Source organism: Poecilia latipinna, unplaced genomic scaffold (assembly GCF_001443285.1).
Source record: "Poecilia latipinna isolate Pla-1442-1.1 unplaced genomic scaffold, P_latipinna-1.0 Scaffold190, whole genome shotgun sequence".
Classification (NCBI taxonomy): domain Eukaryota; kingdom Metazoa; phylum Chordata; class Actinopteri; order Cyprinodontiformes; family Poeciliidae; genus Poecilia; species Poecilia latipinna.
This window is the reverse complement of record NW_015112806.1, coordinates 1-63,798: the sequence shown is the minus strand read 5'-3', so window position 1 is coordinate 63,798 and position 63,798 is coordinate 1. Positions and strand designations below refer to the sequence as shown.

The 63,798-nt window shown below is 38.8% G+C and overlaps 3 protein-coding genes across 8 annotated transcripts in view; all 3 read left to right on the top strand.

The window, feature by feature from the left end:
• The window catches only part of LOC106946416 (zinc finger and BTB domain-containing protein 26-like), a 32,974-nt gene extending 29,628 nt beyond the window's left edge, over positions 1-3,346 (top strand). Inside the window, exons 2-3 of the mRNA XM_015030719.1 lie at positions 953-1,277; positions 1,863-3,346. Coding sequence (XP_014886205.1) covers positions 969-1,277; positions 1,863-2,912 — 1,359 coding nt within the window. The 5' untranslated portion in view covers positions 953-968 and the 3' untranslated portion in view covers positions 2,913-3,346. The remainder of the gene's footprint in view (positions 1-952; positions 1,278-1,862) is intronic.
• A 4,948-nt stretch (positions 3,347-8,294) lies between these two features.
• rc3h2 (ring finger and CCCH-type domains 2) lies at positions 8,295-35,108 on the top strand. Of its 4 annotated transcripts, none has more exons than XM_015030717.1 (20): positions 8,295-8,879; positions 16,611-16,940; positions 17,024-17,141; positions 17,905-18,138; positions 19,135-19,310; positions 20,279-20,479; positions 21,136-21,268; positions 21,854-21,972; positions 22,956-23,068; positions 23,174-23,389; positions 23,495-23,697; positions 23,784-24,079; positions 25,917-26,063; positions 26,930-27,070; positions 28,090-28,260; positions 28,371-28,611; positions 28,787-28,871; positions 29,319-29,517; positions 30,160-30,323; positions 30,452-35,108. In XM_015030717.1, the coding sequence occupies exons 2-20, from the start codon at positions 16,710-16,712 to the stop codon at positions 30,576-30,578; spliced, it is 3,315 nt and encodes a 1,104-aa protein (XP_014886203.1). In that variant the 5' UTR covers positions 8,295-8,879; positions 16,611-16,709; the 3' UTR covers positions 30,579-35,108. The 4 variants fall into 4 exon arrangements, with proteins under 4 accessions (XP_014886203.1, XP_014886200.1, XP_014886201.1 ...); XM_015030714.1 differs by having other exon boundaries at positions 23,781-24,079; XM_015030715.1 differs by lacking the exon at positions 8,295-8,879 and adding an exon at positions 12,546-13,494 and having other exon boundaries at positions 23,781-24,079.
• Positions 35,109-36,950: 1,842 nt separating this feature from the next.
• On the top strand, positions 36,951-61,060 carry LOC106946412 (rab GTPase-activating protein 1-like). Of its 3 annotated transcripts, XM_015030711.1 has the most exons (14): positions 36,999-37,086; positions 45,774-46,009; positions 47,734-47,763; positions 48,500-48,755; positions 49,084-49,297; positions 49,429-49,603; positions 53,349-53,509; positions 54,845-54,955; positions 56,187-56,253; positions 56,359-56,461; positions 56,662-56,831; positions 57,901-58,069; positions 58,815-58,908; positions 60,775-61,060. In XM_015030711.1, the coding sequence occupies exons 2-14, from the start codon at positions 45,857-45,859 to the stop codon at positions 61,043-61,045; spliced, it is 1,974 nt and encodes a 657-aa protein (XP_014886197.1). In that variant the 5' UTR covers positions 36,999-37,086; positions 45,774-45,856; the 3' UTR covers positions 61,046-61,060. The 3 variants fall into 3 exon arrangements, with proteins under 3 accessions (XP_014886199.1, XP_014886197.1, XP_014886198.1); XM_015030712.1 differs by lacking the exon at positions 47,734-47,763; XM_015030713.1 differs by lacking the exons at positions 45,774-46,009; positions 47,734-47,763 and having other exon boundaries at positions 36,951-37,086.
• Positions 61,061-63,798: the final 2,738 nt, after the last annotated feature.

The following is a 63,798-nucleotide window of genomic DNA, read 5'->3' as shown; positions in this document are numbered from 1 at the left end:
ATTCTTTTGTTAATGTAATAACCCCCTAAGTTCATTTTTTTGAGTGTTGAGTTGCAGTCTGAAGCGAATGAGTGTACGTGGTAAGTATATTGCTGAGCAATACCACCACCATGTGGTTCATTTGGGGTATTGCACGCCTTCCCCTGCTGGTCCAGAAGAGTCAGCTGTGGCCTATTCAAAGCACTGAAAGAGTTAAGGATTTCAGAGTCGATCAGAATCTCTTGAGTCTGCAGTACAGAGCAGATGGATCGCAGAGTCAGGCAGACTCCTCAGAGATGGGAGATTATTTTTTCCTCCTGCATGCAGGGACTATTAGCAGCAATTTCCAGTTTCAAGTGCATAAAATCTGAAAAAAAGTCATTTAGTTAATTTTTCTACCAATAAAGTTGAAGAAGCGTCGTTTTGTTTACTATACCTGGATTACCCTGCAGAACAAGGTGGGGCTGCTTCTTTAAATCCGTGTGCCTGATAATTCTATTTTGCCGTTTCTTTAATTATGTGAACCATATCTGTAACTTAAAGTCAATTACACACACTTAAAATAGCTTTTAACTACTACTTTTGCAACAGTATTTTTTGTGCAATAATCCAAAACAAAGTGTTGCATAATTGTGGGGAAGAAAGAGTTTAATACATGGTTTTCAATTCTTTTCAAAAATACAGTTCTTATAATCGCTGTATGAAGTTGTATTACGCTGCCATAAGCAAGTGATTGCAAACCTACCAAGACAGTAAAATATGAGTGAATCAACATTGAAATATGGTATGGCTGAAATATTAAATCCATGTTGAAGCTTTGATATTTAAATAAAACAAACAGTGGCTGGTGACTTACATGTTGAATCAATGTTAGCTTTTCAACCGTAACTGATACAATACAATTGAAAGAAATAATTTTGACTCACAACAGAGTCTTTAAAAAGTAAAATTGTGATCTAACTATTCACCCTAGATAACGGAAGATCATCATGTCAAGCTCCTGCGACACTCTGTACTTCAGTCTGCCTGCCCATGGGAACTCCGTCCTGCACAAGATGAATGCTCTAAGAGAAGACCATCGGTTCTGTGACATCACGCTCGTCCTAGGAAGCCCAAACACCTCTGCGGACCAGTCTGTCCACTTCCACGGCCACAGGGTGGTGCTTGCAGCATCCTCTGATTTCTTCCGTGATCAGTTCCTGCTCCACGAAGACCAGGCAGAGATGAGTGTGGCTGCAGTTTCCAGCACGAGAGTGGCAAAGACGCTGCTGCTGTCCTGCTACACTGGACTTCTCGAGGTGCAGTACTCAGTAAGCAGAGATGCAGTCATGGGTAAAAAAAAACAACATCTCATTTGTATAAGCGCATTTAGAAGCAGCAGGTTCTATAGGCCTGACTTTATCAGTCTGCCGTTTTGAGGTAGAAGAACTTTAGGAAACTCCCTTTCAAACAACATTGTGTCACTGCTTGTTTGTCCACTTTGATTTCATTGAATGGTGTGTTTGATTCAGTTACTGCAAGTTGCACAATGAAAAAGTCCTCCAGCCCAAACCATACTCCCTCCACCGCCATGTTTAAGAGTCAATGTGAGTTGTTCATCCTGACATGATAAAGATATTTTGTATTCGAGATCTTGTAACTGTGTTTTAAGTGTCTTCAACAAACCATCCCCAAGGCTTTTTTTCAACAGGAAAAAGGAAAGCGGTCATACCTGATGATCTCCTATTATTGTTTATTGACCTTACCATCTGGTTGGTGAAACATAGAGGCTTCCTTCTGCTGTTAAAGGCTTTTCTTTATCAGAGACAGGTAATCTCACCAGAATTGATAATTGTATGCAATTAATGTTTGGTTTTCCTTTTTGTTTTTTTTTTGCTATTCAGGTACCTTTGGCAGAACTGGTCAGTTACCTGAGCGCAGCCAGCATCCTCCAGATGAGCGAGGTGGTAGAGAAATGCAGTCAAGCTGTGCTGCAGTTCCTTAAACCCATTATGTTTTCCAATAAACCTGCAAGTTGCTCCAAGGAAACTGAAAACCAGCAGCCAGAGAGAAGCTGGCTATGTTCCAGTTTTGAAAATCGGAGGGAAAAGGATGTGGCCCAGCCCAGCACCAGCATCCAGGAAGTTAAGACAAAGGAAGAAGGAGTGGCTATTGGTCAAGCCATGGATGGGGTCAGCCAAGAATCTAAGGTGGATAATGAAAAGACTAATGTGACTACAAAAGACATGAAGTTTGTGAAACCTAAATTGGAGTCAACAGAGGATCAAAAATTTGAGCTTGACACCTTGAAGTCAGAGCAAGGTGTGAAAAACCCCACAGCAGCTCTCAAGGATGAAGTTTATCGAGACCTCATTTCATTCCGGGCTTTAGAGATTAGAAGTGCTGCAGATCACGGAAAGCTGGTGGACATCTCCCAAAAACAACACGAACAAGTAGGACATGAAGAAAAACAAGATAATTCACACAAAGCTCAACTGGAACATGGAGGAGTCCTGATAGATTCCAAAATATCTAACCTCCCCGAGGCACACTCCACAAAGCCTGGCGAAGATGTACTACTAGAGGCTTCACACAGCATCCTAGTTGAGAGACCATACCTGTGCAGGAAGTGTGACAAAATCTTCCAGCACCTTGAGAACTACATGGGCCACCTGAAGGAACACAGACAGTATTCCTGTTTGGTCTGTGGGGAGGGCTTTTCCCAGAAGAGCAAACTGACCCGGCACATACGTGTTCACCCTGATGTCAAGCCCTTCAGGTGTCCACTGTGCCATGAAACGTTCATCCAAAAGGGTTCGCTGCAAGAACACCTCAACCTGCACACAGGGTACAAGCGTAGTCTGAACCCAACGAACAAGTCACATTTTACAGGCCTAAAGGGAGAGAAAAATGGCCCGACAGATGTGCTGGAGAAGGCTGGAGGTGCAAGTTAGGATTAAAATGCGATTACTGCTGTTAGTTCTGGCTCCTTGTATTTTTTTTTTTTTTCGTCGTCTTTGGAAATCTGATTCCAACTTCAGTTGTAGAAAAACATGCACATGCAAAAAGATACCTTTTTTTTTGAGGGACTGAAAAAAAAATCTGTAAAATGTTATATAGGATTCCAAAGATGACAAGAGTGTGGGCCTCATATCTCAGAGGTTTTTTCATGTTAGATATTTATTGTCAAGGTTATTTTCATTTAGTTGTGAATTCTTTGGTGTTCCAAGTTAAGCAGGATTACCTATTACAGACTCTGTGCTTGACATCGCTGAATATTTTATTCACTCACTATGCACATTCCTAAATTAAACAGCTTAAATTCAATTATACATTGCACACCATTCATTTGTGCATGTTCTAATAATAAAGCTTGATGAGCTCCTTATTCTGTCTTTTGTTATATTTTTTTTAATTTAAATGAAAGTTTTTCCACTGTTTAGTCATTGTGAAATGCAGCAAATGCACACGCTGTGTCTGCTGTAGCTGTTTTATTCTTTAATTGAGGGTGTTGGGAGGGAGGAGGGTTCATCACAGCAGACAGGCTGCAGCTCCAAGGAGAGTAGGAGTTGTTGCGTGGAAAATGAGGAGCATGGTGAAATCAATCCCTTTTTGCACTTCCAGTGCTACCTCGGGAGATTCATGGATGTCTCAAACATGCATAAACCAAACAAAGTAATACTCCAGGTATGTTTTTGATGAAGGAATAACATGGTGACAAAATAAATAAATAAATACGTTTTTCACCATGCTGCCCCTTGTGGCTTGGGAAGGCGAAGCCCCAAGAATCCGCCTCCCGGAGTCTCATTTCAACTTGAACTTAAGAGTGGAGATTTTATTTAACCTCACACCCGTTTTTTAAATTGCTGATATGCCAAGTAAAACTGGAGTTATGCTAAAATAATTTAGCTCCCCTCCCCCCCCCCAGAATATCATAGAAATGTTAAAGACAGTGCTATCCTGAGAATATGAAAGCAAATGTGCTGTTACTAAGAAAAAGAAAAAAAAATATATACATATTTATAGAATATATGAAAAAAAAACGCTTTTGCTTAGTGACGAGGAACGTTACGCAAGTAACGCGAAAAGACGAGAAGCGGGATAGGGACTAGCGGCGCGAAAGGAGTAGCGGGAAAAAAAAAACAGTGAGATGACGAAATTGGCGGAAAGTTTTGATATTGGAGCGATCCGTGACACCCAATTCGTAATTTGTTTGCAGTTTAGTGGTTTTTGTTTTGCACATAAGGAATGATGTGCAAAACATCCAGCAGGCAGTGGCGTTCTGTGTTCAGCTGCAAGAGGAAGAGGGAAAACTCGCGGCCGGAGTCTTGAGACAGAACAGAGGGCATTTCGATGATGATGTGGCGGATAGATAATTAGTTTTAGAAACATGAAGAGTAAAGTGGGGTCCTGGAAGGTTCAGAGGCAGGTATCCGGAGATCCAAGCAGAGGAACGGCGGCGTTGCGTGGCTGCAAAGTGTTGATCACCACGAGATAAGGCAGAGCCGCTCTGCTTGCTAGCTGCTCGAAAGAAGCAGCTAGCAAACATGTTTCACCCACTGCGAACACCGGGAGTCAAGGTAGAAACGCTTTCTTCTTATACCCCCAACCCCATTTTTTTTTTTTTTTTTTAATTTTGCCACTGAAGCAGTTAAGACAATCACCACCAACAGCAACAGAAGTATAAAATAAGTTATTAGGGAAGAAATACAGAAGTGGAAGATATGCTAAAGGTCTCGGTCTCCTCATCTACCTGTCACTGTCAAGCCTACTGAAAACAAAGTAATATTTCTGGAATATTACTGAGACATATTTATACAAATATTGATAAGGTCGTGCTAGCAGTATAATTTATGTGGCACAATTGCACATTTTCTGGTGTCTTGTTTTGATCTTTGATATTAAACGATTTCTATAATAATTTTATAAAACCTTGTTGCATGTAATATTTTTACACTAGTTTTAGAAATGTACAGTGTATATTGAAATTCCAAATGATGCAAACCATTCTTTATAATTACATGTGGGTTTTAAAGTGACTAACATGCAATAAATGTGTATTGCATATTTACAATATACATTTATTGTGTACTATAAATACCCAATAAATGTGTAGTTATTGTGAAAATGAATACACATATTTTTTTTCCAAAATAAATATTTTTTTTTTACTGTTTCCAAAGGGAAAAAAAATGATGTACTTCCACACAGGTTGTGCCAAAAAAAGTCTACATAATGATTTTTTTTATTGAGAAATATTGATCAAAAATCAATGTTAGGCCAAAATAACAATATAGTTAAAATATTGCATGTTTACATTATTGTTGAACAGGTAAAAATAATCTTAAAAATACCAATTCAATTATTTTTACAGCTTAAACGTAAATCAACATTTTGAGGCTTATGAGTGCTTTAAAGTGATCAATTTCGGCCCACGGTTCCAGCAAATGTACAGAATAAAAGTTAATTCTTCACAAAACCATGAAACATTTTTGCTCATCTTCAAATGCGTCTTCACTACTGGCATTGTTTCACTTTTTGACCCCTCTGATATTGTGCGAACTATGCTAAGCATGACGACGAGGTTAAACGGCTGAGAGGGTTTCTATGCTCCTTAACCCCTTTTCTTCCTTTCACATGTCTCGTTTAATTTCTCGGTTATCCTACTGACCCAGAAATGTCCTTGTCACTTATCTCGCTGAATGCAGTAGCCAGTGGGCAACTAATGGCTCTCTAAGTGTGCACACAGCTGGGACTCACATGGCTTATAGACTGATGTTTGACCGAGCTATTTAAGATTGGAAAAAAATATTTTGTTTGTGGAGATCCATCATATCACCTGCTGTAGTAACTACAGCACAATCTGGAAAAAAAAAAAACATTGAATCCGGAGGTGCGCTAAATGTAAAAGCACAACACAGTTTTCAAAGATTTTTTATTTATATTTTGTTAAAAATGCTTGAATGATAAATCACTTTCTCCCTCTTTCGCAATCATACACAATTATAGTGTTGATTTGTTGCATAAGGTTAATATAAAACACACTGGTATTTGTGGTTTTAATATGAAAAATGTTCAAGGGGTGCAGGAGTGAAAGACGAATAGAGGGACTAATCATTTTAAAATAATTTATTTAAACCACCCTTTGTTAATTCAATCTTTTTGGGACAGTGGCGCCCGCTGGCCAGACAGTCTTTTATACTTTGATGAGTTGCAACATTAATTTGTTTATGTATGCATATGCAATGTTTAATTAAACTATGGCTTTGTTTTTATTTTTCCGGCCACTCTTTGCAAAAACCTTTCAGAGGCGACCCAAGCTGCATTTTGAGCAATTTGCTGGATGTTAGGGGTAGAAGTCACATTGTTTTACCCCTTAAGTTGTAGAGCCTTTTAAAATAAATTAAGAAGAATAAAGTAAAGATACTGAACTGAAAATAGAATTAAAAAAAATGCAGGGAAAGCCTTGAGAAGGAATGCAACAACATTTGGTGCTTAAAAGCCAAATGTAAAGAAATAAGCTGGAATGATTCAGCATAAAGGTTTTTCGGGTTTCCTTTTTTGTGTGAAGTTTCCGTGTTCTCCCCTTAGGGCTTTCGACAGCCACTCCAGCTTCCTCCTACGGTCTACAAATATGCATATTAGAGTACCTGGAGATTTTACAACATCCTTAGATTTCAGTGTAGATGATTGTGACCTCGTGATATGGCTGCTAACTGCCTGCCTCTGACCTCATAAACAATGGGATACAATGATCCTCCACAAAATCCTGAGGGAGACAAAGCAAGTTTGAAAAATGAATGGGGTTGAAGGGGATTTATAATCTACAAGGTAACTATATCCTGATAATAGGATTAAAGCTTTGATGAGGTAGTCAGTGGCAGCTGCACAGCCCGTGGTTGTATTCCCAGCTACAGTCTTAGGTTACTAAACGTCTTTATTCAATACAATGCAGGTCCATACATAGGAAAGGAGAAATGAAAACAGACGTCACCTTAAAGCATTTTACGTTTGCAATTCATAAAATACATATTCAGGTAAAAAAAAATAATATATAGCCAATCATATAGTCACATTCAAAAGTAAATTAAATTACTTCTGAATACGATCCAAATTAGATTACGATACAATCAAGCCCAGTGGATTACATCAGATTTGAACCGTGTGGTCCACACAAGTTTGTAAACCCCGACTTCTGGAACAACTGAAGTACTCCTGGGAGTCCCTTCACCTCACGGCAAGAAAGTCCTGGATTAAAATTCAAGCGATAGGGTATTTCTGCATGGAGTTTGCATGTTCTCTCTGTTCATGTGCACTCTGCCTTCCTCTAAAAACAAATTAAACAACATATTCATGCAGTTAGCAAAAACAATTACAAAAAAAAAGTTTTTAGTTGCTTTTTTAAAATAAAAAAAAATCACAGAGTCTAGAGGATTCAAACAAGAGTAGCATTTTCCAAATTCTTGGTGCTACTGCTGAATTTGCTACCTTTTAGTTTTTAGCTTTGCACAGTCAGCAAACCCTGGTCACCTCAGGGACCTGCAATGAATACATGGGTTTAAAGGTTCTCAGATGTAGTTCTTGTCCATTCAAAGTAGGCCTTGGTGATATTACTTAAAATCCAAATCTCTTACCATTTTTATTCCAAATTCGAGGTCTGATTTTGATAGTTTTTTCCCCCTGCTTTTATGAATGCATAAAAAAATTACAAAAGACAAAAAAATATTTTCAAAAACTGGCTTTTATTTTAATCATTCCTTCTGTGAGTTGACATGAATTCAAAGTCCAAATAATTAGAAGCTACAAAACACGCTTGTCAAACAAGATGGTATGGTTGAGATTCTTGGAAATCTGAGGAGTGCATTAGTGGAAAAATCTTAATTGTCCTAAACTTAAATCTTTAAAAACAAACAAACAAAAAATAAAAAATTGATCAAATTGATTTATTGCCTATGTCTAATTCAAAGCTTCATAAGTAAGCATCTTGTAATGTATCTGAATGTGAAGCCAGGGTCGAGCGGCGTGGTGTGACAAAACTTTGGTGAAAAACTGAGAAATATCCCTTTGATTCAGGAAATTTTCAGTATTTAGTAACCCAGAAGCTTGTGGCACCCCCTGTTATCCTGCCGCCCTGGAAAATGAGCCTTATGGACCCATATGAGAATGCCAGTGAATTCAGATCTAAATAAAGCATGCCTTTTCTTCCGCCTTTCTACTTCCCTCTACAGCTCTGCACAAAAAGCACGCAGGGTTGGTGTGTGAAACTTCCTCCTTGAAGACTCGCGCACACACTTGTCAAAGCGCATCCTCCCAACCCCCCTCCCTCCGCCTCTCGGTCTGTTCCTTTAAAAACCAGCAAGCCCACGCCTCGAAAAGCGGCTTGTTCCGGCTTGCCCCTGTACATATCTTTTATCCTTGCTCGTCACATGAAAATAGTGCCCCCCTCGATAGCTACGCACCACCATCTATCCTGTGCTAGGCCCACGAAACAACAATCTCATCCATTAGCTCGGAGCATGAATGATGCGTAGCCGCGCAGCAGCAGCAGCAGCAGCGGCGGCGGCTCCGTGCCAGTGCAGCCCGATGCTGCTGGTGGTGGAGAGTCTGAAGCGCGGCTCTGGCACCATCACCGCAGGCGGAGCGATACCATCATCTCCTCTGAGCGTTGGTTTGTGAAGCATAGGGTGTGTGGCTCAGCGTACCTGAGCTTCCGTCAGTGGGGAAAGACGTGCAGAGGAGCGCGACTGGACCAGATAGCGTTCCTACTTGTAGCAAATGTGCTGATATGCGTTACCAGATCATTCTAGCGCCAGGAAGCGTCCGTCTACTGCTGCTTTTTTGCAACTGATGAAGATTTTTTGTTGTTGTTGTTTTTGTTAGTGACCAGGAAATGTTTACTCTGGTGCTTTGGTGTGCTTGAGGTAAGTGACTTGCGGAGCGGAGCGCTACTTTCTCTTGTTGCTCAGATAGAGATGATGCTTTTGTACTTTGGCTGTTTTTTCAAACAGATCTAAGACGTAACACCTGCACTGTTTATCCTAAACTGGTGCTGGTAGTTTTTTATTTTATTTAATTTTTTTATGGAGAATGAATGAATTTAAAATGTGAAAGCAACGTAAAACTAAAGAAGAGCTTGTGAAATGGAGATGGGGGTGCATAGCTCCCGAGCGTTCAACAAACGCTGAAATGCTCTGAATAACAACACTGTTGCTCTGAGCAGTTTTAAAATGCAAACCTGCAGGGGCAAGTGTGAGGTGTAGCAATCTCATCATAAAGTTAAATTTTGCTGCAGCATGCCCCGTTGCAGGTTACTGTACAACCAGCTGATTTTCAGATGCATGGAAGCAACTTCATATTTTGGTATTCTTACACAGGGTTGTCATCGGTCCTTTCTGCTATTGCATGTGTAAGAACTATGTCATGCAACACAAAGCGATTTTTAAGTGAGCACTTTGTGATTTGTATGATTGTCCCCACACCCATAGCCACAAATTGGGGCTACAGGCTCAATAACTATGTAATCACACAGTTATCACAGTACACATTGGAGCTTGTTGGGCTCCAAACAACAAGCCAGCACACGGAGAAAATGTGCTCTTTATTCACACCTGTAAATTTGTCAAAGCGGTTGGTTATCTGAGCCTCATGAGAGTATTTCAAACAGTTAGTATTAAAGTTTAGCGTTTCGCATTGTTGTGTACCTCCTGTGGCTTCCTGAATTACTTAGAAGATCAACTTTGATAGCAGCATAGGGGAAACTTGTTTCAGAGCTAACTGATTTTTTATAGCTCTGTGGTGGTAGGTGTGGAGTGGGCGTGAGGTTTCAGTCTTGTGTTATGGTGCTACTTTTTGCCATAGTTCTGATTGTAGCTCATGGTGTTGAGGCGGTTGAGTGGGATGATGGAAGAAATTGTAAAGCCTTTTCGAAATATTGACTTTTGAAAATGATAAAAGTCTTGACTGATGACAAATATTTAGATTTTTTTTTTTTTTTTTTTTACCAAACAGATGCTTACCAAAGAAATGGTTTCAAAATGGAAACTTTAAAATTGAAAGTGATTTTCATCTGAATGTATAGAGACACAACATCCTAAAACTCCAGTTCTCAGGGGCTGGCATTCTGCAAATTTTAGGTGTGTCCCTTCTCTGACACACCTGAATGTAATGGCCACATTGCCTCCTGAGCATGCAGTTTAGTTCTACAGAGTCCTTCTAGTGATGTATTTGTTGTAGGACATCAACCCTTGAGAACTGGATTTTGCTGTAGGAACCTTAGATTCAGTAGGACCAGCTGAACTTTCATCATGTCTATGGAACAATGTACCAGAATTGCTAAGTGGATCTTGAGAGGTTAGCTTATCAGTCTACTTTTGTTTTGTGGATAACTAATAACATACGTTCCTTGACGTATGTTATTAGGGAGTTCTACAGAGGTTGGTTTTAATGATTACCTGATCAGGAGCGTTGTCTGTATCCTAGACACAAAGTCAAGTTTAATCTTAGTAAATGCTGAATTCTGGTCACCAGTCCTGTTTGTAGTGTTCATAGACAGAATGGACAGGAGGGTATTTGGTTGGAGAACCTCAGGGTCTCATCTTTGCTTTTTGCAAATGATGTGGTACTTTCGTGTGTTTTTTAACGTGCGCTGGAGTAGATTGCACCTGAGTTGTAGTGCCCAGGATGGAATCAGTTCCTCTCTTAGTCTAAGGCCATGGTTCTCAACCAGTGAAAAAGGTTGACTTTTCTTTCTGGGTCTCAGGTCTTTCTCTTCCTCTCATGAAATGGAGTTCAAGTGTTTTGGAGCATAGTTAGATGAATGCTGGCATCATCTGCGGGTTGAGACGAGGACCTTCTTGCAATGAGGAAACAGTGCCAAAGCACAGCAAAATCATTTCTTCTATTGTTTTTCCTGAGACACTTCCCAAAACTGGGCTCCCAAATGTTGAAACGTGTCTCATAAGAATCTGTTTTTGTGGCAAACAGCGTTAGTCTAGTTTTGCAATTACATGTAGACTGCACATGCATAACAACAGTCCTCTCTTTCAGGCGCATGTAAAGTTGGGTGGTATAGTTTTATTTCTCTTTCTCTGAGTACTGCTATTTGTTTTATTACAACAAATGCTTTTGACTGGTGTTGATGCTGAAAACACTTTATGATACTTTACTGTATTTGGAGACATTAACACTTTCTGCTACTGCACATGGAAACTTTAAGAATTGCGCTCGTCAGTCTTGATGGGTTCGTCTTTCACAAAATTTTAAGCCACAAATGAAATAACAGTGAGAGCTCGTTCCCTGATTTAGATAAAGTGCATGTTGTTTAACATAAAACAATTTGAATGTTCTTTTTCCAACAAAGATTTACTCAGTATTTTTTCCCTCATGCAATTCCTCTGCTGTTTCAGGGTTGCTGCAGAGGTAACTGTGTCATCTCACTTCGCTGAGTTCACAGAAATGCCAAAATGGAGTCAAAGTTAAAATTTCATGACACGGACAACTGTCTGCCTGTAACCCAGAGTCAGTAGACAAGCGAGCAGTTCAGTCTATTTTTCAGCAAAGCAAATATATGAGTAATAACAATAACAACAGTTTCTTATCCAAAGGAATGTGAGTGAATGTTCCTGATTAGAAGTCACCATTTTAGCTTGAGTACAACATATTTCAGAAGATGAGTGAAAATGTGAAATTTTTATTTTATTTCTAAGATTAAAAAAAATACACCCTACTGCAGAATAAGTCATCAGTATTTCTTTTATTACTGTAATTTTTATTTTAAAAAATCCCTTTAAATTAAGGTAAAATACCTATAAAACAAATATTCTTAAGTGCAAATTGCAGATATGTTCAGACTATCAACCAGTTAAATAAACCTCAACTATCCTGACGTGCATGCTTTCAGGTGGTGGGAAAACATTCCTGTCTGGGATTCCAGTTTAGGACCCAGTTGCTTCAGTGTTAAGTCTTCCACTGTGCAGCTTTGTGTCCAGACCAATTAAACAAAAAAAACAAAAACAAAAAAAAAAACAACATTCTTTTGATTTGACAGACTTTTTAGGACACATAGGCATTAAGTTCCTATGTTAGCAAATGTTCTTCTATCTACTTATGTGCTATACCCATTTAATTTTGTTTAGGGTATTGGAGGAAGGGCCTGGTAAAGATGCAAGGTAAATCATGGACTGGTTTCCATCCCACCTTAGGGCAAGAAGATTTTATTCCAGGAATTATCTGTATTTAACTCCATACACCTTCCCTTTAACCAGCTTCCCTGTTTCTGCTAAAGTAAAGCGTCCCCGTAGCATGATACTACCACCACTTTGTATCAAAGTGTTCAGACCGGTGTACAGTATTTGTTTTTTGCTTCCTGAATCAACTAATTATGTTATTTCTAAATAGCAGTGGATTTTACTTTAGCGATGTCAAAGTCATTGGGCTAAAACCTTGTATAGCTTCCATTTCTCTTCTCAATTTTGCCATTTGTGTGTGTTAATCACATTAGATTGCATTAAAATTTGCGGCCGTTATGTGACAAAACGTGAAAAAAAAAAAAAGGTCAACGTGTTGAATGTTTTTGCATTTCTTCATTTCAAGTGACAAAAAGTGATCTATTAAAACTCACTTCTGTCACCATCTGAGATTTACCAGAGGAAACCCCAGATGCCTCTCGGGAAGATTGGAAGGGGATGAAGTGAAGACTCAGCTATCCTGAGCCAAATGATCGCCAGCCAACTCTTGGCTGTAAAGACAAAATATAGCTGGAGCCCACTCAGCAGAGTGGGTGTATTAGAATGCACCTGCAATTGCTTTCCTTTGAACAATTTCAGTAACATAATCAGCCAATTTGCTGTATTGCAATGCAAATGTCTCGTCCTCAGGGGTTTTCAAACCAACTGGCCTGAACGGCAACGCTCAGGTCGATTTCCTGGTTTTTAAATAATCTGTGTAAAGAGGATCTTGATCAGGAAGTTGTGGTTTGCTGCTGGTATAATGCACACACCCACTTTTAGTGTCACAAGACTGAAAGTTTTCACGAGGTTTATTCTGACATTTCCTACTTTATAAGACATTTGATGAAATAATGGGACGCCTCAGAAAAATATGCGGCTTTGTGCTTCATTTAAAGTGAGTATGTGAGTCAGAGATACAGAGAAATAGACAGTGGTATAGATTTGTGTGTGGTGCCATGAAGAGGCAGCACAACGGAGGAAAAATAGGTGGGTGCCAATGTGAACACCCACTCGTCCTCCTCGTCTTCCAGGGTGCACCACTCCCTAAATCTGCTAGAACACACGCAGAAAGTTTCACAGTAAAACTCCCCACCCACAGCAGTTCTCCTCAAAAGCCCCCCTTCTCTGTCCTCCCGAGCTGGATCTGTCACATGAGGGCGAGCTCACGAGGGGTTCAGCACCTTGTGGGCTTCGGTGTTATATTTGGGCTCCTCGCGGAAGAGAAATATGACGCGCGAGGACAGAGCGGAGCTGTCCACGCGGGCCACGGAGCCAGCGCCGGCGTCTCGAGGTGCCGAGTGTTCTGGAGGTGCGTATATGGTGCCACCGTTAAAATAAATAAATAAATAAATCTTTGCAAAATATTATGCAGCTACTAGCATAAACACGAAGAAAGTCTTTACACGTTTCGTTACGTTTTGGACACGGATTGCGTGAAGTGGGACAGTGCACAAGCTTAACGCGCAATTTCCTCGGTTTTCTTTTCTAGTCTTTACTTTTATCTAAATATTTGGAAAGCTTGTTATTATCGACGAACCAACGCTGACATGCACTACAAAAGAAAATCCGGTTTTGTCAGTCGTTCAGGTGCGCTCCTCCTCCTCCTCCTCCTCCTCCTCTCTTTCTACTTTCATTCTCTCTTCGTTCACACGCGCTTCTTGTTTTGCTGGGCCAACATCGCTGAAAACAGTTCGAGGTGATTGTTTTTGGCTTACTTTGTCATCTGCTCCACGAGGAGCACCAGCTGCGTGGGTTTGGTGAGCAGTTTGAGCAGATGTTATGGACTATGAAAGCAACAGGTGCGGTTCACAGTCTGCGCGCGTGGTCCAGAGAGAGCAACTGTTCATGATGGCGCCTAAAAGCTGCTGAGCTGCTTTTGTGAATGTTTTTATTTTTGGGATGAAGCCGCGTGGAGGAGGTCAGTATCCACTTACATTAAGTGTTGTTATGAAAGAAGAGATTAAAATGACTAAATGGTTAATATTTATATATATGTATATATTTATATATTTATTTGTGTGAATGAAAACAAACCTTTTAAAAGTGCACAGTCATGAGCCCAATGTTGCTGATGTTTGACACTTAAAGCTCCTTGGACATTAATTTTTCATCATTAGATTATTATTTCAACATACTAGACAACTGTGATGACGCAAATGACTTTAAAGTTGCTCATGTTGAGTATTTTGCAGTGATTTTATTTATTTATATATATATATATATATATTTTTTTTTTTCCCATAGTAAAAGAACATTTTATCCCATTGACTCCAATCTTAGCTGTTTCTTTTAATGTACACAATAATAAACTGAAATCTATTTCCACTGACCCATTTACAGTATGCTGCGATAAAAAAATATATTGCCATATCATCTAGCTTATTAGACTTTTTTACAATAATCGATGTTTTATTGGGATATTACTGTGTAAACACATAGCCCTTATAGAAAATACATTTCAAGAGATATTTAATTCAGTTTGTATAATTTTTGTATAGTTTTGACAAGTACAATTCACATTAATTATGCAAAGACTTGACAAGCAGTCCTGCTAATACTGATTTGCCAAATTATAAAAAATATATTTTAACCGAAGAAGTCAATACCAACAGCATCAATCAGATAAAGTACATCTTGCTCCATAACAGTTGTTTCATGGAGATAAAGCAAATGCGCGAAAGTGAAACAAATGAGTTTGCGCAAGAACATAGAAAATCACTAAGCAGAATGTGCCATAAGGGAAATGCAACAGATTATCGCTATATTCTGCATAATGAAATTAAGATTTTACTTGGGAAATGCAGCAAATTCATAGCTTAAATCCTCACTCACTCATTAGAAAAAGTCATCATGTTGCACTTTCCAATGCTAAATGATCCAGAGGTTTCAATTAATGTGTTCTCATTTCTTTAAATAAATAAATAGCACAATAAAATACAATTGGATTTTATATTAAAACTTTTTTGTCCGGGCGACATAGATGGAGTAGTGTTTTCTGTCAAATCTGAGGAGATCATAAAGCGGTCTCAGCTCTTGATGCAACACAAGCAGGAAGAGGCGCCTAAGAAATCAGTGCGAGTCCTTCGCCTGTCCTTGAACCTGCATCCAAAATTATCCATGGTAACCAATTGTTGTTATGGGCGACAGGAGGAAGTTATTTTCATTCATAGGGTTCAACTCAAATATGCATCAGGAAATATTTTGCAGCATTTTGTTGTCTTGGTTATTTCTATGAAAAGAATCAAAAACAAAACAAAGTAATCTCTTACTTTCTGGTATTAAAAACCTGTTTTAGAGACATTAGCAGGAGGCTACAGGCAATGTTGTAGAGCGTGTAAGCCGGGAGCCGTGTCACTTTCAAGTACGCTTCACTCTGCTTCCTCATCTGGCTGTTCTCTTATCTTCCATACATCAAAAAGTTATAATTTTTTTCCATTAAAAAAAAAAAAATATATATATATAAAATATATATATATATATATATATATATATATATTTTTTTTTTTTTTTGGATAAATAATCCAATATCTTCTTAGTGTTGCAATGATGTAGAGATAAAAATCTCCGGGTTGCACTTCTTTAAGTTCTCCTTTTGGAAAAATCAGATTTAATTTGATCTGCAAGAGTCTTTTTTTTTTTTTTTTTTTTTTTTTTTCATTTTCTTACTCACTGTGATGGTTTTGTTTTTATGATGTATCTGACATTGAACTTGTTTAGTCTTACTTTGCTTAAGAGGACCAAGGACAGAACTGTCACTTGTTCTACACACATACACACACACACTCATATACACATGCTCAATGACTTTGAATGGAACATAGGATTTGTTTGGAAACCACTGACATAAACAGATGGCCCAGCATCTAAAATTTCCCTGAAACAAGATTCTGATAATCGTTCAGTCCTGCGCGTCTTCCTGCATTTTTCTGTCATCTATTTGCTGTAGTAATCTGTTTCAGTTTACATCCAGCACTCACAAGACAGGAGAAGATAGTGTATTTATAAAATGCAAAGTGGATGATCGCGCGTCACCAATCCCACACTTCTAAACACTCTGTACTCAATCTCAGGCATTTATTTTTGGGTTCTCTTGCAGGTAATTGCTTCCTCTGGATTCAAGATGAAAATGTTAATGCATTTTAAACTCTGTTAATAAAGAAAGCAGCTGTGTCCTTTATGCCTGTTGTGTTTCAATAACTTGCCGTTTTGAGCAGAATTTACATGTGGATGTTCAGAATGTCATTCAGAATGTGCAGTTTTTGTTGGAAAATTGGTAACTTACTATGTGAGCATGCAAGAAAAAAATGGAAAATAAAATTAATGCTTCACAATTTATTGCACTTAAAATATATCCTGACATAATCTGGAAAAGTGACCTAATGAAACTTAGAATCGTAACTTAAACTTCTCTGCTGCGTTCCCCAGCGTTTTCGTTGGCGCTGGCAAAAGCGTGCTGTGGCCGGGGCTCGTGACATGCGTTCCCCCTGAGCTTGGTGACGCCTCCCTCAGCAGCACGGTGGCAGGATGCCGGTGCAGGCGGCCCAGTGGACAGAGTTTCTGTCCTGTCCCATCTGCTACAATGAGTTTGACAGCAGCGGCCACCAGCCAATCAGCTTGGGCTGCTCCCACACGGTGTGCAAAACGTGCCTGCACAAACTGCACCGCAAGGCCTGCCCCTTCGATCAGACGCCCATCAGCACGGACATCGACCTGCTGCCGGTCAACTGCGCCCTGCTGCAGCTGGTTGGAGCACAGGTGAGGTTGTCCACTCATGGTCAACATGAGTGATTTTCAGATGCTTATTCTTTCAGGTTAAGCATTTTATGGTCTTCTTAAAGGTCCCAGATGTTCCTCCTGTGAGTCTGAGCAGTGCAGCAGACGTTGAGCACTACGACCTCTGCCGACTGTGTGTAGAAGAGCTGGCTCTTTACCTGAAACCTATCAGTGGTGCCAAAGGTACTGAATGTTTTCATGCATATCTAACATTATCAGCAGAATCTTCTTGAAAAGAAACCCTTGCATTTGTACCAAAATTAGATCAAAATGTATGTTGTTCCACTCGATTTTACTTAGAAGTATTAGAGTAAAGGGTGTATAAATACATAAAGGAGAATATAAATACATGCAACAAGTTTCAGATTCCTATTTGTAAAGAATTTTGAAATTGACAAGAAGGACTTCAGTTGAGGTCTCAATTTTGTTAAAAAGCTGAGAAGGATGGTAAAATGGAATAACAAGCCCAGCTTTTCATATTTTTACTTATGGGAATATATGGGGAACAATGTATTTTTGGGCTAAAAAGGAACAATAATTGGACTATCTCAAATAGCCATAAAATGTTTCTATGGAAGTTCAGTGTTGGAGGGAGATGATAGTGCACTTGAACATTTGCCATAGAGAATTAATCTCTTCATATTCAGCCTGCGGAGGCTGCTTGTAAAAGTTGGCATTCATACTTTCACACATCTCATGATGCTAGAAGCTTCTGTACTGTTTTGGTGCTTTGGGAACATTCAGCTTTATTTGAAAACACATCATGAAAAGTGAGACACACCAGTGGCTTCATGTTATTATTTGGATACTTGAAACTTGATGATGTTATTGCTCTTTAAGAGCCTGAGAAACAAAGTGCATATTAATTTAGAGTAGCTCTGTGAAACCGCTTTGAGACAACCTGTAGCAGATGTGAACTCAACAGTTTCTCTCATGCAATCTGCAGGTGTGGCGAACCTGAGTCCGAGCGTGCTCAGTAGGCCCATGCAGAGAAAGCTGGTTACCCTGGTGAACTGCCAGCTGGTAGAAGAGGAGGGTCGTGTGCGGGCGGTCCGGGCAGCCCGCTCACTGGGGGAACGGACTGTAACCGAACTCATTCTGCAGCACCAGAACCCCCAGCAGCTCTCTGCTAACCTCTGGGCAGCAGTGAGGGCACGGGGCTGCCAGTTTCTGGGTCCTGGTGAGTGTGTGCGTGTGACATGTTACATTTTGTTGACATGAGAAAATCAATTTGAGTTCAGGTTTCTCACAACAACTAATTGTTAGCTGGTAAAGTCCCATCATGCGTTGCTACACATGGTTGTTGGTAGGGAAGTGTGATCTGTCATTCACTTGGCTCTGACACAGGGGAAAATTTGTTGCTACTGCAGCTAATTATCAGATAAACTCCAGGTAAGAATATTTGGGGAAAGCAGTCATTGATATAAGCTTATAATATAATCTGAGGATTATACTATCAGAGGACAAAATAATAAAAGCATTAGAGCATGACATTATCTTACTTCATGCTTACAAATACAATTATACTTCAAGTGGGGAAACCTTTCACAGATAGAGGTTAAAAGCGCTCACAATTTTCTTTTGTGCTGCCAGTAAACTGTGAGACAGCCATTTTGCATGTTTCCTTTAGAAAGGACTTTATTCAAGAAAACAGACAGTTTCTTTCTCTCTAAACAATAAACAGACAAAAGCTGTGTCTCTCTACTGCCAGATCTAAATTAAGATAGTTTCCCTTGTCCATTCTTAGTTTTTAATCTCTAATTTTTGTGTTTGATAAGTATTCTCATATGAAAGTATGTGTTTTGTTGATGAGTTTCCTTTGAAATTGTCTAAATTACTTGTCCAACTCATCCAACTGTCAGCTGGCATTGGTACCTGGTGTCCTGTGATGATTACTCATAGGGCAGATTCTGACTGGGAACAAGTTTCTCATCATGATAACCTAATGAGTTGAAAAGTCTGAGGACACCTGTTGGTTTTGTTCTGAATGTCCTTTTGTCTCTCTTTACTCATGTAGAAATATCAAGTTCTTATTGTTGTCACACATTTTTGCAATTTTTGCAACTTCAGCTGTGAGTCAGTGCGTTTGTCCTGAGCATCTCTCTCTCTCTCTCTCTCTCCCTCTCTTCCTCTCTTCCTCTCTCACTCTCTCACTCTCTAAATCTCTTCTCATCAGCAATGCAAGAAGATGCACTGAAGCTGGTTTTACTAGCTTTGGAGGATGGTTCTGCTCTGTCTAGGAAGGTGCTGGTTTTGTTTGTGGTCCAGAAGCTGGAGGCCCGGTTCCCCCAGGCATCCAAAACCAGCATAGGCCACGTGGTGCAGCTGCTGTACAGGGCCTCCTGCTTTAAGGTACGGGAAAAATAAATAAAATAAAAGCTACAGTGAAAGATACAGAAAAAATATTAAATATGTGAACGCAAACAACAAGCTGCACTCTTGAGATGTCTATTTCAATAATAATAATAATAATAATAATAATAATAATAATAAAAAAAAAAACAAGGACGCCACAGTTTTTTGAATGGAAGACGCTCTTTTGTAATTCTTCCCTGTAGGATTTAGCTTTTTGGAGCTTTTTCCAATTTTAACACAATGTGTTGCCATATGAGAATACAAAAAAACCATTGACTAAAATAGTATTTCAAAATTTAGGTGAATCCTCAGTTTTTTTTTAATCTAATTTCTTTCGACTAAATCACATGAAATACTACTAAAAGGAAGGCATTCATTTGCAATCAGGATATGAGTTTCTGTAGATAAACCTTTGGTGTGTGTATTTCTAGAACTGTTATCTGATGACCGATGAGTTTGGCAGGGCAGAAATGCCAGCTACCCGTTCATGACATAACCTCAGACTATATTTGTGCCTCGCTGCCTCGCCTGGCAGGGCGGAGACAGATGGTAATGAGATACAGAGGCAGAGAGCTGCACGCACCGAACTGCTGGGAAAAAAATGGACAGGGGTGCAACTGGATCGCAGAAGCAATCCGATTGTGTTTTGGCTTTTGTTAAATGATGCCTGGCGGGGGTGTGCTCTGGTGTCTTATGATGATTACTCATAGGGCAGATTCTGAGAAGGGGAGAGTCCCTTCGTGTGATCAGAATTTGAGTTTGTGAGTCTGAGGACACCATAAACAAACACGCATGTGATTTCTCTGACATTTACTTAAAATGCCTTGGATTGCTTCTGAATTTTCAACTCGTTATATATAGCCACTTCAGTTCCCCTTTTTCCAGCTGTGTGCGCAAGGCCTGACGAAAAATAATAATCTGTGGTTTTCTTTTCCCCTCACAACATTCTGTGTTCTTACCATAAGGTGACTAAGCGGGATGAAGATTCCTCCCTGATGCAGCTGAAGGAGGAGTTTCGAACGTATGAGACGCTAAGGAGAGAACATGACGCTCAGATTGTCCACATTGCCATGGAGGCAGGCCTTCGAATTTCTCCTGAGCAGTGGTCCTCTCTGTTATATGGAGACCTAGTCCACAAATCACACATGCAGTCCATAATTGACAAGGTAATATTACTGTTGATATCTCTAAGAAGCCTGAAGATGATCTATGTATTTATTTGCACATTGGCACAGATGTGTAAAACCTTTTCAATAAATTCATCTTCATAACTTTAGACTGGTAAAAATGAATGAAAATACAACATTTGATGTGTGTATCGTATCAGTTATGTCCTTGCTTTGTTATAGGACAGCACTGAGTCTTCTGCCATGATGTTTTAAATCTTAATTATCTCATGCACAGTAACATGGATCCACAGTCTGTTGGAAAAGAAACATGCCCATATCATCACACATCCTTTTTTCTCTCATACAATCCATATTATTGTATGTGGTGGTAATATAAACTTGGATCCTTACTAAAAAGAAAATTGCATTGCAGTTCCAGTAACTTTGACCTTTTTAATTATTGATCTGAGTGTAGATATGGGGCAAGTTTAGGCAAGTTTCTGTTTTTCTGTAGCCTTTTCCCATGAACATGACTCAGTTTCACTTAAACTTTATGTGCGATTATGCCACTGGAATAAGATATTTCTTGTAAGACTTTCCATTCATTTTGATGATGGCAGTGTGGCCATACTTGATGTAGACTGTCTGCAACATAACACATACGACCCCTCTTTTAAAGGCATTCTTTCTTGGTTTTACCCTTTGTGCTGCAGTTGCAGTCTCCAGAATCATTTGCAAAGAGCGTTCAGGAACTGACGATTGTTCTGCAGAGGACGGGAGACCCGGCCAACCTCACAAGCCTTAGACCACACCTAGAGCTACTGGCCAACATAGACCACAACCCAGGTACTTTACCTTTTTCAGATGTTTACAACTTATTTTTTCTTCAAAGAAAAAAATGAAACGCTTGAAATTTCTTTCTCTGATCCCCTACAATTTAGTTAATATCTAATAATAAAAACAACAAATGACAAGAAACATAGTTTGTCTGTCTGTTTAAGCATTAGATATATTTAGTCAGCATTTATATTTGATTTCTGTATCAGTAAGATATCTGCTTGGGGAAACTTTAGGAATTTGATCATGACTTTAATCATGAATGCAGATCCCCGGCCTGGTTAATAATAAAGGGCAAGATTTGTAATCTGGTGTTTACATCTTAACCACGCATTCAACAAAGGCTGACCTTTGACACTTTCAGTAAAAAGAAAAACAATCTTGCTGACATTTGGAGCATTTCCTCAACACTAGACTTCTAGCTTTAACCTCAAACAAATTAGATTTTCCAGTTTTTCAGGGTTTTAACATTTTATCTTGTATTGTGCCTTCTCAATATGTAGTTTAGTATTTATCACAATTCTTTTTGTATTTTACAAACATTCTCTTAGAGCCCTTATCTTCTAAGCCAATCAAACATTAATCTGTCTTCAGATGCCCCTGCACCATCCTGGGCAGAGCTGGAAAGCGTGATGCTGGCTGTAAAGCTGGTGGTTCATGGACTGGTGGAGTTCATACAGAACTTCAGCAAGAAGAGCCATGAAACTCCACAGGTATGCTGACACACCAGATTGATGCCATTGAGCTTTTAATGTCCCCCCGCTGATGACTGGACCACACTTTGTTCCTCCTAGTTGAAGGAAATGAAACAATTTCTGGTAACAGACAGCACAGGTGTTGGTTATTATTGTGCAGAAACAGCACAGTAATTATAAACAGTTAGGAAATGGCACAGTTGTGACTCAGATGTTACTGTATTCTTTATAAATATATGCACCGTGCCTTAACTGTAAGGATGCTGGTCAGGTACAGTCTTTTAAAGTATGGAAATATGTAGAATTTGCCTTTATGACTCTTCCAGGTCATATCCAATAATAATAAAAAATAACAAAACGTCTAAATAGTACATTCTTTATGTCTAAATTTCCAAATTTAAACTAGATTTTTTTAAATCAAACAGTTTTATTGGTTTAGTTTTTCAGAATACAACAGAAATAGTTTTTCTCCCTGAAATTTGAGCTTTTCTTCACATTTGTCTTTAAGCTTTAATGGTTTGGATGTAACCACATTTTTTCAAAAAGGGCAGAAAAGAGCTCAGATGTGAAAAAAGAATAATAATTTTACAAGGCTGTTGTTTTTGAGTTACTGAAAGAGAGAACCCATCAATAAACATTCAGTAATACATTTTTTTAAGGGGCAGTTGGCTGTTTTTGTTGGCAGATGTAGCTGCAAAGATCAGAAATATGGGTGATTTTAAAACTGGGTCAGGTTTTGATGTCAGTGAGACTTTTTTTTTTTTTTTTTTTTTTTCAAAACTGTAAAATCTCCTTTAAGGAATCTTTTGAGGATACTTTGTGTTACAAGTTTATAAATGAAGTTGATTTAGGTTGTCACAAAATGGATTTGTACTCAAATGTTTCGAAAATCTTTGAAAAATAAGTCTAAGATTTGCCAAAATGCCACAGAAACCATATATGTTTATCAGTATTAATTTGTTGTAAGTTGTAGTTTTTGTTTTGCCATTTCAATGCTGCAGCCTCAGGCCAACAGCAAATATAAGACCAGCATGTGCAGAGATCTTCGTCAGCAGGGAGGCTGTCCCAGAGGAACCAGCTGTACATTTGCGCACACACAAGATGAGCTGGAGAAGTGAGATCCCACAGAGGCAGCAATTTCACTTTCACTGCATTACATATTTTTATGTACAAAAAAAAAAAAAAAAACAAAATAATGTTGTTCTCCTTCTCTGCACAGATTCAGACTGAGGAACAAGAAGAGCAGCAGCGTGGTCCGGCCATTCTCTTTAGCCACTAAAGGCCTCAAAGATGCCGAAGAGAACATGGAGGAAGCTTCCAGCCTGACTAACCCGCTGCTGATCTCCAGAGGGTCAGGCGGGGTTGAAGAACTGAAAGGAACTTTGACGAATGGAACCAGTGGGGCTAACAGAACCAAATCAGGGTCCACAGAGCTGTACGAATATTACTTTGCCTGTTTTCTGATGAATGAACATGCAAGTCAACCTGGAGATAACCTCATATTAATTTTTTATGTTCTTGTGCTCTTTTTGATCATTAGGAAGCCCATGTCCCCTCCCAGGACTCCAGTCAGCCACTCTTCAGCTTCCTCTCCTTTGAGTTCTGCAGGTGGCGCTGATGTCAGCGCTCCTCTTCCTCGACATGGTCAGTTCATCATCCCCTCTCCACACCCTTCTCAGCCATCAGAGCTATACTACCGGGAGCCTCACCCTGGTTACGACACGGGGCACTTTCAGCCAAACTGTGAGTCGTTCTTCAAATAAATAAACGAATATATTCCTACTACTGCTTTTAAAGAGATTAACCATTTCATGCCTTCTTTCCAGCAGGTTCTTACTATCCATCTGCTCTTCACCCTCCTCACAAATCCTGCATGGCTCGCTTCCTGCGGTCCTCCAATGTCCAGGAATCATCGCTGCCACCTTCGTCTGGTGTTTCCTCTTACCCCAATGAACCCCAGGCTCCTCACCCAGCCTCGTCCCCTTCGTCAGGGTTTCCACCTAGAGACCAGATGGGAGGCCCCACCTTCCATCCCCATCCAGGACAGGGTCAATACAGACATTTGGCTCCTGCTCATGGTGTTTATGCTCCTCTTTATGACAGCAGGAGAGTATGGAGGCCTCAGGTGAAACTTAATTTGTTATCATACCAACATTAGAATCCTGTACACATATTTTCAAATGTTGTTCAGATATTTTATTTATAATCTGCCTCCAGGAAGCCAGGCCAGCTTTTAATATTTTATATTGAGTGGTCTTGAACAGTAGCTCTTAGGGGTTTATGACAGGTTTTCAAAAATATTTATTTCTTGGATTTTGCTGCTTTTCACCCATTTTGCCATTAACAAGTGGAGAATAAAGGAAGTGTCAGGAGAAACATGTCATGTCTTTAAGAAATGGATGAAATGCTTTAGTCCTACGTTAATAATTTAACGTAGGACTGAAGCACTACATTNAATCCTAACGTAGGACTAAACGTTAGTCCTAACGTTGTGACGGCTAACTGCCAGTGACAGTTAGCCGTCGCTGGCTTGTGTGACGGCTAGCAAGCCAGTGAGTTCCTACTGGCTTCTTAGCCGTCACACATTTAGCATTTTAGCTACAGCTTGAAGAACTCACAACTCCCCTCAGTCCATCAGCAACCATTATGCACAATTTGGAGGTATGTGCAACTCCGATCAGCTGGAAACCCTTTTCAACTGGGATCAGAGTGCATGCCAATCCTGAAATGTAAAACGTTCTTAGGGTCTGGGAGTGGATTGTTTTTTTGCAGATCCTTCTGAGTTTGATTAGAAATATTAAGATTATTTTATTTGCATCCGTATGTAGATGTTTACTGTGCATAGAAGATATGAAAAACAATGTATTTCATATCTACAGCTCCTGTAAAAAAAAAAAAAAATCAGTTTTGGAAATTAATACTTAATGCGTCTGTTTTTCACATCAAATATTGAAATGAATACTTACTAAATTATAAACAAACATGTAAAAAATACATCTTTGGAAGGTAATTTTATTCTTTCTGTTCGTGATGTAGGAAACGCGTTTATTAATTTTGCACCAGGCTTCAGTGTTTTTGTTTACTGTCAGATTTTGCTGAGCTGAAATACGTTGGTAGACAAACAATGACGTGATTGTTATTTCATTAAGGTATTTGAGTTACTCAACTCAATAGTATAATTTCTTCACTTTGTCTCAGTACATGAATCAAAACAAGTCACACTTTATTTAGTCTAAAAATCTGTAAACTGCGATAGAAGAGTGTCCTGTCTGTTTTTCCCATCTATGTATCTAAAATGAATCAGGCAGTTGGCAGTAACATGAGTATCCTATTGATCAAAGTCCAAAGATGCATAACTTTGATGCATACCGCAGTAATTAGTCTCTGTTAGGTTGTAACCTTTGGAAGGAGGTCAGTCATGCTTTAAACTATCTTGGGAGCAATGCGCCGAGGAGTGTTCAGGCAGTACATTATGAATGAGCTGCCACTGCTACTACCGAGTGCCGTACGTCATGCAGCACCTCGACATGAAGACAGGAAAAGATGATGAACAGCCATGTTCTCGCCGTGCGCTCTAATGCCCCATTATGTGCAAATGGCTTCAGTCTGTTCTTTTAATGCAGTTCTAGTCTGGTTGGAAGGCGGTGTTAAAAAGCATCAAAAGAATTCCTGTTAATATCCTCTTTGCTTTGCAAAGTTTGCCGTTGTGTGTCCATGAAACGGTTCTTCTCTTGACTAAAAGAGCTTTAGATTAGAAGTGAAAGGATCGAACAGAACATAAAACACTCTTCTGAAAAAGAACTGGTCCAAAGAAAAAAAATCAGAAAGAACTTCAGAAAACATTGAGAAACATTGATATCGACAACCTTAAGTGAGGACGTAGAGTCCTGCTCCTTGGAAACTTTTGTGTAGTAATGTTCAACTTGATTACTGTGTAACTTGTCTAATGATTGCCATTGTAGCTGTACCACAGAGAGGACGCCAGGAGCAACTCACTGCCTCCAGAGGTTCTTCACTCCTCTGTCTACCAGCCTCCACTCAGGGAGCGATTCAACTCTCTAGACAGTAACTACTGCTCTGGAGCGGAGCACCGTGCTGGGCTGCACAGGGTATGTTAAATAATTCACACGACGGCCGGTATAAATCCTCTCACTTCGGTCTGGTCTCAGAAATGTGTGCTCACTTATCAGAGTCCACTGTTACTTCTGCTCCACATGCATCCATTGTTGATTCACGGGAGATGCTGTAAACCCCTGGGCTTAATTTTCTTATCCTTCATTAGTCTGTTTCAGTTAATCAGTAACTCTGCAACTGGTAATTCCTATTAAAATTCTTTCAATCGGAAATGATAAAATCAGACCCACACATTGCTGCAGTTGGTGGTCGACAAGACGGTGTTGTAGGGTTCACTGGTGAAGCTGCATTTCTGTGTCAGGAGGAAGAGAAGTGAGTGGGTGAAGCAGAGACGTATCTGGGTGAGAAGTGGGAGGACCACAGAGTGGGCTGGAGCCACATGCTGCAGAAATGTGACTGAAAGGGAAAGGTAGAGATGAGTTGATAAACGGGTGTAAGAAAACCGAAAACACAAACAGAAAAGGAGAAATTTGCAGTAAATCTGTTCACTGTCAGATTGCAATTAATTTATAAAATGCTTTTAGGGAACTTATTGCTTATTATGCATATGCAATAAAGGTGAGACACAACAATCCTTAAAACTGGTTCAGACAAATTTATATGAACAAGACAATAAAAGTGATACATTAAAAACATAATCATCTAAAATGTTACTTTAATCTAAGCTGAAACTGCATTAAATACACATGTAAAAATGCAAAGAGCTCCATGATGCGTTACTTTGCACCACTTTGCTGTCAACATGTTGAAATATGGGTTTCATTACAATTATGCAAATATATATTCTCGGTTCTTGCTCATCTCTTCACTGTGTTTCCTGTCTGATCTGCTGCTGCTTCAGGACTATGGACGGGTTCCTCTGGGATATGAGGATCTATTTAGACAGAAGCAGGAACACTGGACTCACCACATCCACCACCATCACAATCCCAACAGGCCCTCCCAGTCTTCCCCCATATTCACCACTGATTTTGGAGCAGAGGTAGGAATCAGACGCCTATGACATAAAAAGACATTTACCATGAGCATTAGTATGACCATTTTAATGCACAATGTATGAACGAGATGACCAGTCTTTTGATCAAATATTTATACATTTTGCTATTTCAAATGTGATTGTATTTAACTTCTGCCTCGTGAAACGTGCACTTCCTGCTCCCCCCAGTGCTACTTAAGAGGGAGGTGGTTGCCTAGCAACTGTGCAGGCAGATATCATAGCAATGCACGGTCCCGGTGTGTGTGTGGGTGTGTGTGCGCGTCTGTGAGAGAGCAGAGACTTCTCCGAGCAGTGACTCAGGCATTCAGATGAATAAAGCTTTGTTTAACAGCTTATGGGATGGATTTTTTTGTGAACACACACACTGTGAAATGGTACAGTTACTAAACCAGTGACAGCTTTTCAAATGTTAATTCAAATTAGACAAATTGAGTTACCTCTGGTTGTCTTACAAAGAAAAAGTCAATTGAATTTCTGTCCATATTTTACCTTAATGCAACACACAACTGTGCATTTCTGTTGTTTTCACTTGTTAAGTTCAATATTGAAGTTCCAAACATTATTTAAAATTAGGCTTCAGATATTTTACAGCAAAGCATTCTCTTAGGTCAGCAGATCAGCAATTTCAGCAAGGTGTACAAGTTTTAGTATTCGTAAAGCAGGACTGTTTGTGAGGCTTTTGTCTCCCCCCTCTGGAAGCAGGAGTAATTGCACAAACTTTTAAAAATAAAAACAGAAATTTCCACAATTCCAAGCAAATTCTCACAGTTTAGAAGTTTCTATACCTCTTAAGTAATCACCACAGACTGCAATAAATTTCACGTTTAGTTATAGCTATTTATAGCTAGCAGGCTAATTCAAAGTAGAGCATAATTGTGAAACAGGAATGTGACAGTTCAGGATTAAAATTTTGTTTTTATTACAAATAAAAAAATCTGAAAAAATTGCTGCTTGTTATTTGCATTGTATGTGTGTGATTTTGTTTCTCAATGTTTCTCTTATAGCATGTAGAAAGCAGTGGAGGTCAGTGTATGGGATGTAGGTTCAGGGGCGAGGACAGTTTGGCCCGCTACTCTCTGTGGTCCTGCGGTTCTGCCGGGCCCAGCCTTAGACCCTTTGAGCCTGAACCTCTCAAACACACCCCAGCTCACTCCCATTCCCACTCAGAGCATCTGGTGAGATTTACTTCTCAATGCAGAAAGCTGGTCCTGATTTAATGCATCCCAGATAAAATCTACACTTGAATGCTAAAATTTGAAATTGTGCTCGTGTGTTTGTTGTTCAGGAATTAGACTGTATCGAAGGAGGCCAAGGTGTTGTTAGCGGCACAGGAAAACGACGGCTGCACTCGAGTCACTACCGACGTTTGAAAGAGGAAGATCCAATTATTCCCTTCAGTGAGGCGCCCATCATCTCGAAGTGGGGTGCCATTTCTAGGGCATCACGCACAGGCTATCATACCACCGACCCCGTCCAAGCTACGGCCTGCCAAGGCAGCGCCAGCACCACAGCAATAAACTTCAAAGGTGACGAGAAACATGAGAGTTGTCGAAAGGAAACAAAGACATTTCTAATTTGGTCACTTCTTTAAGTGACTTGGTTTTAATATAATCTTGCTGACCAGAACCAGCCAGTTGTTCATGTACATTTTACACATACAGTCTTGATCATGGTATTATTTTTCTCATAATTTTCTGACAGATTACAACCACAACTTTGATCACGGCGACTACAGGTGGAGCTCCAGAGGATCAGACTCCTCTAGCCACTCCAGTTTCCTCGAGAGGTACGCAATTTCAACACTTTGTCAGCCGCTCTTGCAAAGAAAGCAAAATGTTAGACTTGTTTCATGCAAATGTCAGGGGATGCATACAGCTCCAAATCAAGACATCGGGCCAAATCAGATCAGTGTGTCTATACTCAGAATATCAACCTCTTTTAAAGGTCACCTGTAATAAAAAGAATGGTGAGACAATGATCACAAGAAACTAAAGAAGCCCTGTGAGGGTTTTTTGAGTCACATGAAGAGAACATTGATTGTACGACTGAATGTGTGTTTTTGTCTGTTTTTCCTGCCCCATACTAATAAGGTCTTAATTTTGCCTTTTAACAATTGGCTTAAATTTCATAATCTTTCAACTGATGCTAAGCATGTTTTTAAAAACCCTACAAAGGGAAGCCATACTTTTTGGGGAAAGAAAATTGATAGTTTGTTTGCATTTGTTTGCATTAGTGAGCATCTTTGTGCAACGGAGCTGAATGGCCATCGAACTTCAATAGGCAGTGGAGAGAAAATTGTGTTGGACCACTTGCAAGTCCACCAGACAACCTTCAACCGAACAGAAAGCGAATCTGACCCGGATCGAGACATTGAGCTTGAACTGCGAGCGCTTGACTTGGAGGATTCAGAGCACCACGAAATCAAGTCTCAGGTTAGTCTGGGTGCTTAGTCTGATAAAAATTAGCCATTTAGCTAAACTGGGTACATTTACAGTGTCTCGTAAGAAGCCATGGTAACTCTGAAGGAGCTGCGAAAATCCACGGCTCAGGTGGGAGAATTATTAGTCATGGATTCCACAAATTCGACCTTTATGAAAGAGTGGCAGTAAGAAAGCCTCTGAAGAAAGCCGAATACTGACAGATCTGGCAAGAAAACTTCCTAAAGGCTGCAAAAGACTTAAGACTGGGATGTAGGTTAACCTTTCAGATGGAAAATAACTAAACCTACACCTATACAATCAAAACGGTACAATTAAAGCGCACCTTTGTCAGTACAAATCCATGACACTTCTTTAAAATTTTCATTCCAAAAAATGTTAAAAATGTAGCCATTTTCTTCCATTTTAGCATTATCTATTACTTTGTGTTTATCTATCACATAAAATACAGTTTGTTGTCCGATTTGTGGTTGGGCTGTATGATCCAAGGATGAAGAATGTGGATACGTCTTCAAGGCATTGTCTATTAAGCTTCACGTTGCCTTGATGAATGTATGTTATTGTTTTTAAGTGAAGAAATGAAAACTAAAATTAAATCTGAGTAGGCTCATTTGTGTTATAATCTTTCCCTCTTAGGAGCGTTTAGATCTGTCCAGCCCCGAGTCTCAGGATGCTTCCCACCTCCTCCCACCTCCCTGCTCATCTCCTCTGTGCTCCTCCTCTGTAGAGGAGCACACCCAGTCAGAAAGTCTACTGACAGAGAAAAGGGACCCACTCCAGCTAAAAAAGATGGCCTTTAGGTAAAATCTCAACAGAAGTACCCTTAAGGCACATGCTATAAAACTAAACAAAAAAAATCTACATCTGTCGTCTTCCCTTGCCTCCTTCTTTTCTTCAATTCTGCTGTTTTGAATTTGGGATTTTCTAGGAAATCTCTGTCCCCTATGGGGCTGGGATCAGGAAGTCTGAGCATCAGGAAGTCTGGGCATCAGGAAGCTGGTGTTACGAACCGGACCTCCACAACTACGCGACTCCTCCGCCAAGACTCATCCTGAGACGCCTGGGAAGGAGATGCTGCTCAATTGAAGCTAAAGGAACACACAATCTGTCCTGCACTGATCAAGAGCTGAGTCACTTCTTCTCAAACAAGAATCTTTTACAACAGGGAATTCATTTTTTTTTTTTTTCAATTTGAATAGGTGAAGGTGTTTTTTGACATCTAACCAATCACCTAACAGAACCTTTGACATGCAGTGATCTAAGTGACTGAAGCCAGTGATCTTCCAGAGCTTCACTTGTGGACTTGGGGGACTAAATTTGTTATGCTCCAGTAAATTCTACATTTATTTACAGCGCATCCACTAACACGTCATGTTTTCCCCACATTTCTCAATGTGTGGTTGCTTTTTAGCGTGTGCCTTTGAAGAATTACTTCCTGTAAAAGCAGGCATCAACGAGAATTTAGGATCTGTACAGCTTCTTGTAGGATAATTTATTCTCTTTCAAATCTTGAAACGTTGGTCAGTTATTTTCTGCCTTTTTTCAGTATTTCCTAATATTTTGTGTTTGCTCTCTCTCTCTGGACAGCTGCATATGGTCACAGCTTTGTGCCATTTGGCAAATTGGCCTTTTTACATTTTTCAGTGTCTCTTTGTTCCATAGTATGCCTTATTTCAAAGAAAGGGATAGAAAACATAACAAGAATGCTGTGAGACAGACTGCTTCAGGAGATACTAACTATCCACAGTTATAACCCTCTAAGGACTCTTTCAACAAAACTATTAATAAACTGTTATTGAACACATAGAAAACACTTTATCTCAACATACAAACCCTGCAGAAAGGGTTTTCCTTGCAAAGGTTTCTGTTTACTTGAAGGATTCTTTTTATCTTTGCACCTGTAGTTTTTTATCCTCAGTTAGTTGATCTCGTCAGATCATAGCCTAACCAGTGCATTATGCATTTATAATTCCTAACAAGTGAAACAGAAATTCTAAATTACGCTCTGCTGTTTTTAATATTAAAAAATAATTCAAAATAAACAATTGGGCTGAACTGATCAGGTTTTCAGATTGAGGGAATTTCTGAAAATTTGAGAAAGTACGCGTAGCTCATTTAGCAAATATTTAAAGGACAGAGGGAAAATCTAAAATTCACTGATAACATATGACTTTTAATGAGTCATAAGATATCTATACAGACTGTCACAGGACAATGTACCTGTCAAAAACCCCGTTTGCATATATTCTTTGATGGTTCTAGGTTAATTTAATGTAAGTCATGCTTATCTTTCTTTTTGTAGAAGTTCTTTACAATTACTTTTTTTTCCCAATGTTAGCATTCATGCACTTATAAACAAGGACACTGGTTTGCTTTTGAAGCAGAAATGATCATTTAAGTCAACATAAAGCAGACAAATGCACAAAGAAACTGTACAGAGAAACAATAGTGCAAACAGTGGCCTCTCTTTCCTTGATTTTATGAAATCAACCTCCCTATAGAGTTGTGGATTTTGTTCATGAAATTATTTATTTAAAAAAATGCTCATTTTGTAACCCAGTCCATTTTATCTGCTGTCTGTACAATAGTCACAATTTGTGCTGGATGTTTTTAAAGGTGAAGTCAACAACAACAAAAAAGAGGAACACCACCTGTTTCTTCACGCTAAATCACTGTTTAACTTCTCCAAAACATTTGGATTATTCTTGTTTTAGTGACGCTAACTTCTGTGAAGTTGTACGTTGAAGTATTTTTGTATCTGGATCTTTGCTTTTCATGTTTGCTCTCTTGTCGATTGCTGGCTTTAAGGTCGGTTCGCTATGATCTGCTTTACTGGAGTTAATGGTTCACTTCCGCACACCGAGACCCCCTCAAGTCTGTTTAAATTATTTCTGAAGGGAAGTAAGTGAAATTATATTAGAAATGTTTCAGGTTTTGGTAGTAATTTCCTCTAAGGTTTTCACTTTTACAGTGTGGGCCAGAAGTTTAAGTAATCAATCACTGATTTATTTTGGACTTTTATTGATGCATTTCAAGAGTTTCTTCTGTGGACCTTTGAACGAATAATTTCCACTAATTATAAAAGCACATATTTGGTGCAGGAGCTTTAGTTTGTTAAGCCGTATAAGTTCAAAATTAGATCTACACGATGTGAGAGATTCATGAATCTCACATAATTTAAATTTATCTGGTAGGATAAATTTTGCATGTCAGTCTCATTGTGACTGTCAGGCAGTTTGAGCTTAACTTATCAAAATGTTTGGCCACTCTTCTTATCAGAAATTGTATTCAGTATTGAGAAACTGTAATTTTATTTTGAACCATAGTTCATAATTTTCCTGGTTGAGATCAGATCTAGTCCAGAAGCTTAATGTTATCTTGTTTTATCCATTCTAAAAACAGTTTTACTCCATGTTTCAAAGCGGTTAACTGTGACCCAAAATGCTAACGCAGATGAAAAGAACGTCGTTTTTGAAGTAGTTTTGGAATGGATAGGTCAGCGTAATATTTAGTTTCTTTACAAGGGCTTAACCTAAACTTGATTGACAGTTGGTAGATTTGACTTTAGAGCAAAATCAGTGGCAGAAAACATCTAAGTTGAATCATTTCTGATGAGAACAGTGGTCGAATAACCAGCTTCAACTTGTTCAACTTACTAGAGCACTCTTATTAGTGGGTTTAAGTTTAACGCTGATTGCTCTTGAGGGAATCCTAAATAAATGCAAACTTCTGCCCCCACATTTGTTTTTGAAATTCAACAAAGTTGAAGAAATGCTTTATTAAAAGACCAAAATTAATTAGATTTATGCCGATGATAACATTACATTCTGACCAACAACGTAGGTGTAGCTGCACTGTGTTTAAATATAAAATGAAGGCCTGGAGACTTTGGTTGTTTCCACCCCTGTTACTCTACCTAACAGTTGAACTTTTTTGAGCCTTGCCTTGTACGCTTGAATCCTGGACGTAAAAGATGAAGGCTAGTGCAGACGGACATTTTAAACAAGCTTGGCTAGCTACAGTCTCTCTGCTTCTGTTTACAACTTCTCCTTTGAAGTCATGTAAAGTTAAGTGCCATGTCATTTACAGTACAATCAGTCCCTGCAGTCCTCTTGACGGCTTATTAAGACTCCTTACACAGAAGCTGTGATATTCTCAGAGGTTCCTGACTTCTGAGAGATGCTCCTCTTGAAGTTATGTTGTGATCCGTTGGAGGAGGTTCGGTCCTTCGTTTATCAATCACTCAGGGAGTCCTTCAGTTGGCTTTTTCTACACACGTCTCCGAGTGATCCTTTCACCCAGAGCGGACTGTGGTGATGAAGCGTCAATGATATTATTACCAACGTTTACTTTACTGGTGTTTCCTTTTCCTCCTCTCAGTATCAATATTGGCTCTGCTTTGAGTATCAATGAAAAAAAGGGCTGGGCACATATGGGACTGTGTGTAAAGGAGTTATCGTGAGTATTGAGTCAAAGTGTTTGTTTATGAAGTTTCCATGGAGCCCTGCTGGCTGATTGCACTGGACAAGTCCGCCGCCCACCTCCCAGCCAGCCCACCCTGCATCCCGTGACATGCATGCGACACGGCCCCTCTTGTGATTGCAGAGGAATACCAATGATTCTGTAGTTGTGATACAACACACCCGGCGCTGTAAGAGTTCTGCACATGCCCACTGTGTGGCCACGTCAAGTGCTGAAGTTTGTTTGCAGCGTCTTATTTGCTTGCTCGGAAAATTTAATATCGTTTATCAGCGACTTTATTAATATTGTTGATATTAAAACCACATTTGGTTGTTGTGTTATTATTATTTTTTTTTCCTTCTCGATATTTTTGAAGTTTGCTCATTTTGGTTAAACTTATGAGTTTTCTGTAACTTTTTTTAAAATCAGACAACAAAGTTTCTGAATATTTTAAATTATATGGGGGGGGAATCTTGTTCGTTGATTGTGAAACATAATGAACTGATGTTTGAAGTATTCATGTCTGTATTAGACATTTTATTTGCAAATCTATTGTTCGATTGAAATGTAAATGAATTTTTTAAGAGATGGTACACATCTGTCATTGTATACAGTCTGGCACCATCATTAGATGGACTTGTAGTATTAACGCTCATTTCTACAGCCTGTGATAATCAGATTTATTTAAATGGTCCAAATCCTTGGGGCAGTTGTGTGATGTCTCAGAGCCGAGAAGGTCTGATGCTTCTGAGACAAAACCTCTTAAAACGTCCCAAAAATTAATAATACTGTTACGTATTCCATTTATTTCCTCGGAAATATCGCATTGTGAAAGGTTTCCCTTTTACTTACTGTATTTGTAATGCAGATCTGGAGTTAAGTCTAACCCTATGGTGGTGATGATGATGATTTATGTGCTATTAATAATTGATGAAGCAGTCTGTGTATTGTTTTACTGACTGACTGATTATTTTCTGTGTTTTTCTGGCTGGTTCAGCGGTATTGCACTGACCTAGAGACTGGCTGAGCAGGAAACCACTCCTGTGTTGCACTGAGTGTTATAATAAGGAACATTAGAGTATATGAAACTGCATGCTTTAATAAACTGAGAGCTGTGAAACGCTTCTGTGTGTTTGTAACCTCTGTGTTATTTTCGTCCTTTGACACTTTTCCACATCATGTCAATGAGTTTTCTTCGGTGTATGTTTGCATGATTTTTTATTTTTTTTTTTTTTACTACGGCACATGAACATTTCTTGGTAGGAATTAAAAAGATAAATTATAGGTTTTTAAAACTCACTGTGTCATGCAAGATAAGCTTAACACAAAGAAGACAAAACCCCCCAGAAACTTCTGGTTTCAGACAGAAGAGGAAAAAAGACAGATATAATTCTGACAGGGCAGAAGAAAAACACTCAGAAGAACACTGCCAGAAGTACGCAAGAGCTTCTGAAGGAAGAGCGCGTGAACCAGAGCTGCGCATGTAAGTCACCTGACATGGATCTGGCAAAACACACGTAACAGGAAAAGTGAAGTAACACAATGCCAATTCAAGGCCAATTCAACAAAGGTCTATAAAGAAGTACAATAGATTTGTTTGAAAGAGGAAACACTTTTTCTCTCATCCTTCCCAGTCTATAGTGAAAAATGAAATGCATTTAATCAAGACTTTTCACTTTAAGATTTTTAACTGCGACTCAAACCGAGATGTCTTAGTCATGAGCAACAAGCGTTTGGATTTGACATTTCAGTTGATGGGCACTTGAATGAAAGTATTCTATTTTTGATATCTTGCCACTTAGTAGCAAACCAGCTCACAGAGGAAATTATACAAGTGTTGAAAAGTAGATTTTGTTTTTTAAACCGCACACTAAAAATAATTTTCTCTTCTTTACTTGAGTTTGATTTTTTGTTTTTATGTTAAAATGTGAAAGAATGTTGTGCTGCATTAAACTTCATCCATGTGTCACTAAACAACAATATCCTTACCGGCTGGACAGGAATGACCAGCATGAAAACAACTCAAGGTGAACAGTGGGCGTGTCCACACTAGACCGCACTGTGATTTGGTGACAGGGGAACAACAGACTCTTTCACTTTGACAGCAGAACTATGATGTGGATAAATTGTTTTCTTCACAATCAAATTGCAGCTGAATAATATTTTTTCACGCTACTCATGTCATTTTTAGCCATTCTTTGATAATACTGCAGGTTCAACAAGGTAATTTACTTGTGAGGACAAACTACAGTTCACCAAAAGGATTCACTTTTGGTGAATTGTTTCTTTCTAAAAATGTAACTTTAAAAAAAAAAATACATTTCCTATTACATTTATAAAATGTGAGATAATACCCCAAATGTTTGGTGTACGTCAAAATTGATGGGTTTTTAAAAAGATAAGACTCTATGGGATTCTATGGGCTTATTAGTTGTCAATATTTCACCTACCTGTAGACATCTGTAAGAGAGATTATAGTTTAAACAGCTACATGGAGAGGTGCAATGCAACTAACAAAATTAAAGTTTATTGAGGTCTGAGTGATGTCCCCCTGGGTGATGCTTGATTTTTTTTTTTTTTTTTGTACTACAGCACATGCACATAGGTTGTCAAAGTTGTAAAGATCTACTGGGACTACATTTGAAGATAACAGCTCAAAGAAGGATTCTTCATTAAAGAGAAATTACAACCCTGAGCATCCTCTTCAACTGGATTAATAAAGTTTTTGGAATTTGAATTCTGTGTTTATATCACTAGTCTTGAAATGAATTTTCCTAGTAAGCAAAATTCTCCTGCTAAAGAGTTGAACTGCAATATACCCCTACTTGACAAAAAGACTTAAGCTGAGGGTAACATTCTTTCTTTTAACCAAGAAGCATCTAACCCCAGGTCACCGAGGCCAACGCCTCACCTCACTTGGCTCAGCAGCAGCACTCGGTACAGGATTGAGGAGCGCCAGTATGCGCATGCGCAGTGTAGGTGTCAGCGGGTTGGTTGGGCTTGTGTTTACAGCTCTCCTGGATGCTGCTCGCTGCCGATGTTCCCGAGAAAGTGCAATGCCGTGTCAAACGCCATTGGAATAAAAAATCCGTGGACTTAAAGGTAAGCGGGTTTGCGTTTGCACATGCTTAATATTTTCAAAGCCGGAAGTGACTGTCACATTCGTTTTGAGCATAAGCGCCTGTTTGTTGGTGCGAACTGCCTGGGTAGCATTGCTAACAGGCGTTAGCTCAGCAGCCATAATAAAGTAATGGCCTGTGAGGCTGTGGCCAACGCCAGCAAGTCAGCTGGGTTAATTCAGGAAATGCTCGCAAACACTTGAACGTAGCAGTTTACATTACTTACGTAGCGGTGACGGGGTAGCGTGCCCAAATGGTAAATGTGTAATGAAACGTTTGAGTTACTTGAAGTCGATTTTTGCTGTTGCTATCTTTGCTAACGTTAAGCAGATTGGTGATGGCTAACAAACTGAAGCGATAAGTTAACATCAGAGGAGGCGAGGCTCACCCAACATTATCAAACAGAAACTGTTTGGTTTTTGTTCAGATGGCTGTTTAGAAGGGTTTCAGGTTAAAGATTCTATGATGTTTTCTTGGTTGTATTAATTATCTCTCATTATGTCTGCTGGATATTGCACAGAGTATATCCAAAAATAAATAAATAAAATAAAAATTAAGCCAGCTATTTCATGGTCTTTACTTAGATTCTTATTGCGTTTTTACAGTTACTTAAGATCGTTATATGGTTTATATGTGACTGCTAATAACGCCTTGAATGAAACTTCTCTGATTTCAATATAGACTAAGCAGAAGAGTGAATTGTTTTTATTTTTCCTACAACATATTCTAATAAAAACACACCAACATGTTGTGTTGCCAGAAAGTTTGAATATAATTTACAATAAAAAAACAAAACAAAAAACAAAACGTATATGTAAATGAAATGTTACACAATTATGGGGAAGACTTGTGACTTGACTGTTCATCCCAATCAAATGATTATTGCAAAGAAAGATGTAAAAGTGCCTTATCCAGTCTTATTATTGGAAGGTTGAGTGGAAGGAAAATCATGCAGAGTGAACATGGATAACCAGAACCTTGATTGAACAGTGACATAATGCTTGCTCAAGACTTTCAGACAATGAATTTTAATCCTTAAAATATGTCACTCTGGGTGTAATAAATCTATAGAACATGACTTTCACATTTTGAATGTAGATGCATTTATTTAATAAAAAACTATGTGTTAAAAGAGTTAGTTATTCAAATAAAACCCCAAAACTAAAAGGAATTACAAGATCTATCCTTTACCTGAGAGATGACTTACTTGCCTTTTGGAAAATCATTTCAAAGTCATTAATAGCTGTTTTCAACATTATTTATGTGGAAAATGATTTGATTTTCTTATTTATAATTGTTAAAGACATTACTTTATTGCGATAAAAAAGGAGTGTTAAGCAACCTTTCTGATGGGACGTAAGTAGTTATTTGTTATCAAGAGCAGAGATGATATCATTGCATCGTCAGGAGAGCAGTTGGTGTTGCACAGCTCTGGAGTTGAATAGTTGAATAATTTGTATTTCAATGAATTGGCTAATTATCGCAAAAATAATTGTTACTAAATAATTAGAGATCCTATTTTGGTATCTCACCGTTTGTACAGCTCACATTAATGCCAGCAGCTCTCTTGTGTGTTCCCCTTAAAGTTAGTTAGTTATGTTCACTGTTAGATTCCTAAAGTTTGCCAATATGTCTTGATACTTGTTTTACTCATAGATCATTTTGGACTCTTTTAAAATGCTAAAACAGAACAAGTTTGCTGCAATATCTTCAGCTTGCTCCGTGCTGAAGTCTATCTCACTTGGTAGCCTGAATGAACTGCCTCTGTAGAGAAACAGAAACATCAGACATTTTTTGTGTTTCCGCTGATGTTATATTAAACACCTCACAGATGTTGACAATAGCCGAGTCCTTTTTTGCTGCCGTTACAATTTTCACACCTATTTTTGTTGTCATCATTGCGACCTGGTGTTTCTTAGGTATGCTGCGTTCTCTAATCTGAAAGATTCTCAAAGATGCCGATAAGTGGGCAACAAGCTGATTTCCCAGGACACTTTTAATTTTCTTTTTCCTCATTAACTATGATGGTGTTCATTTTCACAGAACACTTTAATTTATTTTTTAGTTACATTTTAGTTTTTAAGGCTTTTAAGAAAAAATGCTTTGCATTTGTTTTAGGATGGTCTACTTCCTGATCTCTCTTTAAGTTTACAGTGTTTCTAAAAGTCATTTTTAATTTTTCATTAGCATCAACACGTCTAATATCAGATCAGCCTGGATTTGTAAAAACAAATGTCAGCAATTTCCATCATCCGTTAAAAATTGTAATTAAGGAAAACTACGGCGACAATTCTTGTCAACAAAACCATCACTACACATGATTAGAGATCAGAAAATGACACTATAAAAGGCTTACTTTATATATGTTGATATATCTGCCACAAATTTGAAACTTGACTGGAAAGAAGCATTGGTTGAATTGACTTTGTATTTTGAATGAACACATTTGATTTGATTCTGACTAGCAAATGACATAAACACCAGCTAGTTATTTAAAAAACACTGTTTCCAAATCGATATTTTAATAACATTTTTAATGCCCTTTTACTTTTGTAAAACTTTGTATACAATTTCTGCTGCACATGCGACCATTCTAAACCTTCACCTTTATAACATTGTTTACTTCAGAGCAAACTCAGTAAGAGGTATGGAAGGAGTTACTCTGTATATTTTCCTCTTGTAATGCCTAAGCCAGTTTTTTACTGTCAGGAATCCTGAACAGTTGTGTGATTGCATAACAGTCATAAGAAGAAAAAAAAAAATCTTAGTCAGCTTTTTTTTGTGGTCTAAATCCTTCAAGTCAGATGTTATACACTTTTATAGCTGATGGAGCGCGTTCACAAAACCACTGAAATACCAAATCACCTTTTTTTCTTTGTAAATATTAACTGTACTGCCATCAACAATCAGTGTTTCACTGAGACCTAGAACACACTCCCTCACTTAATACATAATTACTGCTCCTCTCTGTTGCAAGAGTTTTAATTGCAAGGTACTTTGTCACAATTGAATAACAAAGCTGTGTACTTAGCTGTCTCTGCACAAGGCTAACATCCGTTGGACACGCTCCAGCTCCAGCATCTTGGAAGGCAGCCATGACGGCAGTCCTTGTTCTTGTCTGCAGCCTCAGTGCGCTTGGCGTCACCTGGTTCTAGCTCTGAATGCAAAAGGCCATTAAGCTTGTAGCAGATTTCCCCACAGAGAATAATAGTCGCTGCTGTTGCAGGCTGCAGTGAGGATGTTCAAGTTGCCCTGAGGGATGTAATTCCAGAATGTGATGCTTCTGACCCGCAGCTACAAAAGTGTGGGAAGCAAAGTTTATGGCTGTATCACACTTTATACTGATTAAAACATAAAAAAAGAAGAAAAAGACAGACATGTTGCAACAACTTGGTGATCTACCCTAATAAAATCTCATATAAAAACAGATTGTGCAACTTCTTCAAGTAATTCCGTGAAATTAAGAGAATTAAGAAATGCTAGTAAATAAGCTGTTGACCATTCGTTTTGCTTATTTATATTTGTAAAAGAGACAGTGTCATTAACAGTAGGTCAGTGGGTTAGATGAAAACAAGTGTGGTGGATGGAAACAAATAAGTTGTTGCATGATAAAGACTGAATACAGGTAGATGGGAAAGTGACTGTAGTTGGGATCACAGGATAAGTTCTTGCAGTGTTTTTGTAACCTGCAAGCTGAACTGAAAATTAACTTTGCTTAGTTAGATTTTAAACTTTATGGCTGAATTTATTTTTGTGAAATTACACATCAGACTCCTAATCTCATAAACTGTTTGCAGAACTCTGTGTAGAACTTAATAAACTGAAATAAATAAGCTATGTTTAGCCTGGTGGGGGCCCAAGTAAAGCCTGGTGGCCCGCCAGACTCATAATACGCTGGGGGAATCCCTGAATATATTTATTTTATTCTTATATTAATTTGAGTGGTGGCAATAACTGTGATCTATTTATTACTATCTATTAGTACAAGGTTGCATAATTTCTATCTTTTTCATAGCTCTTCTATAAAGTTTCTAAATTAGAAAATGGTAATAAAAGCCCTACTAAAAATAAATGCAAAATTTTTTCTTTAGCACTTTGAATAATTTAAGCCCTCATACGATAACTTTTTACATTTTCGTCTTCATTCCATTATTTGATCTTCTGAGCTTTTAATGGCTTCCTCCCATCTCTTTGTTTTAACACTTGACACTTGTGTCCTTCACAAAGGTCTTTCTTGATTTTCTTGTCCAGGCATGCTTCAGCTTTTCTTACGCTGCTCTGAAAATTGCAGCTCTTTTGAGTATTTTAGGGATTATTTGGATTTCTTCTGTTTGGTAAAATCAGATGTTCATCAATTAGGCTTTTTCTAATGGACACTGATTTCTCCTAGAAGTCCGACCTGTCAATTCCAGTTTTTACTTCTTCTGTAAAACCTGTGAGGAATAGATTCTACAAAAGTTCTCCAGGTTCTTCGGTAGTGGTAATAATTTAAATCCAACAGAAAATACAGAAAATATGAGATTCCCCTGATAGTATACGTCTGATCTCGAAATACACTATACAAGTATATGCATGTGGTTTGTTGGCACATATGCAAACCAAAAATGATATACGGTTGTTACTTTGATGCACGTAAGGAATAGGAAACATTTAATTTTTCAGTATTGGACCAGCTGATTACTGGTCAGAAATGATTAAAGGAAAATTCCTATTCAATTCTTTAGTTAGTTGATCTGTACATCCCTAATTATAATTAAATCATACCCCTGCCATACAAGTGCCTAGAATAAAATAAATGTCATATCACGTTATGAATTTACCATTACCATCATCTGTTTTCACAGATCTGTCCAAAGGTACATCAAAGGCGTCTATCTTTTTAGAATTTCGATTCAAAAAAGATTTCTTAGTATTTTCAACAAGGTTTGCTTATTATTACTTATTACCCATTATGACAGATACAATTGCTTTAACATTTACAGCTAAGTGTCAAGTTTCCAGAGCTCTGCTCTTTCTAAAGAAGTTGTGACACATCACTGCTAATGAAGCGTTTGTTAAAAAAAAAAAAAAAAAAAAAAAAGCAACAACATGTCTGATGCTTGGTCTTTCACAGTGAAGGGGTTTGTTGAAGTCAGGGAGTCTGTTCAGTAGTACAGGAGGAGCACTTTTCTCACTTGGCTCTGAAGTGGGATAGCTATTGGATCCTCAGGACGTCTAGAATCTAAACTCAAATTTATTAGTGGTTTAGATTCACCTTACATTCCTTTGCCTCCCATTGCATCTCTAGTAGAGACTTGACGACAGTTTGAAAGGGGCAGCTCTAAATGCTCCCTGTTTCTCCCTGTGGCGCTCCCTCTCCTGAGGTGCACATAGGACCCATCTGGCAGCCCCAGAACAGACCGTTCAGCTGGGGAGGGCGAGTGAGCAAAGCAAAACAAAGCGCAAACGGGCACAGTTGATTTCCAGTTTCCAGTTACACTTGCTTTGACATTAATCATACAATTTGCAGAGATATGTTGTATCTATAGAAGGGCCCTTTTTTGTTAGTCTTTATTGGTAAAAATAGTATTTTCACATCAAGCCATTACAGATCACTTGTAGGCTGCAGAGTCATTTGTATGCTAATGAAATTGGATGTAACTGATTCTAATTTAATAATTTGGGATTGAGGTCCTAAAAAATGCAGACCTGACTACGCTGAAGCACTATTATTATACATCTACGAACATATGTAGAGACTCACTGATAACAAAAATGGAGTCAGTTTAGAAGAAGATTTTTGTTGTTGGAGATTTCTTATTATTCAAGCACAATAATTTAGTTTAAGACAAATAACCTCAGCTGCTTGATTAAAAAGTAAAAAACTACAGTGTCTTAGTGGATTATAAAATTGTATTCGTTTTGAGATAGAAATATACTCTGTTTCTTCACCATTTTTAATTGACATTAAAAAAAAATAGTACTCAGAGATGTGCTGGACGATACAGCTTGCAACTAAATTGTAGTCCTTTTTTTATGCATATCAGTTCAGTTATAAAAAAAAAAAAGTCAGCGTCTCTTATGAGGAATAATGGATTTGTCCCTGAAGTTGCAGCAAGGCGCAGCTAAAGAACAGCATGGCTTGGCAGGAGCAGACAGAGATCTGTTGCTGAGGCCAACGAGGAAGACAGGGTGACAAGGCGGCCATTGTAAGTGTCAGAGCTGCCAGTTAAATAGACAGTGTTAGATTGTGTGTGCATCCATACAGATGTGCTCCTGTGTGTGAGCACTCATTAACTGTCATGACACAGCTGTTTGTGTTTTCTTTTCCCATCATGTGGTTTCTAGTCTTTTCTTGCTTTTTGATACATAAATGAATTGGAGCGACGTGGAGTTTTAAGTTTAGTCACAGGATTTTGTGGTACTGTTGTGAGAATGATAAAAAAAAAAATATGATAAGAACTATCTATTCCTGCCTTTGTTTTTAGGTAAATTTAGGTTATGGCTGTGACAGCAATCACAGCTCCACAAACCCTCGAAAAACATTTGGAATGTGCTTCTTTAGGACACCAGCCACATAAAGATGCGATTCGTATCACTAGGCTGCACATATTAACCGAATTTAATCATATTTTTAAATGTATTTTATATTTATTCATGTTCTCGCTGAACAAACAGTGGAGAAAGTGGTCAAACAATCCCAACAATTACGGACATTTTTGGAGAGTTTTAAGCATTGTTAATTGGAATTTATTGTGACAACAATCAATCAAAACTCTTATAAGAAATGAATCATGATATATGGTAAATAATACGATACAATAAATGCCCACCCATAAAATGAACCTGTTGTTGTCTTCTACATGCCTCAAAATTTCCATGATTTTAAATAAAATAATTTTGATTTCAGAAGTTCTCATATCCCAGTTCCCGTCTAATGTAGCAGAACAGCAAACCAGGGGAGTAGAGGAGATTTCAGTTAAATACAATCAGATTAAATCCTCCTTGCTCCGACTTAAAACCCTCACATTGAAAACAAAACATTTGGAAACATCGAGGTTGGGTGGTGGTGGAGTATGGAAGTGATTTGCTGTCAGCATCCTCTGACAATCTTCCTGATCTTCCTGATAAATGTCTATAACGTTTTGTGTTAACACTTTGTACAGCTGCACAGCTAGCTCACCTTTCCAGGCAGTCATACAGAGTGGATTGTGTTTATATAAGCTGTCAAGAATATAATGTTGGTTAATTAAACAAAACAAACAAACACACACAAAAAAAATCAATGCTTTCTATAAAAAATAAAGAAATACATATATACAAGGTTAATTTTAGAAAACATCTCTGTGTTTCCCGTTTAGTAATTTTATAATGAGGTATTGCATTCTTCTTTTCAGTAGACGCAATACTAATTTTTTTAAAGTTCTGATTTGAGTCTGACACAAACTCTGTGAAGAGACTTAAAGTTTAGGGTGATGGCATCGAGGCCTTCTAGCCTCAAGAACTTGGATCTCATCATCAAAGGTAAATTGTTAAAATATCAGTGGAAACGTGCAAAAAAACTGGTAAGCTCTTATCAGTACGGCTTGAAAGCTGTAATGCAAATTCAGATAACCAGCCTCAGGCGGATGACTAGCTGTAGCACACGAGAGAAATGGGATGTGTAGGAACAATGATCGTTGCAAACAGTGAAGCGATCAAGCACAAGCATGTTTGTGTGAGACTGTAGTAACAGTAACAGGTTTCTCAGTTGGGTCATATCGTGTATTGCATTATGAATCGTTGCGTTTCTGCAATAGAAGGAGAGTAAAAGTTAACACCCAGGAACCTCTGAACAGCACTTGTTGCCATTTGTTCTGATGTAAAGTTACAGCTGTACGTTTGTCGTGTTTAGTTGGTGTTGATAACATTTTTGGCAGCACATCACTGTAAAAGCAAATAAAAAAAGAAATGAACAAAGTTTTAGTTTTTTTTTTTTTCAATAATATGTGACAATCATATCTGGAGTGATAGAAAATGTGTGGTCTTTTCTCCTTTTTTGTTCTGCTGTTGGAGGTGGTTTAAGTAGAAAGGGGAAGTTCACACATAAAGCAAGGGAGATCCAGAGAAAATAGAAGAAGGAGATGAGAAAAGCGAGGGGAGAACCAGGAAGTAGTCACCTCCAGAACTTTCTTTTAAACCGTTCTTCCTGTTGCACGCGTTGGCACCTTCTTCATGGCTTCATCTTCTTGTATTTAACAACTGTGACTGCAAGTGAACATAACATTTATTTTAAGGGGAAATACTGACACTGATTAGGTCTTTATGGCAAAGTAGCTTTTTATTTAGTTCCTTACATTTGGATCAGCCCGACTTTGCAGCAAGCAATTAAGCATTCATCTTATTTGTTCTGCTAAAATACACATTACTAAGGAGGAAAAAAAAAACAAAAAAAACTTTCTGCTTGCTACGTTTTTATTTTCAATTATTTATCGCTAACTTTTAAACTGAACTTCACTTTTAATTTATATGTTTTACTGGTTTTGTTTTTCCTTCAGCTGCTAAAAAAAAACCCCATTTAAAAACAAATCAGATTCTTCCTCATTTTTAGAGTTTGGGTCAAGTTTCTGCTTGACCAAAAGAGGCTTTCATTTCCTTCATGACTGCTGTCATCATGAATTTTATTTATTTATTTATTTTTTGCTTTTCTAGGTGATTTTGCTCATCATCTCCCTACACCACCTCCTCCTGTCTTCCATTCATGAGCAGCAGGGTCGAAATTAAAAGTGGCAGCCATGGATGACAAGGGCTCTGTGGGGAAGATTAGCGTATCTTCAGACTCAGTGTCAACTCTCAACAGTGAGGACTTTGTCCTCGTGTCCCGGCTGGGGGACGAGACACCTTCATCCACGAATAATGGTAGTGATGACGAAAAGACAGGACTGAAGGTAAGGACGGGTGGTGTGGAAGGACCAAGGGCCAGTACCATATCTTTTTCGAGGGGGTGGTGAAGGGCGGGGACTTCCAGAAAGTTGGAAACATGCAGAGCTTTGTAAAAGTATTCGTACCCCAAAAACTTTTTCAGATTTTCTTGAACTACAACCACAAACCTCAATGTATTTTGCAGTGATTTTATGTGACGGACCAGAAATATAATACGTGTTATAAAATTGAATATACAAAACTATAATAAAATAAGACAGAAAATCTAACGCTACAAATTGCTTTCTAATCACACAGACAAACACGTGTACAGACTTAATCACTGGCATGCGCACGTACACACACACACACACACACACACACACACACACATACACATATGTTACTTGAATGCATACAGTTACTTGAATGCATTTCCTTGTGTTGTGTTTTCAAATTAAATCTCTACCTGTTTTATACATGCAGAGACGGACATTTTTACTCTTTCCTTTTGCAAAATGGATTAGACCCAATCGAATTGAAAAATATGATTCCTTGTTGGATTTCAAATTGCATGTCACATTTTCAGATTTCATACTATTACTTTGGTCCAGATTTGCAGCGCTGCACTAGTTCGTGTTGAAGGTCTTGGTTGTAACATGCCAAAACAGTCAAGGAGTATAAATACTATTGAAAGGCACTTTGCAATAACATCAAAATTTGTCCTACAGGGTAAATAGCAACATGTCAGCGTTCTCTAATGCGAGAGCAAAGCTGATCTACATGAAGTTTTATTTAGTTATTTGCAGATTGAGGGGTCACCATTTGTAAGGATTAAATTGATTCATCACTCGCCTGTAAACCTTTTCACCTTTTCTCATGTGTAGTTTAGATTGCATTCACTCCTGACCATATGACTAACCATTTCTTGTGTTGCTTTTTTTTTTTTTAATTCTCATTCTATACTTTTCTCATAAATTTAGATCTGAGTAATTTACTTTCACATTTTCTTAACACACTCCTAAACCTTATCTCTGGTTAATTATATAAATTAGAAGCTTGCAGTTTGTCTGCAGTCTAAAATCTTTAGACAATGAAAGGCTATTCTTTGGAAAATGACCGCCATCTTCTGTCAGTCAGCTGGCTCTAATAAAATTATGCTTTATTGAACTGTGTTGTGGTAAACAAAGCTTTGCCTTGTTACAGTTTCCTTAATTGCTATTTATCACTTATTCCAGATGATCATGGATTTTGAGACTGGCTATCGGTTCAGTTTTGCATTTTCACTTTGATTTTGGACTAAGTGGTTTTGCTTGTGTCTTTTATACTCTCCCCAAAGTTTCCTTCACCCCTAATTCCTTTGTTGTACCAGTAGATGGCGCCAGATTAGTATGGAGTTGCATATCTATTTGCAGACCATTGGTATTTCTGCTGCTTCATAATGCTTGTGGATAAAACGCTTTCCCTTTTAGCTGATTTGATCAGCAGTCAGTGAAGCTTTCCTGAGGCCTTCGCGACATCCTCAGCTTGCGGTCAGATATGTGAAAAGCAGCGTCCGACCGGCATCTGTTCACTTTCCTCACGTTGTAGAAAGAAATCACTCCATCCATTGAGCCCCACTCATTCTGATATCATGTTTTTTTTTTCTTCTTTTTTTTTGGCAACATATTTTCTTGCACATTTGCCCCCCAGCCAGCCCATCTAGTCAGGAGAGGAGCCAGCATGTCTAAACTTGTTGTTTGTTATGCAGGTGATTTCAGAGGAAGGGGTCAGCTTTAAGGTCAGTCCTCTTCTCCTGCTTATTTTCTTTTCCTTCTCTGAGAGCAATTTCTTTTGCTTTCCTTTGCTCTATCTCTGTGATGTGATTTAGTGGTGATCCTGTCTGTGATTATTCCTGTATTTGTTTCTCTTATTATTGTGGGGTAACTTTGCAATATCTGGCTGTTAATTATGGTGTTCACTGATGGTATTACGCTACCTGCCCGAGCTCGCAGGTATACCTGCAAATAAGTGATGTGGTTAACTATTTGTGTAGCATCCATTGAGCTGGAAATGGACGTTTGAGTGAAACGGTATTAGAAAATGGTCTAGATATTATCTTAATTGAGTTTGCCTTCCAATAACAGTGCAATAAGCCACTGATCTCGGTCAGTACCAAAAAGCCTCCGATGCAGTTTGTCTTATTTCATTCTGCCCTCCATGTGGAGATGTTATACACCCTATACTGACCTTCTACTAATCACTAATATTAAATGAAACCTGATGAAAATATATCTTTAAAACCATCACTAAGCAAAACTTTATTATTTTTTATTTTTTTTTAAGAAGATTACAATCACTCAAACTGCATTGTGAAATCAGGTGTAAGCTGTTGGTAAACGGTTGGGATGTGCTTGCTGTCGGCTTCCGTCTCTCATGGCGATTGCTGCGCAGGTCTTTATGTTTCTTATCCGGACATTAACTTGCAATATTTTTCGCCCCTGTATTTCTGTCTTATTTTGACGTGCGTGCATCAGATTGTGGGGAATGGGAGTGAGCAGCAGCTCCAGAGGGAGTTGGAGGACGTCCTCATGGACCCGTCGGTGGCAGACGCTGGGCTCGGATCAGAGGCGATGAGCAGCCTCGGCCCCAGTGACCATGGGGTTCTTCCTAACGTGACGTCCCCCATACCGGCAGGCACCGACCCGTTAAGTTCGCCTCCGCCCAAGCTGGAGATGGTGCTCCCTGTTCAGACGGCCCAGGAGAGCGAGCTGAATGAGAGGTCTTACAGAGGTGAGGAAGGGTGGCACTGTTTCAGTCTTAAACAAGTAAAGTGGGGTCTGCCTTCCTCAGCTCTGTTGCAAAACCAGCCAAATGGTTGGTGGATTCCTTGTATTACCCGAGTTCAGGATGCTGCTGATTGCTGCTGAGAAGTGCTGCAGAGTGGCACACATGTTTATTCACCCACATCTGTGCAACATTAGTTAACGATTAAATGATTACCCAATAAACTGACGATTATTTCAATAATTGCTTCAGCACGATTAATCTGATTAAAGTAAACGTCGTCTCTCCTCCCCCTTTTTTTTTTTTTTTTTTTTTTTACTCCTGTGCTCTGCAGCAGATGAATCGTCATCAGAGGGAAGCCCTTGCAGTCCAATCCCGGACGAGGACAGCGTTGTGTTCAGCCAGCTAACATATCTGGGGTGTGCCTCCGTCAACGCCCCCCGGAGTGAAGTGGAGGCCCTTCGTATGATGAGCATTCTCCGAGGGCAGTGCCAACTCCCGCTGGATGTCACACTTTCAGTGCCAGGCGTGTCCGAAGGCACTGTCAGGTTGGTACAACAAAAAGGTTGAGCAAGCACTTATTTGACCACAATTCTCATATGTTGTACACATGGGACATTAGAAACTGAACAGAACACTTAAAAAAAAAAAAAAAAAATCATATTTCATGTTTTAACAGGTTGTTGGACCCCCACAACAGCACAGAAATTGCCAATTACCCCATTTATAAGATCCTGTTCTGTGTCCGAGGCCACGACGGCACACCAGAGAGCGACTGCTTCGCCTTCACCGAGAGCCACCACAACGCAGAGATCTTCAGGATTCACGTGTTCCGCTGCCAAATCCGAGAGGCGGTAAGAATTCTGTTTATACTTTATAAAACATACAACATGTATCTCAGACTTTGCTGCCAAGGTAAGGGTAAGTTGATTTGATTTTATGTGGCACCGATTCACAACAAATGTCATCTGAGAGCACTTTAAGAAATAAAATGTTCCAGCTGCTGTCCAGTGTAACAAATTCAATTGGTGTACTAGTTGGGAGGAGAGGAATGAAACAGGAAAAAAAAAGAACCTAGGCTAGATTTTCATTTGGAAAAAATAGAGTAGGTCCTGTTAATGGCTTCATCAAGGGAAGAAACATTATTTTAAAAAAAGTAGGTCTAACTTGGTCCAGGAAAGAATCGTGGCTTCACACAAACATGGCTTCTTTGGAATGAAGGGCAAAAAGTGCACCCCATATGGGCACTGTCTTCCAAACGCAGGAACACAGTGAATGCACTTAAAAACAAATAATGCATAGATTGTAAGTAACAGGAGAAAATTGCAGATGGCAGAAAAGTACATGCCGTACATGCAACAGAATTGAAATCTAATAGGTCAGTGAAATGTTTATGCCATCAAGCCATTCAGATAAACATCAAGTTTGTTCGCAAACACACTGCCTGAAGGAATTGACGTTACAGGTATGTAAAAGGCTCCACAGATTTGATAAGAGCGAACAGATTTACTGAAAAATTGGGTTAAAGTACAGCTGCCGTGTTCAGTGACCTGATTCCTCCCACATGAAAGCACTCGGTGTAGCTAAGAGCCTTCAGACAGACACTGCTTTAATAGTCCCACTTCATCCCATTGTCCAGAGCCTCAGACACCAACCAAGAATAGATATGCTCACACCATAGCACTTAAAGAGCACTAGCACAGTCAAATTAACACTCACACATTCAAACAAGGATATTTCTCTGTAACAATTAGTTTGTTTTTCTAAGTAACTTGAATTCTCTGTGGCCCAGTTCTTCCATTTTCTTCACGTTTTCAGTTTTAATTTCGCCCCACCTTAATTTTTCATTCCTTTCAACCAAGTCCTGAGCTATGCACACTATTTTCTTCTGTTTAAAACATTTTCTGAGCTCAGAAAAAAAAAAAAAAAAGAAGTGTATTTTCTCACTGTGCATGCATGAAGCATGCGACTCCCCTGTTCTTTACACCACCTCCTTTGTGGGCTCAGGCCCCTTAGCTTGTTTCCAATAATTGCTGGTTTCCTGATGGAGAGCCCCACTGTGTCTCACACCCGGCGATTTCTCTTTCTCAGCTCACTGTTGCTGGTTGCCAGCATAGATGTATTTATTAGGCTTTCCAGAACACATCTGCTCAGTTTCACGACTTTTTTTTTTTTTTTTTAGAAAAATAGTTTAAGCTTATTCTCCTATTTAAATTTCCCTAAGTATACTTATCAAGATTGCGTCCTCCAATTAATGTAACGCTAAAAATGTTCACAGTTCATTGGTAATTTGTCTGATATTTCCTGTATGGATTGTAGACTTTAAAATGTTTAAAATTTCTTAAAATTAGAAACGTTCCTGGTGTAAAACTTATGGAAACATCATATAGGCGAACCCTTTCTGTGTTAGCTCTTTGTTTAAATCTCCCGTTGGTTTTTGTTGCATTTGGCTTTCTAAATTAGAACTGTAAAGAAAGAGAGAGAGAGAGAAGAGAAGATAGTTTATTTAGTGGAATCAAGTTCCTTTCTTTAGTTTTTATTTTTTTCAGTGGGGGTGGGGGCATATATGAGAATTGGTAAATGTCCAGTTGGTATATGTCAGACTACATACATTTACAGTGAGTGTGCTGGAAAAGCTCCTTCAAGCTGCAGAAGAAGAAATCCATCTGAAAACAATAAAATCTGGAAACAGTTACTTGAACATTAAGCTGAGCAGGGAACAACACTTCTATTGTGTTAAATGTTATTCTTTCTATCAACACATGGGTAAGACCCCCTCCATTTAGCTTTCTTAACCCCCCCTCCCCCCCCAACACTCACTTCCATTCTAATTTGGTGCCTTATGAAATAGCCCCTCTGCAGTCCCCTAATGTTCTTCCTCTTTACCAGGGACAAAACAAACACTGCTTTATTCTCAGGTCTAAATAAACAAAAAAAGGTCTTGTTATTCATTGGTAACAGCAGTTGCACCGCATCATCTCCCTGTACTCAAAAGCTTTGTTGTTTACCACTTTTAGAAATGATCAAAAAGTGCTTTAAAGTGAGCCTCAAGCCGGGATGGAGGGGTCTTCTTTAACACAGGCACATCTGTCTGTAATAATCTAAAGTTAAAGGACTCACCGAGGGAAAGGTACATTTAGAGAATGTGACTAAATTATCACTTCCTTCTTGGCAGGCTCTACCTGTACCCAGTTTTGATTTTGGAGATTTACCAGAACCCGTTCGGCTGCTTCTCGTAGTCCAGACTTGTCTGTTTAGTGTTAAGGGGCCATACCTCAACCGGCTAATTCTTCTCCAAAAAATTATGTTAAACGACCAACCTCCTCAACTTCCCCTCCAGAAACAGTTGACGAGATGAGGGAAGCACACCAACATCGGCCGACACCAATGTTGGCGTCAATGTATCGAGCATCCGCTTTTGCTCGTTACTTAACCTTTCAACTCGGGCTGCACAGTATGTTAAACTCCTATGAAAATAAAGCATTTTGAAGAGAGTGAGGCTATGTTATTTTTATACTTGGAGATGATTTGGTGCTTTTAACCCTCCTGCAGTTGTAAGCGATAGGGTCACTTGGACCCCACAAGTGCATGGTCTGGCAGGGTCTCACTGACCCCACGTGCACTTTTACAGGTTTTTATTTTGAATGGTTTCAGGAACTGATGGGCAATCCTTCCCCGGAACCCCCCGCTTCGCCGCTGTCTGATTGTGACTTTTGCCTTGTTCCTCCTGAGCATCACGCTACGACCAGCGGAGGGTTAAATAATAAAGCACGTACTTTGCAGCCTAGTGACTTAAAAGGAAATTAAAAAAAAAAAGCTAATCTCTTGGCATGTTTTCACATTAACTACTAAAACAAGCCTTTCTTAATTTTATATAAAATTTGTTCAATTAAAATTTCAACTTAATAAATTAGTTTTGGTCAAAGTCGTTCAGAGCCACTGGATAGGCTAAATCGACACCCCCACACCCCTGAGCTAGACAAACACATGCAACACATTGGTCCGTTCATAAGCATAGCCACTTTTCCATGGAAAGTAGATGGTCTTATGACAACTTGTGCTCAGTTCTTCTTTTGTTTAGCCCCCTAGTGTGGCTTCAGTGCTGTGTACGCATAATAGGTCATTTAGTAACCACATTGCAAAAAGCTCAAGCGCTCTCATTCACTTTATTTCTAATATTCTTGCTGTCGTCAACTCAAGTCACGCTTTATTTTGAACTGTGTAATCAGTAATATTTTACTGTTAAATTACATTTTTAAGCTGTAAAACAGGGCTGCATGATTTCAGAAAAACATGGAATGATGGATGTGAATGTTGCTATGATACTTTACCGTCTTTCTGCTTTGGGTAAATCTGTTGTTGCAAGCTATGATGAAAATTAAAACATGTTTTTTTCTTCTTTTTTAAAACCTGCAAAAGAAAAAAAAAACAACCCCTGAGCTGTAGTTTCTTAATGACTTTACAAGAACCCCTAATAGATATTATAAATAAATCTTACTGAAATAATAAATTGTATGTCAGAAATGTATTGCATTTGATTGCATTCCTTTTCCCTTCTTTTCCCATGGTTGATTGCATGTTGTTCGCCTCTGCTTCCAGGTGAGCCGGATACTGTACAGCTTTGCCACGGCCTTCCGGAGGTCAGCTAAGAAGGCTCTGCTGTCGTCTCAGCAGAATGCCCCGCTCACCCCTGACAGCGACTTGTTCACCTTCACTGTTAGTCTGGAAATCAGGGAAGATGATGGCAAGGGTACTTTTAGGTAAACTCACATTCAAGGTTCTTGATTTGTACTTGCACACAGTGTAATTTAGAGATGTACCGGTTAATTGGGTGAAGCTCATAATCAGATTTTTTATTTTTTATTTTCTTGATTTACTGCTCAAATAATGGAAAAAAAAAATCTATTTTCCACCTTCTAATTCTGTTAAAACCAAGCAGTCCAGCATGTTCAGGCCTTGAAGGTGTCAACCTGATGCACACTGATTTACTTTTTAGAAACTAGATAAAAATTAGAGACACGTGCTTTGATGTGCAAATGGGAAAAATCTCGTAATCCCTTCACTTTGTGTTGGATTCAAAATGAATAGAAGAATAGTTGTTGAGAGAAACGGGAAACATACACTCAGGCTCTTCCTAGCGTTGCAGATAAGAAAGCAAAACAGAAAGTTCCTGCCTTTGCTACATCTACACTCATCACAGCTTTGACCTATTTTTAATTTTATTTTTGTTTTCCTGTAATACTGAGTCACGTCCGTGGGTTTGCGAGAAAGCTTGCTCCACATGATTGAATCACACAGAAAACAAAGCAAAACAAAAAACTGAATTATTTTTAGGCTCCACATTTCCTCCTCATTAGCTTTGAGTTCATTATTATTAGTGTCCTTCAGACAGGAAGTTTGAATGTAGGGTAATTTTTCTGTATTATGAGCTTTTTTTCCTTGTGTAAAGTATCTAATGTGATGTACAATGCTGTGTGGAAACTTCTCTGTAGCATAGTGTTGCTAAAGGCTTTTCAGTCTTAAAGAGGTAGAGATTTTCTTATAAAGTTAAAATGGGGGACACAGTTTGAAAGCTTCTGGTCAATAGATTTCTATGAGTCGCTATTCAAAAGGGGGCGTGTTTTGGTTATCGGACTACATCCTGGAATTCACATTATTGAAATACTTGTCATATAGCTCAAAGTGACTGATATTGTTTCAACTTGGTTGACTCAAACTTTAGACTTTCCTTGGCATTTCCACAGAAATGTATGTCAGTGAGGCTTGGAGAATGTTGATTACCATTTCTGTCAAAAAACAACAACAAAAAAAAAAAATACCTGGTGCCGATCCAGATCCACAAACTGTGCAGGACAATGAGCAGAGGCTGTTTGAATGTGGCTCGTGGTGTAATTTGATTTTGATTTAATGTCTCTGTTCCAAACTTGACCCCCTTTTTATAAACGTGCAAGTTCCGTCAACCTGTCCAGCTTTTCAGTTTCACATTTAACATCCAACTTGTTTCTTTAAATATAATACTTAAGAAAACTAAATCTATGTCATACTTTTATAAGCATGAATTTTCTTTTTTTATTTTTTATTTTATACATTTTCAGTGCTGTGGCAAAAGACAAGGACAAACAGAGCTTCAAGCTTCGTGCTGGACTGGACAAGAAGATTGTAATTTACATTCAGCAGACCTCCAACAAGGAGCTGGCAATCGAGAGGTAAAACACTCCACCAAAACACCCACAGTTAGATGCACGTGTAGTGCATTTTTGCATAATTTGTGCAGAATTATCAAGTAAAGAAAAAAAATGATGATTGGTTTTCATAATATTTCTTTTTAACTAATATGATGCTGCCACCACCGTGTTTCACATTATTTCCCTGCCACATTGTGGCATATTTCTGTTTATAACATAAAATCCCAACAAAATACCCTGACATATATGTTTACAACTAACAAAATGTGAAAAAAAAAAAAATGTTGGAAGGTGTTGTATACGTGTAGGAATCATTGTAATGTAACATGAAACGTTACGATTCCCCTTCCGCTTCCTTTCACATTTGAGGCCCTCACATTTTCCCATAGTGTTTGACTGAGAAAAGTAAATAGGGAACGGCAGTATTACAGAGACTCTCTGGAGCCCCTGTGACTCAGTGGGGACAGCTATTGTTTTCAAATAGTTCCTTAACTGCAGCTGCCATACTTTCTTTGTTCGCAGTGAACAAAAAATAAGGAGAATCGAGCTGCACAACACCCCTGGGAGAGTTACATCGAAATTTAATGTTGTGATCGACTGAATGTTAAACTGATAGCTATCGCTCCCCTTCCGCTTACCATGTCAGCAGGATTCAAGTAAATCTTTTAAGCCAGGTCCAAATTAAGGAAGTTCTGCAAAAGTGTAGTGAAGTCAAAAGGAATAGTTTGCCAAAAAGGAGGATGTTCCTCTTTTTGGTCCGACTCCTGCTTGAGCCTGAACCAGATGTTAATAAGAAAGCAATCTCTCAGTTGTAGTTGATTGACTCAGAACGTCTTCATGTCTCTGCGTCGGGGTTTAAGTAGCCCAGGGCAGCTGTGGTTTAGCCCGCTCTTACTCACAGCCTCTCATTTTTCAGGCTTTAATAAATCTGTTAAATTTCGGCATTCCCAGCAGATTTCCATTTTCTGCTTGAGTTGTTATTGTTTCGTAATGTCAGAGAAAGTGAGGACTGAAAGAATGTGTTTAGTCTTCAACGTGGTCTGGACTGTGTTAGACCATCCGTTCAGGAAAGTATTTCTCCTCATTTATGTAATGTATCAAAACTTTCGCTCTATATAGAAAGAGTTATTGTTTTACGCCTGGTTTTCTGCCTTGTTTCTTTTTTTTCCTCAGTTTTTTTCCCCTTATGTAATCCTAATCATGGCACACTTCTCTATCTCCCATCCGCACATGCGTGTTTATTATTCTCCAGGTGTTTTGGACTCCTGCTCAGCCCGGGGAGAAATGTGAAGAACAGCGACATGCACCTGCTGGACTTGGTGGGTGACTATTGTTGTTTATTTATTTATTTTTTGCTTGTGTATTGTACGTGTTGTGTTTCTGTGTGTTATTTGCCAACTTGCTCCAACTTGTGTGCCCAACAGGAGTCAATGGGAAAGAGCTCAGATGGGAAGTCTTACATCATCACAGGAAGCTGGAACCCCAACACGCCTCAGTTTCAGGCTGTGAATGAGGAAACACCCAAAGGTAAGAGCCAAAAATGCTCTCTCAAGGTTCAGATAAGACTGAATTGTTCTCAAACTTATAACACGGTTTATATTTGCTATGTACTCAGTTGGAAATTCAGTCATATTTCTATTCCAGTTTGTGAAATATGCGAATAGACGACTTCTCGCCAGTTGGAGTGTGTGATATTTAATCTTTTTTTTATTTATTTTTTATTTCAGATAAATTCATGTACATGACGACTGCAGTAGATCTGGTGATTACAGAGGTGGAGGAACCGGTCCGCTTTCTGCTGGAGACGAGGGTCCGAGTGTGTTCCCCAAATGACAGGCTGTTCTGGCCCTTTAGCAAGCGTAGCTACACTGAGACCTTCTACCTTAAACTACGACAGGTTTGTCTCCATAACCAGACATCGGCTCTGTCAACATTGTTCTGGTAAAGTGGGTTTCAGATGGTCACTTTGACACCTCTATTTTTTATTTATTTATTTTTTTTTATTTTATGAATATTAGTGTATGTATGTTGCTTTTTATTTAAGTTGTTCTGACCAAACTGAGCTAAGCTGACTTAACTGATTTATTTGAGTAAAAATTCCCTGATATGACTGTTAACAAAAATCTACTGCATGAAGAATTTGATGTTGTTTAAAACCAAAAAAACGAAGGAAAAATTTTTTTTTGTCGCTTCAATCACAGTCATAAAGCAAGTTACCGGGATGGCCCTCATGCAGCCATTTTTAATAGGGTAGTTTTGAATTTTTCAAATTATGATAAGTAAGCTTCAAATAGCTTCAGTTGATAGAAATACTGATTACTTGAGTATGGCTGATTAGAGAGGAAGCAAGACCAGTAAATTTAAAGAAAGGAATCTCTTTTTTTTTTTTTTCCATTAAATTAATTTCGCTATATTTTTGGAATCAATACTCTTAATTTTCAGCATATTTCTGATGGGAAGATCAGTGGTGGTGCGCCACTTTTTACCTCCATTTGTTGTGTAAATAATTAAATGCACAGGTTCACAAAATAGAGTTTGCACAAATTGAGAGGATGGAAGTCCTCTTTTCTGACTAGCACTAATTTATTGTTATTCATGGCGAGTAAAATCACCATGTAAGTTGTCTGCTGCGGATAAGATAACAACTGCTGTTGCCAGAAACGCACTTCAATAATTCTGATGTATTGGTTTTAAATATGGGCTTCTGGAAAAGTCAGCACAAGTTATCTTGTCAGATAATTAGAGTGTTAACATTTTTTTTTTTTTTTTTTGTATAATTTAATATCAACACAAGTCCAGCTGTTGCATGAAGGCCCAGGAGGTTTGCTAGAGAACATTAGTGAATGACATACTTCACCGACTCAGTCTTCCCCGAGACGCGTTACAAAGTTGTAAAGCAGAAGCAAGCCCCCTTACTGTAACTCATTATGCTTTCCCACAGTTTATCAGACGTCTTCTCTTCTCAGATGGAGCGAAAAGAACGAAAGAGTCCTTCCTCTGACACACTTTATGAGGTGGTGAGTTTGGAAAGTGAAACGGAGAGAGAGAAGAGGAAAACCACAGCCAGTCCAAGCATCCTCCCGTCTGGGCCCGGGACCATGGCTCCTTCACCGCCGGAGGATGACGAAGAGGAAGGTGATCAACCGTCTTTCTGCTGCAGCCAACTCAAAACAAGAGGGAGCTATAAATTAGTTTACACATGAACACTGGAGGCTGTCCAGACCCCAGAAATAATAAATAGTGGTGCTGTTGAGCCTCTTGAAATTAATAAAACTTACATCACACAACTTAAATGGGTTATTTAAGCATTTGTTATCTGATTTATACAGAACTTCACATAAGAATGAAAATCCGTTCCTGTGGGGCAGCACCAAATTTAGCCATGCACTCTAGTGGATTTGAAATTGTGCACTTTTTCCTAGAGAACCGTTTGTTCTGCTTTGTCCTGGGTACATAACCAGCAGACATGTTTTAGTCAGGGATTTTTTGCTTGACTGAAAGAGCTGACAAAGGTTGAAAAATTACATAATTTGCTGTAGATTGGTTCATTTTTTACCTATGAACACAACTGTGACTTTATGTTTTTTTTTTCTTTTTTCTTTTCCATCAGTTGCTTTTTACATGAACTGTAGCCATAAAAATAATAATAGTATTCACAATGTTGCTTTATTGAACTTCGCAGGGAAAATTCAGTCATTACATCAGATTCTTTTTTATTGTAGATTCAGTTTATTTGGTAAAAATAAAACTCCTTTTTCGGGCTAATTATCTCACCATCTTGTTTTATGTTCATCTGATGTGACATGCACTAATAAAGCAAGAGTGTGCTGAACGGCTAACCGAGGATTTTTGCTTCCTGTTTGCCTTGCTTTGTGTCCAGATAACGACGAGCCGCTACTCAGTGGGTCTGGTGACGTTTCAAAGGAGTGTGCAGAGAAGATCCTTGAAACCTGGGGAGACTTGTTGTCCAAATGGTGCGGATTTGTTCCCCCTACTAATTTTGTTCTTTGACTCTGGATGTTGGTGGATTGAATACATGCAGGTCGGGTTGCATCTGTTCCAAAGGTCATCGCTTGCTTATTACAGCGTATTAGGGTGGTTTCCCTCACCACTTAGCATAATTTTAACAAGAAACTTGTGATCAACTCCGTAACAAAAACAGCGGTTTAACTAGATGTAACTCAATAAAAGCATATCCATTTGCAGTTCTGACAGTTCTCGTTTTGAAGAAAAGATAAGTTATATTTCTTGTTTATTATGAATGTAGATGTATGTCTTTTAAGGGCAGCAAAGGAAAACATGATGCTCTGTAGGTTTTTGGGGTTTTTTTTGTTTCTTCTCTAATACAAGAAAAGGAATCATAAGACATCGCTCTAACCCTTTTGGTGACTTTTTTTGTGTGTGAGTAAATAAAGAGACTGTGTTCCTGCAATGTGAGGTCAAAGCACTCCAGCAAATCACAAAAAGACCTTTAAAGTTGTTGTTCCCCGAGGACCAAACCTGGCAGTTATTGCATCACATGCTTGGGCACGCTCAAATAAAAATCACCTTCGCTGTGTCTGCAGAAAATACCACGGAGTTATGCAACATGACCCTTGGAACAAATAAGCACATAAAAACTGTGAATAGATTTAAATAAATTATAAAAGATGGGTAAGAGTAAGAACATTATCAGAGAGAGAGCATTTGCTTATTTGCTGATTTCTGTTGTTTTGCTTTGTTTTGCCACGCTCCATTGTTTTAGATCATTAAACAACCTATAAGCATAAGCTGAAAACATGCAAAATGACTTTTTAAATGGTGATTCCGTCCATTGAGATGTCGATAAGCTATCCGGATCAACCCGGCTCTATGTAAACAAGTGTTTACCCCTCAAACCAAGTAACTGCTTGTTGCCTCTATTGGTGGCAACAACTTCCGTCAAGCGTATGCGACAACATGGTGGCGAGAATTTTATTTTGTCGTGGAGGAATTTTAGCACACTCTTCTTCTTCCTTTTTTTTTCTTCTGCCAGATGGGTAGGGTTGTTTGAGAATGAACGGAGCGTTTAAGGTCGGAGCACATCTGAATCAAATCGGTACAGGATAACGGGAAGTTACTTTTTTAGTAGACTAGGCTTATGTGGAAAGCTATTTTCCCTTAATAATTAGAAATGTTTTTGATCTGAAACATGTAAATGTGGCAAAAAAAAAAACAACAACCCAGAAATAGGTGAGGTGAATTAATGCTTTTGTCAAAACACTATATCTCTGAATAATTATATTAGTCGCTTATTCTGACATGTTAGACTTAAAGAAAAGTGGCTTCTAAGTGCACAGAAAGCTTAAATGTGTTTTAACCAACCAACATAACATTAAATTTTCTATTTGATGACTTTTTGCTTTTTACTCTGTTATTTTTACTGCTGTTGCCAAAAAAAGCCGGTGGTGAAATACAGCACGGTTATCCCAACAGGGTGGATAAATTACAGACACAAGTTAAATATTCAGAACTAGATTCATTGTATTTTTATTGTAAAATAATAGCGTTTTTATCTATGATTGATTTCTTCCTCTTGTGGAATGTGGGAGCATCAGCATGTAAATCATTTTTTTATTCGTCTTGCGTTAAATGAGGAGCCCTCATCCTCTAATCTCGGTCTCATAAACTATCAGTGAAAATACAACTCAATTCTTGATGACTATGGAAAACAGTCTTTTGAGCTCAAACGGCAGCAAAAAAAAAGAATAAAAAATTTTTGCCAAACTTTACTAAAATGACGACACAGGTAAGAAAAGGAAACGCATAGGGAGTGGTGATTAACATTAAATTGCGCTTCTGTTTGCCTCCGTCTCATCTAGGCACATGAACCTATCTGTGCGTCCAAGGCAGCTGCCGGCGTTGGTGCGGAGCGGCATCCCTGAGGCACTCCGTGGGGAGGTGTGGCAGCTCCTGGCAGGCTGCCACAACAATGACCACCTGGTAGAAGAATACCGAACTCTCATCACAAAGGTGAGGCCACACAGAAGAATTTCTAATGAATTTCAAATCTATATCTGTGGTGCTTTTTTGTGTGGAAACCGTTTCAAAACGCATACAAATGTTCTCCTTAGTATCAGTTCAAATTTGTGATTGCGATTACATCCTAGAAGTCTACATTTCGCTACGGTTTTGTGTTAAGACATTGCTCCATGCGTACAGAACTTATTGAGGATTGAAATGACAAAAAAAAAAGTACATGTTGAAATATAAACGGTTGACTAAATGGAGAAGAAAGAATATTTAAGGTTTTTTTCCCCACTGGGGTTGGCCCTAATGGTGGTTCTTAACTGGTTCTGAAAAAGAACTAGCTTGCTTTTCCAACACCTGATATCCAAGTTGGAGCCACATGAGTCAGAGGTTTGTCCTTTGACTTCCAGCACATTTTTTTGTTTAACTAAGGCAGGTTTGTTTGTTTTTTTGTTGTTGTTTTTCTCCTTTAAAACATTGTTACTGTTGTTCTCCGTAGCAACCGTCCGAATTTATTTGTGGTTCTTTTGGAGCGCACCTCGGGGGTTCACCAGTGGCCATGTTTCATAAGATTTTTTTGTCTCGCATGTGCTTTTAAACTTGTGATGGTCACAGCCGTTTTTCTCTAGATAAGGCTATCAGATAACTGTGTTATAAAAGCGCTACGCCTTTGTTCATAAATGGAAAATGGCTTTTTTATTGTTTGGTGAAAATTCAAATTATGCTTTTTTGCACTTGAAATAGAACAAAAGTGTCAGCAGTATGTACAGTGCCACTTAACACTTACAGACACCTGTGATAAAGAAAAATGCCTGACAAAAAACTGTACGCTTGTGCTACTCTGTAATTGGTTTGGATGCGATCTGATCTTAGATCGTTACCTCCTTGGTTTAAAGTCATTGTTTTGTGGTTATTGTTCTTATGTAAAAGCAATCTGGCTCCCAGGAGGTAACACGTTTGCCTTTCTGCTTTCTCATTTCCTTTACCTCAATTGGTCTAAAGATCTTTTCTCATCACTGTCTGTACGTGAAGCCTCATGTTCTCTTGTTCTTCAGGGTTCCCCCCAGAAAACTTGCTAAGCCCGGTGGTCGGGGCGTCGAGTCGGTCCACCGTGTTTTGTATTAAAAGATGTTAAGTTGACAGGAAATATTAAAGTATTACTGTGTAATTATATGTTACAGGGAAACATCTCCAGTGAAATGCTATTTAAACACACAACTAGCCTAAAAACAACAAATTTGCACTTCTGTTTAATCCAAATTAAGTCAGCGGCTCCATCAGGCCCCCAAGAGCTTCAGGGGCCCCATAAACGCTAATATTTTAAAACAGACCACAGATACATAAATGTAACATTTGTTTATTGAGATTATCAATGCTGTTAAATTTTATTAAATTGTTTAGGCATAGATACATTTTATTATTCTAAATTGTTTAACATTTAAATACAAGATTTTAAGAAGCTGGGAAGTTTACTTTGTAAAACTTCAAAGAACAATATTCATAGTTAGATTGTTTTGTTACCATAGCAACAATCTGATGCTGTGAGTTTAATCTTTGAATTTACAAATCCAAATTAGTAAACTGCGATTATAACTTATTGCTTTTTAGGCTGGCCAATTAAACTGCTTCCTTCTCCCATATTTCACTAAATCTAACACAGAAGCTGTTAGAGGTGTTGATATTTTTAGCAACAAAAGGGGCCCCTAAGTCAGATTCTGCTCCAGCCCTCACACAACCTTGGACCGGCCCTGCATGATGAGGTAATCTGCTGCACTACGCAGAGATGCGCAACAAACGGGAGATTTAATTCAATGCTGCTAATGTGGCTTGAGTAGCTCTTCCATTTCGTGTCTGTTGAGTTTTTAATAAGCGTCACAGAAACTATTCTGGTTGGTCGAGTTTATGGGACGAGTTTCTCAGATCTCCATACGGCCGTGCGCATTAACTCTAAGTAGACAACGCATTTGATATGGTTTGATGCATTGTGTAACCAAAAAAATAATACTAAAAATAATATAAAATCAGCGTGATGCGTGACTCCGAGGAGAGCGTTAAAGCTCCTCACCAGGCTGAACCTGCATGATCAGGTTAGCGCTGCTCGTTATCCACAAACGCTCCGGCAAACCGGGACCACAGATATAAGCTTTACAGGGAAGACAGACACAGAGCCACACGCTGGGCAGCGTGTTGAGATGTATATAATTGTTCGTTCACAAAGATAAATCATTCTCACCGCTCCACAACGCGCACTTCTGAATTCGCTACAACTTATTCCTGCGGTTCACATTGAGCTGCGCAACCAGAGCTATCGCGGCGGGTTTTAAACTCTTACCTAGAGTTCTCCAAAGGATCATAATTCCTTACAGTAGGTTTATGTAAACATCCATACAGGTCAGCCTGTGTCCAGTTTGAGTGAAAGGAGGTGCACGCGATCCCGCTGAGGTAAAGCAGCGGCAGCGCGCGAGGCAAAGCGCAGAGGCGCCAGCGGTGTGATTAGTCCACGCGCTGTCGGGTGTAAATGCATAAACTATAAACCTATCTATTATAAACGTATCATTTAGAAATAAATCTGCTCTGCTAGTGAAATGCTAAGAGCAAAAGAGACGCTTGCAGCTCGGCTTTAAAACCCCCCAAAAAAGACGTGTTTTTTTTTTTTTTGTTTTTGTTTTTGTTTGTTTTTTCCTTTTCCTAGAAACGTAAACAAGCAACGCTTAGCCTGGCGACGGGGCTAGTAATGCATGGTGGGCCGCCAGGCTTATAATACACTGGGGGAAACCCTGACAAGCATAAAAATCAAAACATCTACAATAGTGACAGTAATATTAATGGTAAAATCATTATTTTACCATTAATATTACTGTCACTATTGTGACAGT

What these genes read in the sequence shown, in the direction of transcription:
- rc3h2 (XM_015030714.1), top strand. Translation starts at nt 16,710, where the DNA reads ATGCCGGTGCAGGCGGCCCAGTGGACAGAGTTTCTGTCCTGTCCCATC. An exon ending in CAACATAGACCACAACCCAG is followed by an intron (nt 21,269 to 21,853) that starts GTACTTTACCTT and finishes ATCTGTCTTCAG; the next exon opens with ATGCCCCTGCACCATCCTGG. An exon ending in ACACAAGATGAGCTGGAGAA is followed by an intron (nt 23,069 to 23,173) that starts GTGAGATCCCAC and finishes TTCTCTGCACAG; the next exon opens with ATTCAGACTGAGGAACAAGA.
- LOC106946412 (XM_015030711.1), top strand. Translation starts at nt 45,857, where the DNA reads ATGGATGACAAGGGCTCTGTGGGGAAGATTAGCGTATCTTCAGACTCA. An exon ending in AGGAAGGGGTCAGCTTTAAG is followed by an intron (nt 47,764 to 48,499) that starts GTCAGTCCTCTT and finishes TGCGTGCATCAG; the next exon opens with ATTGTGGGGAATGGGAGTGA. An exon ending in TCTACCTTAAACTACGACAG is followed by an intron (nt 56,832 to 57,900) that starts GTTTGTCTCCAT and finishes TTCTCTTCTCAG; the next exon opens with ATGGAGCGAAAAGAACGAAA.